Here is a 51016-nt window from a genome sequence, read left to right as displayed (position 1 = left end):
ATGACTCAGCAGGTCACCAAGGCCAGAACCGTACTTTGTCTCTGTTGAGGCAACGATTCTTCTGGAATGGCATGGAACGTGATGTTGTGAACTATGTTAAATCCTGTCAGCGTTGTATAGTAGGGAAAACACCGGAACCACACAACCGTGCACCACTCAAGAACATAGTCACCTCTGAGCCTATGGAGTTGGTCTGTATAGACATTTCGACTGCTGAGCAAGAGAACAAATCTGTAGATGTCCTGGTTGTAACTGATCATTTCTTCAAGATGGCGCACGCCTTCCCTTGCAGAAATCAAACCGCCAAGTTGCAAGTTGCTCGCCGTCTGTGGCAGGATTTCTTTCTTGTCTATGGTTTCCCTCGGCGTATGCACTCTGATCAAGGAGCCAATTTTGAGAGCAAACAGATCAAAGTGCTTCTAGAGATGATTGGGGTGCAGAAATCCCATTAGACTCCGTACCATCCCATGGGAAATGGTATCGCAGAACGATTTAACAGAACATTGGGAGATATCATCAGAACCCTTCCCCCTCGGCCCAAAGCAAAGAGGCCACAAATGCTGCAGCAGCTCACCTTCTGCTACAACTGCACAGAGCATGAGACAACAGGGTTTGCACCGTTCTACCTAGTGTTTGGGAGGATCCCTCGTCTCCCTGTCGATGTCATGTTTCAACATGCTAGTACCAATGATGCTGTTGTCAGCTACTCTGACTTTGTAACCCATCTGAAGAAGGATCTAAATGAAGCTGCACAGATTGTACGGAGGAGCACTCTCAGCGAACAGACTCGCCATGCCAAGCTGTACAACCGTAGGGCCAAAGGATCACCCCCTCGTCGTGGGATCGCCAACAGAGGTGTCCCAGGGAAACGCAAGGTTGCAGATTAGTGGGAGTCGACCCCGTATGAAGTTATATCAGTCAAGCCTGATCTTAATGTCTATAGAGTCAAGGATTGCCTGACGGGCAAACAGAAGGTAGTTCACAGGAATTTGCTGCTCTATGTTAGCTTCTTGCCCTGTGAGGGAGATCTGGCCAGCGAATCTGAACACTCAGGGTGTGACGCTGATATGCACGGAAGTGATGTATGCCCTGATGTACCTGACGCGGTCGAAGACAGTGATGTCCGTACGGTAAACTGGGTGATACAGTCAGGTGAAGAGCAAGGTCATTCAGAGGTGGAGGATAACTCACTCGACAGCAGATCTGATGCCCAGTCTGAATCTCTCACAATCGATACATCCAGTCAAGGAAGTCAGCACATCCCCGAACAAGATGTTGATCATACTGCAAGTGACAATGCGGAAAGCCCACCACTGTGCTCTGAAAACATGATCCTTTTGGGTGTGGGCCCTCCAGACATTGTCCTCCCAGACGAGACCCCATTGAACACTGAACCCCCGGACATTGTGTCCCCTGGTACTGACACGTATGAGACAGCCGCTCCTGATACTGACTGTTTAGACTTGACTGTCCTAGACACTCTAGCTCAGGTTATTTGTGCTCAACCTAGCCGTTATGGTCTTAGGGTCCGCCAGTCCATCAGGCGTCCCAGTCGTCTTATTTGTCAGATGAATGACCAGTTGGTAGGTGACAATTCTGTGTCCGCAATATCTGCTAGTTCCTTGTTTAAGTTCTTTAGAGATGCACTTTCAGTTTGAGTAATAAAGCTTGAGCAAGAAACAAGAATTGTGCCTATGTGAGTACTTGAAACTACAGGAACAATGAAATGAAATGAAATGATCTGCATTTATATAGCGCTTTTCAAGTCAATGACTTCCCAAAGCGCTTTACATTGTGCTTCACATTTCCCAATAGCGGCCGTGATCTGTGCAGCCGTGTGAGGCGCTAACCTGCTTATTGGGGGTAATTGGGGGTTCAATGTCTTACCCAAGGACACTTCGACATGTAACACGGACAAGCCAGGATTCGAACTGGGATCCCTTAATCCTAAGACAATCGCTCTACCTCCTGAGCTACTGCCGCCTGTGCTTATTTAGGAGTTTGATCGCCTCCTTTCTTTTCACACTCCTTTTTGGGAGAATTTTAGAACTGACATGCACTTCAGTTTGTTCCTTGTAATACTGTACACATTTTTGTGTCTTTTTTTTTCTCATCAGTATTTGCACTTTTGCATGTGATTTTTTTCTGTTTAGTGTAGCACTCCCATGTCTAGCAGAATTTCAGGGGGGTGTATGTAACGGGTCTAATAATAACTTGTTTTATTGAAATTCCTGCTGAAATATGTTGTATAGTTTTTGTGTAAGTGTCCTGCAATGATGAGTCCAACAGTGCCACTTGCTGGTATGGGGTAAGGTTTGGTTTGGCTTTTGACATGTGACCGGAAGGCGGGGTTTGTTGGCAGTCTAACAGCGAGCTGTCAACGGTAAGACACGATTTCTTGGTGCTCCGAAAAAAGTTAATTTTAAACATTAAAACCACAGCGGACAAATCTCTCAACATGCACAGTAATGTGATTGATGTTGTCAAGCTGTTTGGATTTATTTTTGCTTTGTTTCTGTCGCCTTTTATGTTAGTTTTGCCGGACGTTGCATGTTGTGCTAAAAGGCAAATTCCCCTTATAGAGATCAAAGAGATCAAAGCCAGCAGAGAAGCTTACCATGTGTCGTGACTCATTCATTCGCAGGTAAATTGTACCCGTTTTCATACTCATTATTGTTATTATTTCTATTTTCTCATATATATAATAATAATAATAATAATAATTTCCTTTGTATTGTCATTCTTTTGTAACAATGTACACAGAACGAAATGTCGATACACCTGACCCGTTGTAGCGGGTCGATGCAGCCGCAGCCAGAGGGCGCCGCCATTATACCAATTAGGATCGTCTCGGTCGAGGCGCGAACCAGCGACCTCCACACTACCATCTAGGCTACTGAGCTGGTAAAAAGGATGATGTTGGTTAAAATTCAGACTAAAGAAAAATATGTTGAATTCATTGTAAACGTTTAAAGCCACTATACGATCTGTTGTTAAAAGTATCTTGTTAAAATGGATGTAAAAATGTATTGTGATGGTTGATTTCCTATAATGTATTTTATGTAAACTGAAAAGAAAGCTCTTTGATGTGTTTTGGGCAATCTAACAGCGAGCTGTCAACGAGATCAAAGAGATCAAAGCCAGCAGAGAAGCTTACCATGTGTTGTGACTCATTCATTTGCAGCCTAACCCTAACTGTAATAAAAACCTCATCATCCAGTCCAGCGTGAATGTAGATCTTTGGTGGGACAGGTACACCGCGGTTACATATACATGTATGTAGTTTCTTAGATTTATTACGCTTGCAAATGTGTGGACAGCAAAGTAAGTATTTCATTGTATCATGTTTTTTACTGTGCATATGACAATAAATACGTTGAATCTTGAATCTATAGGCTACTACTTACAATGATTTCACGTGCAAATATTCGACCTTTTACAACTACACCTAACTACAACTACATTTTAATGCTTACTTTCTGCAAAAGTGACTAATATATGGGAACTGCTGAAACAGTGGCAACATACTCAAGAACTTAGTCCTGACTCTCACTATTATATTGCAATTGACAAATACTTTGATGTCTCACCTGGTTGATTAATAGTGCATTCAAAACTTTCTTCACTTTAGTGGGATCCATTTATTCATTTATACAAAGCAAACCCATATGAAGCACATTTGACCAATAATCGACGTAATTTACCGTTTAAAGAAATACGAATCAGTTTTTTTTTACCATGCGTTCAATCTTTGCGCATAATAAAAATGTCCTGTAGATGGCCTTATTGCGCATTGTGAACTGTTACCTGGCAAAATATACTACGCGAAGAAAAAAGTCCTGGTGAGGCGGAATGGCATTGCACTTAAAACACTTTTTTAAAAACCTAAACAAATTCGGCTTTTTGGTTTTAGGGATACAAACGTGTAATACGAAGAACTGAGAGGTAGGAGCTAATTTGCTTGTGTTTCCTCAGTGACGGTCATTGGGTTAGTTTGTTTTATCACACGGTAAACACGCGAACAACAAAAAGCCGACCGTGTTTATCATGGGTACCATGCAGTTTATCACCCCCCCCCCCCCCCCCCCCCCAACCAGATATTTTACCCACACAGCAAAAACAGATTGAAAAGACTCTAAGGTTCATTTGGACCACGTGTGTTAAGGTTAACACAGCAAAGTTATTTTTTAAACACAGCAAGGTTATTTTTTGAAAGGTCTTAATCCAACCCACTTTTAGAGTAAAATAGAATAGTAATTAAATTCTCATTGGAAACAACGTAGTGGTCATTATTTACCACGAGATTAGACCTAGCACTCCTGGATAAACATGTAATAAAAGCCTATAAAAATGAATATTAGGATGGTGGTGCTTCTAGACTGGCCCAAGTTGTAAGTGCATCGGAAGATAGTGCAATGACATCAGCAGCAACATTGTGCAAGCATAAGATTAAAAAATTGTGTATATATATATATATATATATATATATATAAAATGTGATTACTGCATTTATTTTCCTATCCATGGGCAATATATTCCTTCACAGTCTTGTGAAGTGTTTCACAGTGTGTTTTTTGTGTTGTGTGCTCAATCATCAGGTGGGGGTGCAACAAACAACGTATTTACAAGAATAACATCTGTGCCCAAAATGGACGACCTGGAAAATGAACTCTGGTCTCCTGGTCACTTATTATATCTGGGGTACAACGAATCCAAGGAAAACGTGGTGATCCCCAAACAGAAACAACCAAAGCTTCCACTTACAGAACCACTTTTAGCAGGTGATTAAAATACACCATCCACAACACTTAGCAATTACAGAGGGCTGTTTTTATTTGTATCCCATCCAATTTCGCTTCTTGGATTCCAGAGACTATGAAGGAAACATGCTTTCACCGGAGCACAAGGCTTTGTCTCGAGAGAATCCGAGAAGCAATGCTACATCATAGATGGCAGGAAGCAGCAGAATATATGGAGTGTTACCCCCAAAAATTAGAGGACAGTACATCTGGCCCACAAAAGCGTGACAAAGAGGTGGAAACATTAACAAACTGGAAAAGTGGGATCGTTAAAGTAATAAATGATGTCTCCTTTTCAGATCATTTGGAGGATGAGCATTGAAATCCTTCGTCACCACCCCAACTCTCATATGGATGACTACAATGTCATCTATGAGCAGATGAAACATTCTGGAGTTAAAAATTACCTGATGGTATGTCAATATCACTGACGTGTTTCATTCCTCTGAAACTTTACACTGTGCTAATATTCTCCCCTAGATCTGTATGGAACATTCCTTCCACCTAATGCTCCATGGCCAGATCGATAATGCAAAGCGTCACCTCTTGCTGGCTGAAAGCTGGAGGTATGGCAAAGAGTCAGTGGATCAGTTGAAGGAGATGAAACTAATCCAGGCCTATCGGAGCTTGCTGGATTATATTATCTGGTGTGACAGGAAAAATGCCAACATTGGTAAGGAAAGGTTGCATAGCATTATTTGACTTAAAACTCCCACTTCCTGGCCAGTTTGATGATTTCCTGAAATCAATGAATTGAGCCGCGGGTTTCACATATATTTTTTAAAAATTTATTAAACATTCTGCAATTTTGTAATAGATGGGTCCACTATTCATCCAAATTGTGTATTTTTTTTTATCCAATTACAGCACAGAGATCCCTCCATACTCACGCTTTAGTTAACACTGGTTCACTCTTTTTCAGTAAAATAACGGCGGCGCAGTGGTTAGCGCTTTTGCGGTACAGTTCATGTCATGGGAACCTCCTGCGTGGGTTCAAATCCAGCTCCAGACTTCCTGTGCGGAGTTTGTATGTTCTCCCTGTGCTTGCGGGGGTTTCCTCCGGGCACTCCGGTTTCCTCCCACATTCCCCAAAAAACATGCATTTCAGATGAATTGGCCGGTCCAAATTGTCCCTAGGTGTGAATGAGCAAGTGAGTTGTCCCCCCTGCGACCCTAATGAGGATAAGCGGTACGGCTGATTAGATGAGATGATGCCGATTGGCCAATTAATATCCGTGTCTTTTGTACTGTGCTGTGACCGGACACGTGTGCTGCGTTCTCTGCATCTCACTGAGAAGAGTTTGTGTCCCACGCATTTCCTCATGCTGTCTAAACGATGCATCTGCCAAATTCTCTCTACCTCTCTATTTCTCCCTCTCTCTCGTTCTCTGTCGGAAAGGTGCGCCACCCAAAAAACATCTACAAATTTAAGATCTAAACTGTTTCTATTTGTCCTCTCGCTCTCTCTCGGTTGGTAAGTCAGCAAGTTTGCTTTAGTGAAGGCACGTCCCAAAAACCTTAAACTAATTATAAATACTGTTCTCGCTCTCTCTCTCGCTCTGGCGAGAATGCAAGTCTGACTAATTCAGAAATTGAAACGGTTTCTATTTGTTCTCTTTCTCTCAGTTCATAAGTCACCAAGATTGCTTTAATCAGAAATAAAAAACATAAACTAAAATTGGTTAAAATACTGCTTACCTTTAAAATCAATTTGTCTTCTATTTGTTTTCTCTCCCCCCTCCCCCTACTGAAGGCCGCCCCAAAAAGCAAAGCGGATTTTCACTTTCTGTGGATGGTTTAGTCCCCGTTAACCGCAAAAACTGTGGGACCTATATTTGTAGATGTTGTTCTTTTTAATATAATATTCAGTATATGTATATTTTTTCCGAAATATTTGAAATTGTTTGTTTTTATTAACTAAATGAATAACGATTACTATCTATTATCAAGGTTTTACAAACCCGGGAAGCGACAAAGAAATGCACCATTACTTTCGACAAGCTTCACTCAACCTGAAGGAGATTTTAAATCACCCAGGTGTCTGGGATCAATTCATCCTCAGTTACGTGGAGGTAAAAAGAAACACCATTGTAATTCTTCAAATATGCCTTGTGGTCTGATTTTTTTTTTTTTTAATTATTTTTTAATTTTATTTTTTAAAGATGCTCGAGTTCTATGGTGCTCAGGAGGAGGCAAAGAAAGTCCTGGAGGACTACGCTTATGATAACATCTTTCCCCCGAACCCAAATGCGCACGTCTATCTGTACAATTACTTGAAGAGAAACAATGCGCCTATAAGGAAATTAAGCAAAGTTTTGAAGGTGAAGCACTTGAGAAAGTCATGTAATCGGTAGTAGATTTTGAAGCAAGGTCATTTTTTCAATGTACAGTGGGTCAACTGAGTATCTAGTCAGCCACCAATTGTGCTAGTTGTCCTACTTGAAAAGAGCGAGGCCAGCAATTGTCATCATGGATAAACCTCAACCGCGAGAGACAGAATCTGAAAAAGAAAACAGCAAATAACATTGTTTGATTTTTAAAAGATTTTATTTCCAAATTTGAGTGGAAAATAAGAATTTGGTCACCTAGAAACGAGCAGGCTTTCTGGCTGTGAAAATAATAACGAGAGGACAGCAAAAATCCCCAAACCACTAAAGGGGAAATAGTGAATGACCTACTGAGAGCTGGGACCACAGTAACAGTAACACAATACGCTGCCAGGGACGTAAACCCTTCACTGCTAGACCTGTCCCCCTGCTGAAGCCAGCACAAGTCCGGGCCCGTCTGCGGTTGGCTAGAGAGCATTTGGAAGACCCAGAAGAGTACTGGGAGAATGTCCTATGGTCGGATGAAACCAAAATAGAACTTTGGGTATAAATAGAGGTTCTTATGTTTGGAGGATAAAGAATACTGGATTGCATTAGAACAGGGATGTCAAACTCAATTGCACAAGGAGCCAAAATTCAGAACACACTTAAGGTCGCGGGCCAACCAGGATAAACATTTAGTGAACACACCTAAACTGAATGTTTTTGGAACATAAATATGAATAAAAACAGATAAGAATATTAAATATAAACCTTAAATCACTTATACAGTATTAATTATTTTACTGTAAATAAAAAATATTTTGTTAAATTATACAACCTAGAACTTAACTTAAACAACTTAACATTAAAATGACATTCAAATTCCTTTGCTCCTATGTCAATGTATATATTAAAAAAAACCTTAAATATCCCAAAAGATTTTGCTCTCAGTAATATGGTCCTGTCAAAAGTAGAAATATGAAAATGCTACACAAATTACTTCGTAAAAACGTCACAACATTCTGCAAACAGGGAGCCTGATGTGCGCAGACGGCGTAGGGCGAGAGATGGGAGGGAGTGCTTGCACTTTTTGCATAGCTCCCTCCCACTCACCCAATCAAATAACTTGTAAGTTCTCTTCCGGTGTTTTGGCGTATTTACAGTTTGTTCCGTGGATTAATCAAAAAGTATCTGAACACTGAACACAGATTATATAGTGAGCTTTTATATAAAGGATTATTTAGCGTTGTACAGCCAAAACGAGTTTTTTTTTTGTGTTACACCTTGACTGTAAATTGTTGTGAAAACGTGCCCTATATATTCTGAAAAGTATTGCTCTGTAATTAAGCTTTGCGTGTGTCTGAACACGATCAGTGGCTCAAGTTTTGAACGAGATGGAGAAATTTGCATGCAATTAAATTTGTGTCTGAGCCATAGGTACTCCATATATGGCTCGCGAACCATAGGTTCCCGACCCCTGTTGTATAGTATACGTCATATATGAAGGACTAAGTACAGTGACTAAAACGTCAGAATATGATGTCCAGGGATGAGACGGCGTTGTTAATATTGACGGGCCATTAATAACAATAATGTGAAATGGTCTTGCGGGCCGGATATGATTACACGGCGGGCCGGACGTGGCCCATGGGCCGGGAGTTTGACACATGTGCATTAGAAGAACAATCACTGGGAAGCATGTGGTTGGATACATCATTCTTTGGGAATGTTTTCCTAAAAAGAGACCAGGACGACTGATCTGTGTTAAGCAAAGAATGAATGGGGCCATGTATCGAGAGATTTTGAGTGGAAATCTCCTCCTATCAATAAGGGCAGTAAAGATGAGACGTGGCTGACTTCAGGCATGATAATGATCCCAACAAAGTGGCTTCGTAAGAAGCTTTTCCTGATCCTGGGACTGCCTAGCCAGTCTCTAGATCCAAACACCATAGAAAATTCGTGGGAGTTAAAAGTCCGTGTCGCCCAACAACATTTGGTATTGACCAAATACTTATTTTCCAGCATGATTTTCCAATAAAATCTTTTAAAATCAAACCATTTGTTTTTCTGTTTTTTTTAACATTTGGTTCTCATAGTTGAGGTTTACCCATGTTGACAAATACTGGCCTTACCAGTCTTTTCAAGTGGGAGAACAATTAGTGGTTGACTAAATACTTAATTGCACCACTGTATTTTATTAATACCTTAGGTCCTCCACAACTTAGTTCCAAGCCACGAGCTGATGTTGGAGTACAGTTCCCTCCTGCTTCTTTCCGGTAGGTTGATTTACCAAAAAAAAAACACTAGATATCTTTGCACAAAATAGGAGGTAATTTTAATTTCTTCAGACAAAGCAGGAGACAGCAAAAAGGCTCTTGGCGTTCTCCTCGATATGCTTGATTACGGCTGCTGGAGGACGAATGTGGACGTGTGGCAAAGTGTAAAAGACGCGATTGACAAACTGCGATCAAAGTATGTCACATTCTGAAAGTCAGTAAAGAAGGTAATGTCGCAGTAGCATGTATTTGTCATTACCTGCTTTAAAACCAGGGACAATTGGAAAGAAGAGGTTTCCCATCAGATGGCGGCAAGGGAAGGATGCTGGCCGGCGCTGCACTTCACTAAATTCCACGCTAAGGAGGATGCTGCTCGACGACCTCACATGATGGAAGTGAAGGCGTCGCTCGCAAACATTCTCTGTCCAGGTGAGATTATACTATTATGTTGCTTTTTCATTCACTGACAGTCTATTTAAATGGGAAAATTGAGGTTTGATTGATATATCTTGAACTGATTGTGTTAACAACTGTTTCGGCCAATTTGTTTTTCTTTAACAGATGAATAACCATATTTTTCCCATTTTCAAGGTTTTACAAAAGAAGAGAGCACAGAGAAATGCAGTGTTCATTTTACCCCTGAAAAGTGATTGGTCCCGGGGACTCGCATGCTCAAAAATCTATGGGTCCCAACAGAGACCTATCGGTTCCCCAAATTTAGTGTTATCGAGGTTGAAATTGTAAATCGGCGACAAATATATTATATAAGTCTATATATTCATTCAGTTTTAATCATCACAGTTTCTTGGTAATACAAATCAGTTATCACAAGATTTTTCAGTCCACAAGAATATTTTACATTATACGAAATAATATTGCTGAAATAATTATATTAATCTTTATTCTTTTGTTTATTTTCTTTTGTCGAATCCTTCGCCGTTTTTTCGTGCCAGAATTATTGCCGTTGTTATCACTTTCTGCATTATGTTTCGACTTATCACTGACACTGAAGAAATTACCAATTTTGTGTTGATTTTCACCTAATACTAACTGTTTTTTCAGAGGCATACTTATACCTGTCAACCTCCACGGCTCCATGCCCTTACAAACTATCGTATTTTCCCTTCCAAAATACAAAAAAATCTTACACCATATTTTTTTTCAAACGTGTTTATGTAGTTTAATATGTTATATTGTACATGTGTTTCCTTATATCATATACTGGACTGTCTCAGAAAATTAGAATATTGTGATAAAGTTCTTTATTTTCTGTAATGCAATTAAAAAAACAAAAATGTCATACATTCTGGATTCATTACACATCAACTGAACTATTTCAAGCCTTTTATTATTTGAATATTGCTGATTTTGGCTTACAGCTGAAAAAAACTCAAAAATCCTATCTCAAAATATTAGAATACTTCCTCAGACCAAGTAAAAAAATAATTTTATAACAGCAAAACTAAATCAAACATTTGAAAATGTCCATTGATGCACTCAGTACTTGGTTGGGAATCCTTTTGCACGGATTACTGCATCAATCCGGCGTGGCATGGAGGCAATCAGCCTGTGGCATTGCTGAGGTGTTATTGATGCCCAGGATGCTTCGATAGCGGCCTTCAGCTCATTTGCATTTGTAGGTCTGGTGTCTTTCATCTTCTTCTTAACTATACCCCACAAATTCTCGATGGGTTTCAGGTCAGGGGAATTAGCAGGCCAATCAAGGACAGTGATGCCATGGTCAGTGCACCAGTTACTGGTGGTTTTGGCACTGTGGGCAGGTGCCAGATCATGCTGGAAAATGAAATCCTCATCTCCATAGAGCTTTTCAGCAGATGGAAGCATGTAGTGCTCTAAAATCTCTTGGTACACAGTTGCATTTACTCTGGACTTGATGAAATACAGTGGACCAACACCAGCAGCTGACATGGCTCCCCAAACCATTGCTGACTGGGAACTTCACACTGGATTTCAAGCAACTTGGATTTTGCTCCTCTCCAGCCTTTCTCCAGACTCTGGCGCCTTGACTTCCAAATGAAATTCAAAACTTGCTTTCGTCTGAAAAGAGGACTTTGGACCACTCTGCAACTGTCCAGTGCTTTTTCTCCATAGCCCAAGTCAGACGCTTCTTCCGTTGTCTTGAGTTCAGAAGAGCTTGGCCATGGGAATACGGCTATTGTAGCCCATTTCCCGGACACGTCTGTGAACTGTGGCTTTTGATACCTGGACTCCAGCTTCAGCCCACTGTCTTTGAAGCTCCCCCAAATTCTGGAAGCGGCTCTTCGTCACAATTTTGTTAAGGCTGCGGTCATCTCTCTTGGTTGTGCAGCGTTTCCGGCCACATTTTTCCCTTCCAACAGACTTTTTGTGGATATGCTTTGAAACTACACTCTGTGAACAGCCTGCTCTTTGAGAAATTTCTTTTTGTGTCTTACCCTCCTGATGGAGGGTATCAATGATGGTCCTCTGGACAGCAGTCAGATCAGCAGTCTTCCCCATACTTGTGATTTAGTTTACTGAACCAAGCTGAGTGTTTTTAAGGCTCAAGAAACCCTCGCAAGGTGTTTCGAGTTAATTAGATGATTCAGGTGATTAGTTGAATAGCCTACTTGTATACTTTTTCATGATATTCTAATATTTTGAGATAGGATTTTTGAGTTTTTTTCAGCTGTAAGCCAAAATCAGCAATATTCAAATAATAAAAGGCTTGAAATAGTTCAGTTGATGTGTAATGAATTCAGAATGTATGACATTTTTGTTTTTTTAATTGCATTACAGAAAATAAAGAACTTTATCACAATATTCTAATTTTCTGAGACAGTCCAGTATATTGTTGATGAACATTTTGTTGTGAGATCCTGAGTTGCTCGACATGAATGAGGTTTATTAAAAAAAAGTTCAAAATGAAGTAGCTTGGACGTTCACTGCAGAAGGAAAAAATACATGCAAATATAATTAAGTAGAATAATACATTTTCTTATTCAAATTATTAATTCATTTTCTGCATTAAATTATTGTTGGGAACATACTGATTAAAGGGATAACCTCAAACCTGTCTTTTTTTTCATTTTCTCCTTCTATACTTCCTTTTTTTCTTAACTTCTTTATACAACATAATAATTCGTAAGATAATGCATCAAAGCAAGTGAGCCGTTTGAGAACCGGCTCTCTTTGATGAGTTGAGCCGAAAAAGCCGGTTCTCTAAAAAGAGACTGACTTTCACTACACAACTCGAACTCGTTTGACTTGATTGATTTGCCGTATTCGTGATAGTCAGTGTTTACCGGATGGTACCCATTATTGACAAATTTGCGTTTTTCTTGTACGTCGTACACATCTTAAAATGCATAATAAACGAACTTTGTACGGCAAAAACTTCCAGGTTGACAGGTATGCATACTTAACCTTCCCTCGCTGACAACCACCACAACAATGACGTAATCTCGAAGCAACGACATCTCGTTTGCCAAGATCGGCGTGCAGACGAAAACTTGAATCGCGAGACCAAAACAACAATGGCGGATCTGCCTGACGAAAAGTTTGGAGTGCGGTAAATCTTTGTTAAAAAAAAAAAATTAATCGGGTAATAATGACAATTTTTTGTCAAAAAAGTTGCGTCCCGGGGACGCACGTTGATTTGACCCTATGCGTCCCCAGCAAAAATGATGCGTCTGGGACGCGGGCAAACGAGAACACTGGAAATGCACAATTACTTTGGACAAGCAACTTTGATTTTAAATGAGTAGCCACACAAATAAATACAGTGGTACCTCTACTCACAAATGTCTCTACATACAAGAGTTTCAGGTTATAGAGCACTTGAATAGGAAAACATTGCCTCTAGTTACAAAGGCGTTTAAGGATACAAAGTCATAATAACAGTACATTACGTGCTGCCATTCGCCGCTACCAGAGTACGACGTGGCAACCGGTACTAAATGGCTACTTCTATTTCCTTTTATTCTTTGTTTTTCTACATTATGTGCCTCTGGTTTTTTGTTTATTGTGCAGTAATCTAATTTTATTATGTATTTGTTTAATGTTCTGGTTTTCTTTTATGATTTATTAAAATAAATATACTTTTGCGCGGCTTGTAACTGATTAGTGCATTTACATTTAAAAGGCGTCTCTAATTTCAAATATTTCAGGTTACAAAGCCACTCCCAGAACGAATTAAATTAATAAGTAGCGGTACCACTGTATTGTTGTGATTTGCCCTGGACACAAAAGCAGGAAAAAGCAAAGTGCTCAAAAACAGATGGTGTTTAATTACAAACTAATCAACAAAGTAAACAAATGGTTTAAAGCAACAATAAAACTGTCTGAAATAGCAAATATTAAACAAACTTAACAGAGTAGGATAGATCAGGAAATAGTGACGTTGAAAAATGAAAAGTAGAAAATGAAAATCACCCGACACTGGGTGCTGTCCAAAATGTCCTTATGAAGGGTTATGCCAATTAGGGACAGGTTTGGAGTAATTGGGCACACCTGTCCCAATTACAAACCGATTAGGCGCCCTCTAGTGGATAGAGCTGTGCCAGACCCTAACAATTGTAAGAAAAGTTGTAGTTTGTCGCTAGAATGTCTCCCTGTCTTTCATTTTCCTCTTAAGTAAAAAACAAGAATCGGATGCTTCATTTAATATAGATGGGAAAATTTCCATGTGGATATAATACTCCTGACAGAAATCCTTGTAGAGCTAATTTTACTCTGTACGTCGATGTCATTGGCCATTATCTACTTTTAAAGGACAGTTTGTAATATTTAGAGAAATGAAATGAAATGATCTGCATTTATATAGCGCTTTTCAAGTCAAAGAAGCTTTACATTGTGCTCCACATTTCCCAATAGCGGCTTTGCAGCCATGTAAGGCGCTAACCTGCTTATTGGGGGTATTAGGGGTTCAGTGTCTTACCCAAGGACACTTCGACATGTAACACTGACGAGCCGGTATTCGAACTGGGATCCCTTGATCCCAAGACGAGCGCTCTACCTCCTGAGCTACCGCGCACAGAGCCTCCTAGTGGTACAAAAGTTTTACATCCAGTAATCATGCATGTATTTTGATATTAGAATAGAATAGAATATACCTTTATTGTCATTGTTACAAAATGGGTTAACACATTGTGACAACGAAATTGGGCATGACACTCCAGTCTCACACATTCACAGTGAGGTAAAAACCCAAGAAGATAAAGGAACAGAGAAGATAAGGTTATAGTTATCATTTACACAAAATTAACACAAGAAATGTCGGCATGTAGGATGTTACATACAGTTTGGTATCGTAATGGTTTGTGCAATATGCATTTGGTGCAAAAATAGTCATCATAGTGCAAAAAAAAGATAGTCAACATTGTGCAAGGTGAGCAGTAAACATAGTGCAGTCAACATTGTGCAAGTAACATAGACATGAGTACCATTTACGTTCGAATGAGGTAGTGTTTTTGCAAGAGTTTTTCAGTTTTTGTGCGGTGTGTGTTTAGGGTGGTAATGGCTCTGGGGAAGAAACTGTCTCTGAGGCTGTTTGTTTTTGTTTTGTGTCACCTGTAGCGCTTGCCGGAAGGCAGCAGGTTGAAGAGGTGGTGGCCGGGGTGAGAAAAGTCCTTGATGATGATTTCTGCTCTGCTGAGGTAGCGAGAGCAGGCAATGTCCTCCAGACTGGGCAGAGAGCAACCGACGATTTTCTGGGCTGTTTTGATGACCCTCTGGAGCGTTTTCCTGTCTGCTGCTGTGCACCCAGCATATCACACCGTAATGCAGTACGTCAGAATGCTCTCCACTGTGGCTTTGTAAAAGGACACCTGCAGCTGCGGTTTTAGATGTTTTTTTTTCCTGAGCACTCTCAGGAAATGCAGTCGCTACTGGGCCTTCTCTACCACCGCTCTGGTGTTCACAGACCAGGAGAGGTCGTCGGAGATGTGCACACCCAGAAATATCAAGGAGTGGACTCTCTCTACACAGTCTCCTTTTATGAGTGGTGCTGGATTCCTGCCATTCCTTCTGAAGTCCAGTATCAGTTCTTTGTGTTTGTGTGGTGTTCAGTATGAGGTGGTTTTCCGAACACCACGTTGACCGTGACTCCGCCTCGTCCCCTTTAGAGATGAGGCCGATCAAGGTGGTATCTTCGGCTGACTTAATGATTGTGTTTGTGGGGTGGGTCGGTGAGCTGTCGGAGGTGTAGAGGGTAAAAAGCAGGGGGCTCAGTGCACAACCTTGGGGGAGCCAGTGTTCAGTGTTAGGGTAGGAGAGACGTGGTTACAGAGATTCACGGACTGTGGGCGGTTTGAGAGGAAGTCCATTATCCAGTGGCAGATGGAGGGAGAGAGTCCTAGGTGTGTGAGTTTCTCCACCAGGATCTCTGGCATAATGGGTTTGAAAGCTGAGCTGAAGTCCAGAAAGAGCATTCTGACGTAGCTCCCCCGGTGGTCTAAGTGTTTCAGCACGGTGTGAAGTGTTGTGTTTATGGCGTCGTCAGTGGAGCGGTTTGCCCTGTAGGCAAACTGGTGGGGATCCAGTGTGAGTGCCAGGGAGTTTTTGTTGTACTGGGACACTAACCTCTCAAAGCACTTCATGACCACAAGCGTAAGAGCGACAGGCCTGTAGTCGTTGAGGCTTTCCACTGCTGACTTTTTGGGGATTGGAATGATGGTGGAGGTTTTGAGGCAAAATGGGACGGTTGCCTGTGACAGGGACCGGTTTAAGATGGTGGTGAAGACCCTAGCCAGCGGATCGGAACAGTCCCTGAGTACCCTCCCTGGTACTCCATCCGGGCCAGCTGCCTTCCTGGGGTTTATAGTTTTCAGCGCACGCCTAACTTCGTGCTCCTGAAATCTGAGTGTGTTGCTGCTGGTTGTTGGTGGGTGTGATGTGGCTGTTTGTGGCCTTTCAGCTTCAAAGCGAGCAAAGAACTGATTCAGGTCCGCAGCTAGTGAAGCATCAGCCTCAACAGTTGCCAGGTTGTGGCCTCTGAAGTTAGTGATCAGTTGAAGACCCTGCCACATCCTCCTCGGGTCATTTCCAGCGAAGAGGTGCTCAATCCACCTCGTGTAGGCTGCCTTTGCTTTCTTAATGCCTCTCTTCAGGTCAGCCCTGGCCACACTGTAAAGAGCCTTGTCTCCAGACCTGAAGACCGTGTTGCGGTGTTTGAGGAGGGTGCGCACCTCGCTGGACATCCAGGGTTTTTGATTTGGGTAGACCTTGATTTTTTTATTTACTGTGACTTCATCCGTGCAGTATCGAATGTAGGATAAAACGGTGTCAGTGAATTTCTGGAGGTCATGGTGTTCAAATACTTCCCAGCAAGTTTGATCAAAACAGTCCTGCAGCTGAGAGAGGGCTCCCTCAGGCCACGTTTGTGTTGTCCTCGTTGCGGGCTTTGTTTTTCTCCGGATGGGGGTGAATGAGGGGGTGAGGGACAGACATAGGTGATCGGAATAGACTCGGTGGGGGAGGGGGGGGGGAAGCTTTATATATGTTTTTGATCTTGCTGTATACGCGTTTCCCCCCCCCCCTTGTTGCACTGTTCACATGTTGAAAGAATTTTGGAAGTACAGTCCTTAAACATGCCTTATTAAAATCGCCAGCGATAATGAAAGCTCCGTCTGGGTGTGCAAGCTGTTGTTTGTTGATGGCAGCGAGCAGGAGGTTTAGCGCTGTGCTAGCGTTGGCATCCGGAGGGATGTAAACGGCTATCACAATGAGCACAGTTAGCTCTCTCGGTAGATAGAATGGTCTACACGATACTGCTAGAAACTCTATCGGGCGAGCAGTGTGTATCGATGATTCTGCTGTTATTGCACCACGCGTTATGCCTGAAACGCATAGTCCCCCACCTCTTTTTTTTACCGGAGTTTTCGTTGCGGTCGTGTCGGTGTAGCATGTGTCCTGTTAGCTGGACTGCAGCGTCGGGGATCCGCGGGTCAAGACTCCGTGATCACAAAAATACTGCAATTCTGTACGAAGCTGTTGGTAGCAATTATGCATGTATTATACCAATGTTATGTAAAGATTATTTTTTTTTATTAATGGGTCTAGAAATTTGTACAGTGGAACCTCGGTTCTCGACCATAATCCCTTCCCAAACCCTGTTTGAAAACCGATTTGATCGATCACCGAAATCATTTTTCCCATTAAAAATAATGTAAATCGTTTGAATCCGTTCCACACCCTGAATGTTTACCTTGAATGTTTAACGTAAACGTAAAGCTAACCTAGACTAATCGTACGTTCGCGTTATCGTAATCTTCCGTACGAAAGATTATGCTAACATGAACGTGTAAAAATAAAAAAATCAGGTAGTTTTTACTAGTCATTTAGCACCCGGGTCTCCACAACAAGTGGTGAGCGGTTCATTGGAAAGGGGGCTCCGTTCCGACACCCTGAATGTTGGGCTCCGTACCAACACCCTGAATGTTTACCTTGAATGTTTAACTTAAACGTAAAGCTAACCCAGGCTAATCGTACGTTCGCGTAATCGTAATCTTCTGTACGAAAGATTACGCTAACATGAACGTGTAAAAATCAGGTCGTTTACAAGTCATTTAGCACCCGGGTCTCCACAACAAGTGGTGAGCGGTTCATTGGAAAGGGGGCTCCGTTCCAACACCCTGAATGTTGGGCTCCGTTCCAACACCCTGAATGTTGGGCTCCGTACCAACACCCTGAATGTTTACCTTGAATGTTTAACTTAAACGTAAAGCTAACCCAGGCTAATCGTACGTTCGCGTTATCATAATCTTCTGTACGAAAGATTACGCTAACATGAACGTGTAAAAATCAGGTCGTTTACAAGTCATTTAGCACCCGGGTCTCCACAACAAGTGGTGAGCGGTTCATTGGAAAGGGGGCTCCGTTCCAACACCCTGAATGTTGGGCTCCGTTTCAACACCCTGAATGTTTACCTTGAATGTTTAACGTTTATCTTACAATGTTTATCCTACATTGCATATTACCGAATCTTATTGCAATATGTATTCTGTGTAGCACTTTTTAGTTATTCTATATAACACGCTACAGTGGGCATTTGCACGTCACACTGGGTATTTGTATCTTGTATTATTTTTGCTTTATTACTGTATTGTTCTCAGCTCAGGGATAAAGTATCTATCTATCTATCTATCTATCTAACGTAAACATAAAGCTAACCCAGGCTAATCGTACGTTCGCGTTATCGTAATCTTCCGTACGAAAGATTACGCTACAATGAACGTGTAAAAATAAAAAAAAGGAAAAGGAAAAGAATTATGAATAGGATTTCTTACCTTTGTGGTGGTCAGCAGAAGGCACAGGTGGATGGTGGGGAGAGGGGTGGAGGGGGAAGGAAAATTATTAATTGGAAGGATGTTCTTTTCTCTTAAAATACCGATCTAATGACACTTGCCCTTGCCTTCTTTTCTGTTTGCTTATAGCACTCACTCCCTTAACCACATCACTAGATTTCACAGCCTCCTTATTCTTTAGTATTGTACTAATCGTAAATTTAGCCATGCTGTATTCCCAAGCAAGATCAGACACTCGCACACCTCCTTCATATTTTGCTATTATTTCTCTCTTAAATGCAATAGTTGTACGCACTACTTTTCTTTTAAAACACTACGTACACCTATATTAAAAGCGAAAGCAAAACGAAGCATGTCCGCACGCGATAACAGTTGGTCACGAAAAGAGCGATCTACACCCATACGCCGCTCAGCATCGCACCCTAGCGTACGCACTCACGCATTACCGGCGTTCGAACTCCGATTTTCTGACCGAACAGCGAAGCAGGAATTTCCCGAAATTTTTGGTTGGACTCTGATTTGTTCGAACTGAGAGGGAGAGATTTTTTTGCCAAACATTTAGACTGGAATTAGACTTCCTGTTCTTGTCTTTTTTTGTGTTATTTTCTTGTAAATTATTAGTCTGTACCTATACTGTCCAGTGTTTTTGTACAATAAATTGTAAAATAACAGACAGATAACAGATTTTTTTGTTTTTAACAGGAATAAAGCTCACGTACTCTGCAGGATGTTCACTCAACAACTAATCGATTAAAATGGATGATAAAAAGCCTTGGCAACTATCACATGATTTATGAGCCACTAAGTAAACTTAGTCCATGCAAATAATAGGGCACACAATTCTGTTGTGAAGCTGAAAGCTGTGGCACCACTTTGGTTGGGCATATGGCGCAAAGACCGTTTTTATAAAAAAAGTTGTACTGTATTTAATTTTTAAAAATCCTTTTTTATTGAACATCACATCATTCCACAGAAAATTGCCATGAAAGTTTCAACTTTGTAGTGTTTGACCGTTTCATCATTAAACAAGGTTAACAATTTTTCAGGGAACAAAAAGTCCTGCAGAAATACAGAGAGAATATCAGAAAATAAGTAAATGAAATAAAGTAAAGAAAAATAATAGAATTGACATGTTTTACTCTACACAAGGGGCAGATTCTTAAGCACATTATATAAAATGAACATACAATTTATCTTAGATCAATTTTGTATTCATAATCTATATGTGTATATATATATATATATATAATATATATATATATATATATATATATATATATATAATCGGAGCTACAGTGGCTTGCAAAACTATTTCGCCCGCTTGAATTTTGTGACATTTTGCCATATTTGAGACTTCAAACAAAGATTTAAAACTTTAATTTCTTGTGAAGAATCAACAAGTGGGACACAATAATGAAGTGGAACACACTTTATTGGATATTTTAAACTTTTTTAACAAATAAAAAACAAAAAGGTGGGTGTGCAAAATTATTCAGCCCCTTTACTTTCAGTGAAGCAATCTCCGACCAGAAGTTCAGTGAGGATGTCTAATGATTCAATGTTGATCTAAATGACTATCGATAAATAGGATCCACCTGTGTAAAATCAAGTCTCTGTATAAATGCACCTGCACTGTGATAGTCTCAGAGGTCTGTTTAAAGCGCAGAGAGCATCATGAAGAACGAGGAACACACCAGGCAGTTCCGAGATACTGTTGTGGAGAGGTTTAAAGCTGGATTTGGATACAAAAAGATTTCCCAAGCTTTAAACATCCCAAGGAGCACTGTGCAAGCAATAATATTGAAATGGAAGGAGAATCAGACCACTGCAAATCTACCGAGATCAGGCCGTCCTCCTAAACTTTCAGCTCATACAAGGAGAAAACTGATCAGAGATGCAGCCAAGAAGCCCATGATCACTCTGGATGAACTGCATAGGTCTACAGCTGAGGTGGGAGAATCTGTCCATTGGACAACAATCTTTCGTATAACACAAATCTGGCCTTTATGGACAGTGGTAAGAAGGAAGCCATTTCTTAAAGGTATCCATAAAAAGTGTCGTTTAAAGTTTGCCATAAGCCACCTGGGAGACACACCAAACATGTGGAAGAAGGTGCTCTGGTCAGAGAGACCAAAATCGAACTTTTTGGCAACAATGCAAGACCTTGTTTAGTGTAAAAGCAGCACAGCTAATCACCCTCAACACACCATCCCCACAGTCAAACATGGCGGTGGCAGCATCATGATTTGGGCCTGGTTTTCTTCAGCAGGGACAGGGTAGATGGTTAAAATTGATGGGTAGATGGATGGAGCCAAATACAGGATCAAAAGACCTGAGACTGGGACTGAAATTTGTCTTCCAACAAGACAATGATCCAAAACATAAAGCAAAAGCTACAATAGTTCACCAAAAACGTATCAAGGTGTTTGAATGGCCAAGTCAAAGCCAGACCTTAATCCAATTGAGAATCTGTGGTAAGGACTGAAAACTCTTTCCATCCAACTTCATTGAGCTCGAGCTGTTTTGCAAGGAGAAATGGGCAAAATTATCAGTTTCTCGATGTGCAAAACTGATAGAGACATACCCCAAGCGACTTGAAGCTGTAATCACAGCAAACGGTGGCGCTACAAAGTAATAACTCAATGGGGGTGAATAATTTTGCACACCCAATTTTTCGGTTTTTATTTGTTAAAAAAAGTTTAAAATATCCAATAAAGTGTGTTCCTCTTCATGATTGTGTCCCACTTATTGTTGATGCTTCACAAGAAATTAGTTTTATATCTTTGCGTTTGAAGTCTGAAATGTGGCAAAAGGTCACAAAAATCAAGGGGGCCAAATAGTTTTGCAAGCCACTGTATATCACTCCAGTGGGAGGTGGCCAGTGTCGAGAACACATTCACATTTTTGACTCTTTCTGGGAGATTTATACAGAGGAGGGGATTTCCAGTCCCCTCGCTCAACCCAACTGATGTGTTTAAACATCTCGTTTGGAGTAATTAGGTGACCAATCCTACCAATTCCAACCCTTAATTCCAAGCGCCAAGCACGGAGGCAATGGGTACCAATTTGTAAGTCTTAGGTATGACCCAGCCGAGGCTTGAACCAGCAACCTCCCAGTCTCGGGGCGGGCGCCCTACCCCCAAGGCCAATGAGGTGAAAAGTGGGTTTACAACTTTACAGTTTTAGTTTTGTTGATTAAAAAAAGTACAAATAACATGAAATGTATTGCAATTTATTTTTTGTTTCCTGTGATAATTCCAAATAAAATATGATCTTTGGATATTGTGGTCGGAAAATAGTATCCTACATGTTTGTAGGTATATAGCAAACATTTGACAATCACTTGGATTTTTTGCTAGAACATTTTGTTGTTTTGTCCACTATTTTTCTCTCTGTTTAAAACTTCAATATTTGAATAAAGAGAAGAAAATTGAAAATGTCTTTAAGAAATCTGATTCATTGATCACCGTGTTTTCACGACCATAAGGCACACAAATACAGGTCTCAGATTTTATTTAAAGTGTGAGCCGCGCCCTATCACCCACGTCTTTTGTGGCAGATGTGGCCTAGGACTACTGAAGTGTGGGATGCCCTGTGAAAGTTTGAATCGTGGGTGTCACCGCTAACATTTGAATTGTGGGCATGTATCTAAACGAGCGCGCATGTGCTAATTGCACAACGTGTTTGAGTTGTTTTGATGCTGATAATTGCAGAGGCACATGTATGAAGCACATTTTAAATTGGCAGCCATCAACTACGCTGAGTCGAGCTGCTCCAAGGGAACTGAAGGTTAATGAATTGATGTTTCAAAAATAGTGGAAGTTGAAAAACGAGCTCCAACAAGTAAAGAGATCGCAGCTGAGCTTCTAGGGAAGTTTTAGGCGAGTAGCAGAGGCTTTTCTACTGTCGCTATTCGAATAAATGCAGCAACGCTAGCGGAAGAAATGATAATTTAAGATTTTTGTCTCGATGCTGTTGTTTCATGAAAGTTTGCCATTTTTCCATCCGGGCCAGTACACTACTATGATGGCGCAGCAACCTCTGGTGATTTTAATGAAAAGCCTGAAATCTCGCTCCATCTGCAGCAAAGCCATCAGCAAAAACACATCCAATTAAGCCACATCACTAACATGGACAGGATTCTGCTGAGTTTCGACATCCCAATGAAGCTCACGGACAAGCACCGTCACAATACGCACAAGTATTCTTGGACTGTTGAACAGTTTTGCTTCGCCGCCACACTGATGACCTTCGCAGATTTTGTGTTTGTTCGCCATGGCGGCCACTGGGGACCGTTGCGTCCCCCCTACAGAATTTATACCTGTCAACCTGTACGTTTTTGCCATACAAAGTACGTTTATTATGCATTTTAAGACGTGTCTGACGTATGAGAAAATCTGTACAGAAAAACGCAAATTTGTCACTTATGGGTACCATCCGGTATACACCGACTATCACGAAACGGCAAATAAAGTCAAACTGAGTTTGCCGCGGTAGCCTCTATCTCGGTATCGCTTTATTCGTTGCAAACGAAGCGAGCGGTTTTATGTAGTGAAAGGAAGTCCGTCTCTTTTTAGAGAACTGGCTTTTTCGGCTCAACTCATTAAAGAGAGCCGGCTTTCAAACGGCTCACTTGCTTTGATGCATTATATTACGAATTATTATGTTGTATAAGAAGTTAAGAAAAAAGGAAGTATAAAATGAGAAAATGAAAAAAGACAGGTTTGTGGTTATCATTTTAATCAGTATATTACCAACAATAATTTAATGCAGAAAATGAATTAATAATTTGAATAAGAAAATGTATTATTCTACTCCATTATATTTGCATGTATTTTTTCCTTCTACAGTGAACGTCCAAGCTTTTTGATCTTTGAACTTTTTAATAATAAACCTCATTCATGTCGAGCAACTCAGGATCTCACAACAAAATGTTAATTAACAATATATATGATATAACGAAACACATGTACAATATAACATGTTAAACTACATAAATAAACACGTTTGAAAAATAAATATATGGTGTAAGATTAATTTGTAAGGGAAAATAAGTTGTAAGGGCATGGAGCCGTGGAGGTTGACAGGTATGAAAATTGGTCAAAGAGCCTTGTCGTGGACATTGGTGGAATGCCTGAGACTATATCGGTCGATAGGATTAAGCCTGCCCATATGGATGTTTCTGGGCCTTTTGAAATCGCCATTGTCCGCGGACGACCTCAAGCTACTCGACTCCCTGCAACCCAGCCGACACTTTTGCCGTCTAATTCGTAGGACCAGGCAGTGGTGCCCGCTGCCCCTTCTTTTTTACCTAGGTGTTCTGTATGACTTTTGTATTGGTTAATAGTTGGTCAGGATGCTGAACAGAAAGCACATTTTGCACCTAGCTAGCCCTCCTGGGTATTGTATCCTTTCTGCAGCATGTTTTTGGTCTTTCCCTGTCCTCAGCTGATTTTTACCGCACTACTAGAGTTGCGAGTCGGCATGCACGCGCCGAATGCACATGGCTGTTAGCTCTGTTGTCACGAAAGATGACTCAAGCAGACCCTCAAAACAACCCTCATGTGCTTTCATTCAAACAAGCATGAAGAGAGCATCGATTGCCTCATGTTTGGCCAAACAATCACATTCAAAAGGGAGCTTTCAATCTGTTTTTTAGAACACAGTAAAATTGTGGTTGAATACTTAGGATCAACCGATATGGGTTTTTAAGGGCCGATGAGGATTATTACTATTAAGAGGAGGCCGATATTAAATTGCTGCAAATGCTTAAAAAATGGCATAGGAATTTTTTCATAATGCCAAAAAGTAACAAAGAATATTTGTTATAAAATCAAATTAAACTTTAACACAGACGCTGCCCTACTTACAAACGAATTTGTTCGTAAGTTGCTTCAGTGCTATATTTTGTATGTTTAAGACTTGTATAAGTGAACTATTTTTTTTTTACTAAAAAATAAACATTTCACAAAATGATATGCTCTATAAAGATAAATGCAGTGCAGTTTAACTTACTTTTGGAAGCTGCGCTTCAAGAGGTCCCCCTCCGTGGTAAAAAGTGGCAGAAAAAAAGCGTTTTGACCATTTTCTCATCTGCATAAAGCTTTCTTATTCCACTTTAATTTCAAAAGAAACTCTTACACTTTACACGTAACATTTTGAATGGATGCACGAGATATTAAACAATAATCATGTTAAAGTTCTTAGCACGCTGAATATAGTGTGATAGTTTACACACAAACTGGGAAGAGGGAGCAGATTTTTTACTTCCGGATGGATGCTGGGTGACCTCTCACAGCGCCACACGCCGGTAGCGGCGGAAAGAAGGACGACAATAATGTCCTGTACTCGGAAAAAGGTGCACACAATACAAAATCTAACTTACAGCAACGTCCCGATATTTTTTGACATACCGAAAGAAATGTTCGTATGTTCCGTTTTACGTAAGTCGAATGGTCGTAAGTAGGGGAGTGTCTGTAGCTGTCCTGACCTTTTACAGAAATTAAATTTGAATATCAACACAACTAACATGACTAATCTTTAACTTATTCAATCAATCAGTATATCTAAGCCATATCCCTTGAGTAGGATGTCAAGAACACACTTACATTCACCCAAAATTAATTCCCCTTTGCTCCAATCTGACAACGTACATAAAGCTCACAGCACAACAAGGGGTGAGTTGCTGTGCCATTAACCTTTCATCAGCAGAGAAGCCAGACACCATGCACTTGTTTAATCCTCCTGGCCATAAAATTGCCACTGCAATGCTCTTCCATTCCTCCATGACAACATGACTGAGCTTCACGGTCTAATCTTCACTTCTTCCCTTGAATGCACTTTCTTTTCATAACCCTGCCACTTATACACACTCTAATTTGCACCCACTAGATAGTGGTCAGACATCTAGTTCACCTCTCAGTACATTAACATCCATACAACAATATCCCACCCACCTTCCTTCTGATCAACATGTAATCATTAATGCTCTCTTAACCATTCATCCATGTGCTACTCCAATTCATGTGTACTCATCGACATTCTTCTTCCTAAATATGCATTTCCTAACCTTAACTCCCGCACCAGAAAAATTTCAATCCGTCTTTTGCCGCTTTCATTCACTCCTGGGAAGCCATACCTTTCAATCATCCTTTCCATCCCCACATCACCAACTCCGGCTTTAGAATCTCCCAACACAACCACATAATAATTCACTCCAAACTATCCAATACACATTGACAAATCACTCCAGAATTCATTCCTTTCTTCCTCACATCTTTTAGCACATGGACCATACACACTTTACCGTAACTCACGTCAATTTTGAGGAGGCCTCCTTCCATTCCAGTAATCTCTTTTTCACTCTCTCACTTACCAAAAAAGCCACACTTTCCCTGCACTCACATATGTACTCACACCTGACACAGAGCCTACCATATCTCCAAAACACACCTCACCACTCCTTATCATCTTAGTTTACCTCAATCCAAAGACATTCAAACTTCTTCTCAGAAACAAACTTTCAACTACAACCATGCATATTCAGCACCCCAAGTCTTAGGGATGTTGAGGTCACCCCTCTACCGCCCTCTGCGCGATCTTGACTCTTTAGAGAAGAGGGGATTCCTAGCCCCCCTTGCTCTGCTCATTTTAGACGCCTCTTACAGGAGATACAGTGTGAGGATTTTTGTTTTCTGCAGCAGGACACGGATGTAAGCATTGTATTACTCACACCGCACGCCACGATCAGCCTTCCTTCCACAAACTAACAGTACAGGAAATAAAATTAGGTTAAACAGAAACTCGTATAGCTCCCGCAAACTTTTCAGAGTAAAAAATAATTTTAACATAACTAACACGACTAATATTTAACTTTAACCAAAAACTAACAGTGCACGAAATACAATTAGGCTTTGAAACAAGTCTTAAAGGTTGGTTAGTTTGATCCCTTAAGCACTAGAGTTGTAGGGGCACAATTTCCCGTGATTTACACTCATATAAAGGTACATAACTTAAATATCTCCCTGTTTTTTTTTTTTTTACAATAAAATAAAAAATGTCAATACAACCAACATGACTTACATTTTATTTTAAAAAAAGTGCATCCAAATTTCAACAGAGCTCGCATATTGAAAGTTGTGGGCACTCCTGTTTCAGACCCAGATTGAAGCACTAATGTGATGTTAACAGCTAATCACTCATCCTTCCACTTTAGCATGCTTTTAAAGCCCTCAATCAAAAACACTTGCTTAATTTACTAACTCATGTTATAAGAGCTAATATATTAATCTCCTCCTTAATGTGCTTTCCTAAAACAAGTTAAATAATTTTTTTATGCTATCACTTAATCACATATGTGCTCTTCTACCACTGATCTCAATACGATCAGCAATTTTGTTTCATAGGCATGTTGGGACTCAGGAGTTAGCAGAGATGCTGTTTTTTTCCTCCACTCTAACCACATTCGTCCTGTTTCAGTGGTTCCGCCCACGATCGCTTATCCAATCAGAAGGCGAGAGGGGTGGGTAGTGACAGACAGAAGGCGAGAGAGAGGCAGGTAAAGGCTGAGACTGTATCTAAGCCCAAATAATCAGCCAGTAGAATAAATAAAAGCGAGATACCGATATCTGCCGAATTCCCAAATATCACTGCCGATAATCGCCCCGCCCAATCATCGGTCGATCTCCATTAAATACCTGCAACGCTGATGTTAGTTCTTTCATAGGGTGCAGCATCGTATGACAATATTAATCATGCCTTCCCTGATGTTCTGTTTGCTCCTCTGGCTGCTTTGCAGCCAACCGTGAAATAAAGCCTGCTCGGAACAGCACGCCAGTTTAATATATAAAAGGGTTTTGTAATTATTCTGCTTCCTCGATTCAGCTCACCACTATGCTGGCCGTTTATGCGTTAGCGTTCGTGTGCATGGCGTGCTTTGCAGTCAGTCGTTACGTAAAGCCAAAGCCCAAGGTGTCCGCCTGACCGTAGAAGCAGCTGCCAGAAAGAAAAGAGGATGCCAGTCGCTTGTTTAACAACTCGGAGGTGAAGATGTTGTGCGTTAGATTATGCCGTACTCGAATATGCTGTGCTTGATATATATTTTTTCTTCTCACTTGTACCACAAGTTCAAACTGTCATGGAGACCCTAGATAAGTATTGTACCCCAGGTTTGTACGGGTGCTTGAATTTTAATGTTGTGTTTTTAAGGTCAGAAAAATGCTTGAATTTTGGGTGAATTGCTTGAAAAAGCTTATGATTGTTGCCATTGCCATCTTTCTTTGCAGTCTGACGCCATCAGGGTTTCCGGTGATCCTTGAAAAGTCTTAAAAGCCATTGAATTTATTATTCTAAAAATAACGCCTAAATTGGCATCCAAATGTCTTAAATCCAATTTTCAAAATTGGTAAAAATGTAAACACATGAAATCTGATGTTTTTGTGAGCTCGTTTCCAACTAACTGCAATTTTTGCAATCTCCTTTTGACATCTCCCTGGTCCCACTTAATGAAACGTTACCTCACACGCAATTTGCAGAGTACTAATGGATGCTAACGCTGTAGCGTATTTAGCAATTTGGGGCTTTCGTTTCAGGAAACGGTGTAATTTTCCACCTTGACCTGGATACACTGGCACAGAAACTTCCAGCGGACTGTTATGAAAAGAATGAATTTTCGACGTTTGGGCTAACAATGGAGTCTTAGGCCCAATCCCATTTCTCTCACTCGGCCCTGAGAACCCTCCAGTGAGGTCCCTTGATAGAGGAGTGCCCTCCGCGAGTGGAGTGCAAAGTGGAGATGGTTTGGACAAGACTTGCAAGGTTCCACCCCTGTCCATGAGATGGCGGTAATATTAATTGGCTGTAGACCTCAGTGACGTATTGGTCTACGTCACATGTAAACAACTCGAGTCTCAACCTGTGGTGTGTCAGTTGGAGTGTTCGTGCAACGTTAAAAATGCCCGCTACAGCTGTGTTATTACCGATTGCCTGAAAGCTCATCATCTTTTCCGTGTCTCCAATCAACGGAGGAGAAATGTGCTATACTGAAGACAGCTTCGGCGCTATGTAGTGCTGATTCATCTTTACAAGGTACGTACACTCATTAAAAAAAATGACCCGTTCGGTCAAATACAGTAAAAGTTAACATACAATGCACGTTCACATAATACCTTATGTTTGTGTAGACATAAATGGCAATCTACTTATTAGTATCTTAATGCCATTTTATGACATATAGTAGGGGTCTTTAGTGTGTGACATGATGAAAAGTAAACAAACACAAGAACAGTCCACCTGACCCTTAAGCTGACATAATATCGTCACCAAACTTCCCTGTACGACCCAAAAACCTTAGTTCATAAGGAATTTAATTCAAAAGAGTTGTCATTGGATATAAAAAAGGTCATTTCAACATTTTTTCATGATGCTTACATCATCTATGCCCACATTTATGTCTAAATTGTTTGTTATCTATTGTGTTCCAGAGTGGCTGTCCCATAAGCGTGGACAGGTTGGACAGGAATGTTCCCATCCTGTGCTTATGGTTCGATGTGAAGTCAAAACTCATTCAGGACTTAAGGTTGAGCAAGAAGGTCATGTGGGCCCTGCAGGAGCTGCTAAAGAGGGAACAGGGCCATGGCTGCAGGGCCTATGCTGGCTGGCCCACGGTCTGTCCTACCGTGTGGTGTCACGGGTCTTCAGGGTTCCCAGGTCCACGATACACAGAATTGTCCACAGTTAATATGGAATAAATTGCCCAAAAGCCATGTTTTAGGCTTTGGAAGTCAGACCCACATTTGCATTCCGTGCTTTTCTGCATTACTATTCAATAAACATCTTTATTTTGAGTAACACCTTGGTGGTTTATTTCATAATGATGTGAGATACTGTGTGTGAACTATGTGACTGTTGGACAGAAAACAACTACAAATCACTCCAGTTTAAATAATAGTTTACTTTCAGAAAAACAAAATCACATTGGGCCGAAATACATAATAGTAAATAAATAATATGTCACAAATTGTAACAAAAATATACCAATACTTCCATAAAGCTGGAAAACACAAACTGGAACTTCATTGAGTTCTTAATAAAATAAAATATTTTCCTTTTATAAAAGAAAGGGAAACTTGCAGGGATGTCAACTGTTCTGGAAATTTGTTTTTTTTTGGTGGACTTCCGGTGGCGCAATGAGGTATCACTAAAGAGTAATGTAATACTTACTTGGATAAAGACAGAAAGGGTACAAATTGTGACTGATATTAAAGAGAAATTCTTCAACAAAACATGGTCAAGAAGGGGAAACTTGTTGAGGAAAAGGGCGCTAAGGAGAAAAAGATCGAGGGAGCAGAAGGAATGTCATCGGTCGACGAGGGACGTGACTCGGCCATCCTCCATGAAATCCGTAAATTACGGCAAGAACACACTGAAGCAGCCAGTGAGAACAAGATTTCTATGGCAAGACTGGAAAAAAGCATCGAAGAGCTTCTGGAGCGCACTGTGTTGCTGGAGCGGAGGGTGGAAAGCATGGAGGAGCTACATGCTAACACGGAAGAGCGAACGTCAAGACTAGAACAATTAACAGTCTCCTTGCTCCAACAAACCGCCAAACTAGCATCAAAGTGTGAGGACTTGGAGTCGAGATCACGACGGAACAACATTAGAATACATGGCATTCCGGAGGGTGCCGAGAGGAACGACACAATCGGCTTCATAACAAACTTTATTAAATCGAACATTCCGACAACAGAACATATGGATTTGCACATTGAGAGGGCACACCGCTCACAGGTGAACAAGTCTCAAGGTAAAGCACTGCCACGGGCAATTATTGTACGTTTCACCGACTACATAGTGAAAGAATCCGTAATGAAAGAAGCATGGAAGCGGAAGACAACGTACGAAGGCAAGACCGTTTACTTCAACCAAGATTACACCACAGAAATCCAAAAAAAGAGGAAACAAGTAAGGGACGTTATCAAAAAGTTAAAGGAAAAGAACGTAAAGGCACAATCCCCATATCCCGCCCAGCTGAAGATGTTTTTGGACTCAGGAATAAGAACATTCTCTACACTGATGGAGGCAGCAAAATTGCTAAAAGAAATGGGGATCGAAGTGGAAGAGGACAACACGGAAACACTGCAAAAGATGTTGTCAAAGAACATTTGGACCACAGTGACCGGAATTGAGAGGAAGACAAAGGAACACCCCCATCATATAAGGTGACTTACAAGCTCTCATGGAGCAAAACGAAGCCAAATTCGGATTTGGGGTGAAAGAGTAAGGACCATATCTGCCCTTTCTATTATAAATTCAACAAGTTAGAAGTAAGTAAAATACCAAGTAAAATTGTTATCTTTAAATTAAAACAATATATGTGTATATATATATATATATTGGCATAGAGCTACGCTAAAATATTTAGTTAGTTATAACTATGGACGACGGTACAAAAGTTGTTCACGCACTGAGTGCATATTTCCAGGAGGGTAGCCACAACTCTCCGATTGGACTCTTGGAAGACATGGGTTTTTGTTTTTTGGGTGTGTTTTTTTTCTTTTTGGTGGGGAATTATGTGTGCTTGTCAATATGTTTGTTAGTAATTTGGTTTGTTTTTTCAATGGAGGTGTTAGTAATTAATGTAGTGTTTTTGTATGCTTCAAAAATCAGTGAGACTCAATACAAATCATGAGCAATCTAAATATTGTTTCATATAATGTACATGGGCTAAACCACCCCATCAAGAGAAAGAAGATATTGAATCAACTCAAGACATCGCAGAGCTCAATAGCCTTATTACAAGAGACACATTTGACAGAGACTGAACATAAGAAGCTAAAAAGAGAATGGGTGAACCAGGTGTTCTACGCATCCTATGGTAAAAGGAGGGGAGTAGCAATTTTACTTGGAAAAGGGGTGGCGTTTAAAGTCGAAAAAGAAGTGAAGGACAATCTGGGGCGATATATAATGATTATAGGGTCAATGGCCGGTTGGGAAATATCAATAATGAATGTTTATGCACCAATTGAGGAAAAGGGGACATTTTTTCAAGTATTAGCTAAAGTAATAACCAACTGTGCGAAGGGAATGTTACTTATAGGAGGTGACTTTAACACTGTACAGAATTGCAAAGTGGACAAGTATCCTTCAGTACATGGAACAAATACAAAGAGGTCGAGGATGTTGAATAACATAACTAAAGAATTGGGATTGATAGATCCATGGAGAGAGAAGAATCCCCAAACTAAAGATTATACTTTCTATTCAAACCCGCATGGCAGCTATTCGAGAATTGATTACTTTTACATTTCAAGACAACATATGCATACAGTAGTAGAGTGTGGTATAGAGAATATTACTATAAGTGACCATTCTCCAATTACTTTGAAACTAAATTTAGACAATGAACCCCATTTTAGGTATTGGAGGATGAATGTATCTCTCCTCTCAGATAAAAACGTAGTACAGGAAATAAAACGGTGTATAAAAGAATATTTCCAAATCAATGACAACAATGAGGTTTCTCCATCAATACTATGGGAAGGAGGGAAAGCTGTAATAAGGGGGAAATTAATTGAAATATCGTCCCGACTGAAACGAATACGCTTAAAGAATCAGAAGGAATTGGAGGATAAGATTAAGGAACTAGAAGAAGAACATAAAAAAACACCAAATGAATCCAGATTACAGGTATTAAAAACAACCAGAAGCAAATTAGATGAACTTTTGACAAATAAAGCAGAAGGGGCTCTGCGCTTTGTGAACCAGAGATACTATGAAATGGGCAATAGAGCCAGTTGACTGCTAGCCTTCCAACTTAAAAAGGCCCAAACAGATAGAATTATATCACAAATAAAACATCCTATCTCTAAACAATGTTTAGTAAAACCCAAAGGTATAGCAGAAGCATTTGCAGATTATTATAAAGAATTATACAAGGACTCAGAAAATGACTTAGATAACTACACTGCACAAAACTTTTTAGGAAAACTACATTTACCAACACTAACAGGGGGGATACATTAGAAATTATTCGCCCCATTACAAAACAGGAAATACAAGATACAATAAATAACTTAAAAATAAATAAATCACCAGGAACGGATGGATTCCCGGGGGTGTTCTACAAAAGCTTTAAGGAAGAATTAACACCAGTACTGCATAAAGTATTTAACTATGCTCTAACAAAAGGAGATCCCCCCAAATCATGGTCGGAAGCCATCATAACAGTCTTGCACAAAGAAGGAAAAGACCCAATATTGTGTGAAAGCTATAGACCAGTTAGTTTACTTTGTAATGACCTAAAAATTCTTACAAGCATACTGGCAAAAAGAATGCAGAAATTTATAGCGAAATTAATTAGAAATGATCAAACAGGGTTTATTCCGGGAAGGCAGGGTGCAAACAATATTAGGAGGATACTAAACATAATTACGAGCACAAAATCTAAGACCCAACCCTCGATGTTACTGAGCTTGGATGCACAAAAAGCTTTCGATGGGGTGAAATGGAGCTTCTTACATCAATCACTTATAGCTTTTGGCTTCCCTCAAATATTTGTTGAATGGGTGAAAATAATCTATAAAAACCCTAAATCTCGTCTTAGAGTAAATGGTCACTGTTCAGATTTCTTTGATATCAAAAGAGGAGTCCGGCAAGGGGATTGTTTAAGCCCACTCTTGTTTGCAATAAGCATAGAACCACTCGCAGAATCAATTAGACAAAATCAGCAAATAAGGGGGATATTTGATGAAGGAGGAACAGAACATAAAATATCATTGTTTGCAGACGACCTGTTGGTAATGCTGAAGGAACCTTCGTTATCAATACCACCACTGTTGGAGAGCCTTAAAATATATGGAGAAGTAGCTGGGTATTCAAATAATGAGAGCAAATCAATAGCAATGATGATATCAGGAAAATGTCCAACAGAGGTGATTGAAAGATTTGATTTTAAATGGACAAATAAAGGGTTTAAATATTTGGGGGTGACCATTACACCACATTCCACACAGCTGTTTGATGCAAATTATGGAATGTTGATAAAAGAAATAAGGAAAGATTTGGAAAAATGGGAAATTTTGCCCTTAAGTCTTATCGGAAGGATAGAAACAATTAGAATGAACATATTACTGAGACTATTATTTCTGTTTCTGTTCGGAGACTTTACGCATATTTTCTGGAATTGCCCTGTAATATTAAATTTTTGGAGAAGTATCCAGAGAGAAATAAAATTAATTACTGGCTGGGAGTTGCGGTTGGACCCAAAGGCTTACATAATAGGAATTTTGCCAGAAGAATTACTATCTGGTCAACAGAAATATATACTAAGGGTAATGCTTCTGGTAGCAAAGAAAATGATCACAGTGTCCTGGCTGAAACCACAACCTCCTGACATAAAACAATGGAGAGACAAATTAAAGCAAATGTACATTATGGAAAAAATCACTGCAAGACTTCAACTGAAACTTGACCAATTCGAGAAAAGATGGAAGCCTATCACACAAATTTTACTTGATGTCTAAACACCTCCCTCTATTTATTATGGTTTTTTTTTTCTCTTTTTTTTTTTTTTTGGGTGTATATTTTTATTTATTATTTTTTTTATATATTTCTTTTTGTATGGATGTATTGTATGAACATTTATTCTTCTTTTCTATTAATATTATTTTTTCTTCTTTATTGTTCCTTCTGTTATTTATGAGTGTGTCAAGTGTATATATTTTGTGTTGATGTAAGATGGTGGAATCAAACCTCTGTCAAAATTGGTGTGAGAAATAAAAAGTTAAAAAAAAAAAATATATATATATTTTCCTTTTATAAAACTGTTAGGGTTAATATTTTCGTAATAGGTTAAACTGGAGTGATCAGTAAGAGAGGCAAATGTAGTTTTAGAATTTATTCACTACGTAGTGGGAGGACGGATTCAAAAGTCTCACCCGTCTCACAAGTTTCCCGCGGTGCAGCAAAGTTTTGTTCAAAAGCGTGCGCATGCGCAGAAAGTATCAATGACGTCACACATACATCTACGGTTCAAAGTTCGCACATGCGCAGGAATGACCGATGACGTCATACATATGTCTTTCGGATAAAAAATAGTACATAGAAAAAGAAAATGAATTGTAATACAGATCAAACTCATCAGGATTATTTGTAACATAGTAGACAGAGAAATACACAATTAACTGAATATGATTAGCTCTTACATTTCCCCCCTGTTGTGGATTTCGAAGGACATCAGTGATAACAATACCAGAGGTTTTCAAGTTAACACATCATTAAGAAATACAACAGGTTGGTAGTTTCGTGGAGGGGCGAAAAACCTTCGTAAAGGAAAAAATTCCCCTCCTCCCACCTCATTTCTATGAGGTCGAGAGTGTTTCTTATACTAGGAAACGTAGTTCATCGTCTACCTCTTGGTCATATCCTCCGCAAATTTAATATCCACTTTCACTGCTTTGCTGATGACACCCAACTCTACCTCTCCTGCAAACCAAACTCCATACTCCCACCTCCCTCCCTCACCTCTTGCCTTTCCGAACTCAAAACATGGTTCACAACAAACTTTCTTAAATTAAATGCCAATAAAACAGAATTCCTCCTTCTTGGCACCAAATCCACTTTATCCAAAGTAAAACAACTTCTCTCTCAACATCGACAGCTCCTTAGTGTCCCCCTCCCCCCAGGTCAAGAGTCTGGGTGTCATCCTGGATAGCATGCTTACCTTCCACTCACATATCAACACCATCACCCGCACTGCTTATTTCCACCTCCGCAATATTACCAGACTCCGCCCTTCCCTCACCCCCCGCACTACTGCTATTCTCGTCCACAGTCTTGTCACATCCCGCCTTGACTACTGCAATGCTCTCCTCTTCGGCCTTCCCCAAAAGTCCCTCCATAAAATTCAGCTGGTTCAAAACGCCTCTGCTCGCATCATCACAAAAACATCTTCCCAGCAGCACATCACCCCCGTTCTCCAACAGCTACACTGGCTTCCTGTTCAGCATCGCATCAGCTACAAACTCATCTTATATACATATATGGCCATTCACAACCTGGCTCCTCCTTACCTGTCCGACCTTCTCCAGGTGCACGTCCCCACTCGCTCCCTCAGATCCTCGTCCTCCCTCCGACTGTCAGTGCCCCCTGCCCATCTGAGCACCATGGGAGCCAGAGCCTTCAGTCGCGCTGCTCCCAAGCTTTGGAACAATCTACCTCCGGACCTCCAAAACTGCACACCTCTCTCCACTTTTAAGTCCCGTCTAAAAACACACCTGTTCAGGACTGCCTACAACACATAGCTTCTCCATTTCTTATGTTTTTATGATTTTATGTCTTGTTTTTATTTATTATTTCGTTTACAACTTTTTAAATTGTATTTTTTTTTTCTTTCATTGTTTGTACAGTGTCCTTGGGTGGCCTGAAAGGCGCTTTTAAATAAAATGCATTATTATTATTATTATTAGTAATGAGCGATGGTTAAAAACACAAAACAAAGAACCCTGCCTGTGCGTTGGTCTCCACAGGGCCTGGATGACTTGGTGAACGGGACTCGATTAGCTTACCCGCTCAGATCTTCGCGTGTGCAATAGAGAGGTTTCCCTTTAGGGATAAGTCCTTTTAGACAATGTTGTCTAAGTCCATTTAAATTTGGTGTATGGGAACTGATACCAATGTAACAAAGCAGTCCGCAAAGTCCAAAATTTTCAACATTACGATAGAAGAAATTGAACCTAATCTCATTTCTTCCCACAGTTGTTAGGATTCTCATTTTGGTACTTTTACGACCATTTCTCTAGATATCATTGTAGAATCTAATGCCTATTCTTTCGGAAGAATAGATTAGGGCACTATTGGCAGCTTTTGATGCTGTTTTTCATGAGCATGGGCACCGTAAGGATCCCCACACCTCCTGGCGTGATGATGTGTTGCTTGTAGATGAGATGACACCATCCAGTTGTCCACATTGGATTGCTCCTCTTTTCGGATCTGGCAAGTTAGCTTCTTCCCTGAGATGACAACAGCCTCCTGCGTCGAGGCGGACGTGTGTAGGAGACACAGTTGATGGCGCGAGTGCTAGCACACTCCCCAGAATCCTGACCACTGTCCTTGGAAAGAAGTTAGGTTTGACGCTCCCTGTGGGCTGACAGAACTCCATCATCTGATCAGCAGGGGTCACCTTCTGTATGGATGAGAAGCATAAATCAATACCATAGAACTGGATATTCAGGGAAAGCTGTAGTTGGGGAAAAAAGGATAGTCAGGACTTTTTTTTTTTTTTTTAATTAAATAAATTGTGCTATGCTATTTCTTCCCCCCTATTGAGACTTCATGGCTCAAAACAAATTTAAAAAAATTCATTTATAGATTTGTATATTTTCTCAAGTTGTCTTTATATTTATTTTAAGTGAAAATCAAAATCCCCACTATAAGATGCCCTATCCATTTTGAGCATTCTATCCCAAAATTCTAACTCGAAGATAAACAATTTATTTTTTAAATTGTCAGTTCTAAATTTCAAATTTTGCTTTTTCACTAAATCCAGTCACTGAATCAGTTTAACCATTATCCTTGTCAGAATCATTTACCCTGATTTGAGTGTTTGAGTGTTCTCTTTTGTAGATTGATCACATTCGAGAAAAAAAATTGTATGCACTTTTTATTTGCATTTTCTTTTGATTTTCAATGTGTTATCTTGCTGTTGGCCATTCCCCTCGAGGCAGATGATCAGGATAGATTGTTAAATTATCAGTTTAACCCAAGAAAAGACGTTTTTATTGTTATGATTCACTCTTTGTTTTTCCTTTTGTAAAAATCATAACCCATATATGATCTTTTCAGTAAGTAAATTTGTTCAAAATAACAGTATTTTGCAAAGAAAGCAGGTAATTCACGCTCAAAGTGAATGATTTTGCCAAAAAATAAAAAATACCATCCCAAAAATGTTCGCAATGTGGGCGATAATCTAATGGTAAACGGTTATTTTAATTGATTTTTGTTAATCAATTTGACAAACATTGTAAATTTGTAATATTACATTTATTTTGTGTAATATTTTTCTATCCGTCCAAATTTCGTAATTTGAATCTCAAAAAACAGTTATATGGAGAGCTTATTCAGAAGACAATTTTTCATCAATTTCGGAAAAAACTAGGTTTTAACTTATATTTTACGGAATGTCTCAATGTTCCCCCCTGAGTTAAAACCTAAGTTCACAATCTATGAATAGGAGTGAAATCAGACACATTTATAAATTTGCAAGATGAATTTATCAATCTTCCTCAAATACATTTACACTTTGTATTAACAAGACTCTATATAACTTCAAGCAGACGCATTCTTGAATGTTGTTGTCTTTCAGTCTTTTGATTTGCTTATTCCACATTTCATTCACCATTTGAATGTTGCTTTTGGCCCATCAAAAATAGTTTTTCAAAAATGTGTCCATGTCAAACACAAAATGACTTTATTGACTTTTTTGTCAATTTCACTGGTAACGACTGCAGGAATCTCCTGTTAGCTCTCTGAAAAGCAGCTGGGATGTGCCCGCATCACTCCCTTGATGTCGTTGTTGATGAGCGTAGCTGGGATGTGCTCCATCTCACTCCCTTGGCCTCGCTGTTGATAAGCGGCGCAGATAATGGATGACTGATGTCTTTGGCTCTTTCAGCAAATGATTTTTGTCCATGATTTCTTTTTGACAGGGTGGTATGTCCTTTGAAGAGTAAATTGACTTTCAAAAAGAAAGACTCTTTTTGTGGAATTCACTGGCATTTAAGAGTCTCGTTAATTCCATTGTGCTTACGTAGTGGGATTTTTTTTAGTAAATTGGCCGGATTATTCAATGTCTTAAATTTTTCTCTAAATTTAAGTACTAGTAGACATTATCTTAGTTTAATCAATTTCTATTCATTTATTTCCAATGCAATTATTCTTAAATTAGCCCGATATGTCTCAAAATCAACTAATCCGTTATTTCCTATGGCCCTCTTCAAGATTGATCAGTTTCTCATTGTCTTCTAAAAATGCTCTTCCATAGAAACCGTTTCCTTTTTTTAACTTAACCAAAAGTCAGTATTTGTTACACATTTGTTTATCATTTGTCAATTGTAACACTCATTCTAAAAAAATTCAGTGTGTAATCAATTGTCCTCCCAATTTCCTTTGGGCTAAATTTGTCAAAATTCCAAATTCTCACACTAAACATCAGAAATCTCAAAAGATCAACAAAAAATTCTCAAAAAATGCCAAATCGAACTTAATGTCATAACTTCTCTAATTGTATTTTCTTCTCTCTGTAACCATAATCAATCTTTTATTGATTCAATATAGAACAATACATACTCGTCACTTATGAATTATCTTGTTGAGTGTATCTATTTTGTTTATTCATTATCTTTTATTCTGCGCAACAATTTTGTTTCTACGCACTAGTCTTCGTTCTAAGCATCCTTTCGAGATCCCTTGTGATTAAAGCTAAACAAATTAACGATCTGGTCCGACTTAATACTTGTTTCTTTTTTTTTTCCTGTTTAAAAGAAAAAAATAGATTCAGTGACTGAAATAGCTTCAGCTACGTTATGATTTCTAGTCTCCAATTCTTTTTTGTGTTAATTTGTCGTCATTTTCAAACTTCTTTCAAAATTTTGATTATTTGAAATGGTTCAAATGACCTATTGAGAGTAATCTATTATTGAATACGAGAACAACTAAGGAAATATTTTTACATATTACGCCTCTTTTGAATTTGTCCATTTACGAACGAGAAGATGAACACTAAAATTATGGACGTTTTTTCCAGTCATCTTCATTGCTTTTTTCGTCCCTGCTTTATCAGGAGCAAAACTACATGTCTTAAAGTTATTACCCTTTGCTATTCGCATCTTCAACAAAAAATGATTAGTTCGGTTACTCAAATGTTCTTTCTTTTTAAACTATTCTGTATAGTTATCTTGTATTATACACTCATTGTTTTCATTTCCCCACGTCATTTATGCTGGGGACGCAACTTTTTTCCCTTTAAATTGTCATTATCATTTAGTTACTCTTTAACAAAGATTTATCGCATTACAAGCCTAATCGTTAATTTGTTTTTTTCTGTACGAGTTTTTGTTTTCCTGCACGCCGATCTTAGCTAACGAGATCTCGTCGCTTCGAGATTACGTCATTGTTGTTGGTAATTCTTGTCGAGTGAAGGTCAGTCTTTTTATTAGACAAACGGCTTTTTTCCTTGTTCAATTCATCAAAGAGAGCTTGCTTTTACGGCTCATTTGCTTTGATGATATCACGAATTATGTTGTACTAAGATGTTAAAGAGAGAAGTACAGAAAGTAGAAAAGTGGAAAAAAGACAAGCCTGTTATTTGCAATTACCATCAACAAATGCAGAAAATAAATTAATAATTTGATGATCAAAACTGAATGAATACGCAGATATCTTTGTATCACTTAATTTCAGGGGTTATTAGATCTCTCCCAAGATCTATAAATCTTTTAGCAAGCTAGTACAGGGAATTCAAAATCCCTATCATATTATCATTATTGATAGTTCAGTATTAAAATTGTTTCATATATATATATTATATATGTGTGTGCAGCACGGTGGCGCAGTGGCCAGCACGTGTGCTGCATTACTAAGGACCTGGGAACAGGTGTGTATGTTCCAAGCCAGCCACTGGCTCTTGTGCGGAGCCTGCATGATCTCATTGTTTCCGTCCGGCTATCCGGATCACTTACCTCTTTCAAAAACATGCATTTCAGGTGGACTGGCTGGTCCAAATTGTCCCTATGTGTGAATGAGCTAGTGAATTGTGTATATTTGTGTGCCCTGCAATTGGCTTGCAACCAGTTCAGGGTGTCCTCCAATCGCTGCTCGATGGTCGCTGTGATGGACTCCAACAAGATGAGATCTTATCATAGTTATGGTTCATACCGGCCGAATATGAACACAAAACTTTTCTGGTTCTCACCTGTAACACCTTTATTGATGACATATTCCTTTAATATCATAAAAATTGTTTTTTCACTTACCATTGTTCATCACATGGAATATCTTCATCATGTTATTTGTGCTACCTTTCGCTGATCCCATTTTCTCCCATTTCCTCCTCAGCGGGTTGTTGAGTCCAAATGAGACAAGAACCAAAATTCTAGAACTCAAAACATTGTTAGTGCAACACTTTTGCTGTAAAATCAAACTTTACCTTAGGTCCTTTGTAGTGTTTTCATGATGGTTCCAACTATTTTTCTATAGTCTATAATATTTTCCATTATGGCAACGAAATAGTGTAGTGTTCGATAGTATATCTATGTTCATTTGCCTTCAATTAGATTTTCATCCTTTAAATAATTTCCGTTAATTTGTATAGCTTATCTATAAAAATACTGTCACATGTTTTGCACAATGCTGACAACCTTTTTACTGTGATGTCTATTCACCAAATGCATATTACACAAACCTCAATTGTATGTAACATCTTACATGCAATTATTTTTGTGTAAATATTGTATCAATTATAACTATAACCTTACTTCTCTGTTCCTTTACCTTACTTTGAAGATGGATTGTTATGCCAAATTTCATTGTCAGTCACAATATGTTAACCCATTTTGTAACTATGTCGGTAAAGGTATATTCTAATCTATTATAAATGGTTTGCATTTATATAGTGTTTTTCAAGACCCTAGAGGAACTCCAAAAACACTAATGTGATGTTTTTCATACTTTTGTCTCAAGTTTTCCATATCCAATTTTCAGCGAATTATTTTTTTCTTTAAATAACTTTTCCCTTTTACATTCCTTCTTTCTCTTACTTGTATTCCACTTGCTCTTTTCCTTAACGATTCACTTTCTTTACCCTTTACTTCCTTCTACCAACTCTTATTTACTTGCAATATCCTTTCTTCTTTTTTCGCTCTGATCAGTCCACATCTTGTGTCTCTTCCTTTCCTCATCTTTTCGTGAACTAATTCAGCCTTCAATCTGATCTTCGTGCCTACTTCCTTTAAAACCTTTCTTCAAAAACTTCGAACTTTCACTGTCCCTTCCACTCATAAATTTCACATCTGGATCATCAACAACTTCCTATTGGTCTGACCCATTTTCTTCCTTTAACCAAAAAGAGAAAAACAAAAAAAAACAACAACCCTGGTTTCATAAAAAGTTAATTAACCAAATAGAATTTTCTTTCTATTCTTGTAATCCTTGATTTATATATATAAAAAAAAAATTCAAAGTTGAGAATACACAAACCCAAATACATAAAAAAAAATCAAGAAACAAAAAAAATTCATCGAATACAATTTTTTTTTTTTATTGTCTTGTATTAATTTGGCAATAACTTTTATCCATTCCAATTTGCTCAATTTGATACTTCCCCCGTCTTTACAGTCCTTAATTTTCTAATTTAGAACTGAAAACCGGAATATTCTATCTTTATTTTTGTTATTGTATCTTTAGTAAGTGTTATTCTGGCATTAACTTCATTTAACGCATCTAAAATAACTCAAACATAAGTTCTCTAAACTTATCACACCTAAATTTATCGTTTTCCAATTGAAAAAACAAAAAAAATTTGGACCGAAAAAAAAAAAATGTTTGGGAACCCCTTAGGCCCGCAGGCGTTATGTTGTACACCGTTAGCGTCAAACGCCGATTTCCCAAAAAACGAACGTTTTCGATTCCTAACGCGATGTGCTCTCGGTTCCACCCAAAAACAACATTTTTTAAATCGTCTTACTCTTAAAAAAAACGTTTCTCTCGTTGCAATGTGCACTTCGCTTCCTTTTTTTTTTTCCTTTTAAAAATGCGCGCGCTTTCTCGTTTGCGGCAATTTTCTTCCGTATTTTTCTATTTTTTTTTTTTTTGTTACGTGGGCCGATTAAAACTAGCTCAAACCAACATATAAGACAAGAAGAATAAGAATATAGGAAAGAATACAAACATTTACACATTGAACAAACATAAAACATTTGACAAGACAGAGTGGGCCCACAAAAATTAGTTTAATTTTAGACCGTGTACACTTTTTTATGAAGCCATGCAGTTTACTTAAATCTTATTTTATTTTATATAACCACAGAGGGATCCGTCCTTTTTTTGAAAAAGGACAATGGGAAAAGTGGGGGGTCTTTTCTGTACCCCTCCCCCTTACTTTTCTTTCCCATTCTACCGACCCCACCGCAGGGGTTAGTGTCGACATTTCCGTCCCGAGGCAATCAATCCAACCGTCTCAAACAAAAAGTTTGAGTATTTAAAATACTTCGTATTTTATTCTGATTCCTTTTGGGTATTTACTTAGCTAAGGTTTGTAATGGCTTCTCAAGCCCACATATGGCTCCCGTCAACACTATGATCTCGCTCTGTGGCCAATTCAACTTTATCTTTTTATAAAAAATGGCTTCGTTCTTAGAATTATTCCAAATTTTTATATTAGAAATGCATCTCTTACCGATCACTTCCTCCTGGTTCGTTGACAGTGACGCGGACTTTGAAGGGTTTCCTTTGTTCTAGACCACGCGGTAGAATTGATTGGTTTTTTTTTTTTCGTTTTCAACTTCAAAATACTACGTACTGTCCCGGTTTCGACAACAAAAATGTTAGGGTTAATATTTTCGTAATAGGTTAAACTGGAGTGATCAGTAAGAGAGGCAAATGTAGTTTTAGAATTTATTCACTACGTAGTGGGAGGACGGATTCAAAAGTCTCACCCGTCTCACAAGTTTCCCGCGGTGCAGCAAAGTTTTGTTCAAAAGCGTGCGCATGCGCAGAAAGTATCAATGACGTCACACATACATCTACGGTTCAAAGTTCGCACATGCGCAGGAATGACCGATGACGTCATACATATGTCTTTCGGATAAAAAATAGTACATAGAAGAAGAAAATGAATTGTAATACAGATCAAACTCATCAGGATTATTTGTAACATAGTAGACAGAGAAATACACAATTAACTGAATATGATTAGCTCTTACAAAAACAAAGGGAAACATTGCAGGGATGTCACTCAGGGGTCATCAGTAATTGATTTTTGGAAAAAAAAAAAAATATTTAAGTGCGAAAAAATTAATGTTAATTTTTTCGCGGCAAGGCCAATTAATGGGTATTTATTGGATTTCTAGCCATTAATTGGTAATTTAATGTTATTTTTTTCCTTCGGTCCCATAACCGTGCGAAGATTACAATCAATACAGCGTAGTAGTAGTGGTGTACAACGTGTGCGTAAGTGCATCCACGACGTACGTGCTTGAGGCAAAATGTGAGCCAATCAACAAGCCCGATTTTGTCCCGACCAATAAAAAGCTGCTTTGCAACCACACTACGTACGTACAGCTACCGTGTTTCCCCGAATATAAGGCCGGCCTTACTTCAAAATCATCGTCAAAAATTGAGGTTTTGAAATAAAAATATGTGCAAAAGTAATAAATTTTCGCTAAAAATTTCTTAGAAAAGCATTGCCGTTGTTAAATAACGTTGATATCTACGGTTTTCATAGGTAATATGAGCCTCTTATTTGCAGGAAGGTTGAATTTCATTTCTCATCAAAAGCTGGGCCTTATATTCAGGGTGGGTCTTATAATGGGGGAAACACGGTAGCTTACGCGTATAATAATAATAATAATAATAATAACAACAATAATAATTTCCTTGTATTGTCATTCTGTGTATCAATGTACACAGAACGAAATGTCGATACACCTGACCCGTTGTAGCGAGCCGATGCAGCCGCAGCCAACAGAGGGCGCCGCCATTACCCATGTTATAAGTCTTAGGTATGACTCGGCCGAGGCGCGAAGCAGCGACCTCCCAGTCTCAAAGCGGGCGCCCTACCATCTAGGCTACTGAGCTGGTATGCATGCACTGTCCCGATTGTGCGTGTATGTGACCTTGACCGCATACGAAATGCTCGCGCGGCGTGAAAATTTGCACGTTTGTTGCGTAATCGACTAACAAAAAACCTGAATATTTTCGCAATTAATGGGTCGCAATAATTGATAATTATTTAAATTTTGCAATAAATGGATTTATGAGTTTAAGCAACCATTCCATTAATTGTTCGCAATTAATGGCATTAATTTTTCACCAATCATTTATTGCTGACCCCTGATGTCACTGTTCTGGAAATTTGTCCACGAGCTCCCCAAAAAGGACGGGAACCGCTCAGTTTTGGCCACAGTTTCCTCGAGCCTTTTCCTCACTCCGGCAGACTCCGCTTTCAAAAAGTCAAGGAGTGTATCGTGCTTCCTTTTTTTTCTGGGTGATTTGGGGTTTGGCGCCGGATTAGAAGATGCCAACGACGTGCCCGTCGGTGTGGATGGCGTGGTAGCTGTGATGGTGGCCAGCTCTTCCACGGGACGTTCTACATTGGCCTTTAGGTTGGGTGGAAAAAACAAGAATTACTTAATGCTTGTGTATTGCACAAAAACAACTGTGTATAGGATGCTCAACAAGTTGATGTGAGAAATTATAGGATGTGTTCTGGATAATTATTTGATAGTGAATAGATACACAAAATTGACATGTTATTCTTATGGCTGTAAGAGCCTTCTATTGGCCAGCATCACATATGCTTTAGAATTGTCTCCACATTTGGACAACATTTTGAGAAGGTAATTAGTTTACTTAATATGTGTTTACAGAGAAGGCAGTGGACTGTGTGATAGTAATTTGTTTCAACTGTATTTCCACGTGAAATTCGGAGACATTACTCATAATGCATGATGAAAACTAATGCACTCTGATCTCACATGAAATAATCATATTGTAAATAAAACACGACACCCGAAATTGTGTGCAGTAAACAAGCGCGTATGTCCAGAACGTTATTCTGACTATGCTCCTTTAGCGACTGGCCATGTAGATGTAAAAGCACGACTCGTTTAAGATACAAACAGGGATGGGCTGAACCGTGATTTTCTGCACAGTTATCCTACTTTAGAGTTTGTAGCGTGAAGATTATTTTTTGGCAGCTCCCTTGGTAGATTTGTGCACTTCGTAAAGTAGCGATTTTGCAATGTTCATGTTTTAACGCGAAAATACGATTTTCTATTGCATTTACGTCTAACTAAGATATCTCAATACATTTTGTTGCAAATACATGCGTGGTTGTGGAAAACTACTTACATTTGTGCGGTTCCTTTCCGGGCATGTTTGTTGATATTGAGAATTCGCAAAGCCTTCTGGGTAGTCACTTCGCCGCCAAGTGAGGTAGGGAGCCCCCTCGGTCTTGAAGTGGTTACGACATGGTTTGAGGTCACTTCTGCCTCGGACTTGAGAGTATCGGGACACACCCCATTTTCACGTGAACGCTCAAACCGAGTGACTAGGGCACATAGCGAGTGAAAGTGCGAAGAATGGGACTTTTGGCTGCGTCCCATTCTTCTCACTTTCACTCGCTATATATCCTAGTCACTCGGTTTTGCGCGTTCACGTGAAAATGGGATGTGTCCCAATACTCTCAAGACCGAGGTAGAAGTGCCCTCAACCCATGACATAACCACCTCAGTTCGAGGGAGGTCGTTACCTCACTTGGAGCGAAGTGACTACCCAGAAAGGCTTTGCGAATTCTCAATATCAACAAACATGGCTGAAAAGGAACCGCACAAATGTAAGTAGTTTTCCACAACTACGCATGTATTTGCAACGAAATATATTGAGATATCTTAGTTAGACGTAAATGCAATATAAAATCGTATTTTCGCGTTAAAACATGAACATTGCAAAATCGCTACTTTCCGAAGTGCACGAATCTACCGAGGGAGCCACAAAAAAAAAAAAAACTCTTCACACCAAACCGTAGAGTAGGATAACTGCAGAAAATCACGGTTCAGCCTATCCCTGTTTTTATCTTAAACGAGTCGTGTTTTTACATCTACATGGCCAGTCGCTAAAGCAGCATAGTCACAATAACGTTCTGGATACATGCGCTTGTTTACTGCACACAATTTCGGGTGTCCTGTTTTATTTACAATATGATTTTTTCATGTGAGATCAGAATGTATTAGTTTTCATCATGCATCATGAGTAATGTCTCACGTGTAAATACAGTTGAAACAAATAGCTATCACATAGTCCACTGCCTTCTCTGTAAACACATATTAAATAAACTAATTACCTTCTCAAAATGTTGTCCAAATGTGGAGACGATTCTAAAGCATATGTGATGCTGGCCAATAGAAGGCTCTTACAGCCATAAGAATAACATGTCAGGTTTGTGTATCTATTCACTCTCAAATAATTATCCGAAACACGTCCTATAATTCCCTGTCTCACATCAACTTGTTCAGCATCCTATACAGTGTATAGGAGTCACGGGGGTAATCGCAGTTGTTTTTGTACAATACACCAGCATTAAGCAATTCTTGTTTTTTACACCCAACCTAAAGGCCAATGTAGAATGTCCCGTGGAAGAGCTGGCCACCATCACAGCTACTACACCATCCACACCACTGGCGGCATCTTCCACTCCCAAAACCCCAAATCACCCAGAAATAAAAGGAAGCACGATACACTCCTTGACTTTTTGAAAGAGGAGTCTCCCAGAGTGCAGAAAAGGACTGAATAAACTGAGGCCAAAACTGAGCGGTTCCTGATCCTTTTTGGGAAGCTCGTGGACAAATTTCCAGAACAGTTGACATCCCTGCAAGTTTCCCTTTCTTTTATAAAAGGAAAATATTTTATTTTATTAAGAACTCAATGAAGTTCAAGTTTGTGTTTTCCAGTTTTATGGAAGTATTAATATATTTTTGTTACATTTTGTGACATATTATTTATTTACTATTATGTATTTCGGCCCAATGTGAGTTTGTTTATTTTAAAAGTAAACTATTATTTAACCCAGAGTGATTTGTAGATGTCTGTCCAACAGTCACATAGTTCACACACAGTATGTCACATCATTATGAAATGAACCACCTAGGTGTTACTCAAAATAAAGACGTTTATTGAATAGTAATGCAGAAAAGCACAGGATGCAAATGTGGGTCTGATTTCCAGAGCCTGAAATATGGCTTTTGGCCAATTTATTCCATATTAACTGTGGACAATTTTGTGTACGGTGGACCTGAGAACCCTGAAGACCCATGACACCACACGGTAGGACAGACCGTCGGCCAGCCAGTACACGTAAATCGGAGGTCCTGATTTAGCCATGGTCCTGTTCCCTCTTCAGCAGCTCCTGCAGAGCCCACATGGCCTTCTTGCTCAACCTTAAGTCCTGAATGAGTTCTGACTCCACATCGAACCATAAGCACCGGATAGGAACATTCCCGTCCAACCTGTCCACGCTTATGGGACGGCCACTCTGGAACACAATAGATAAGATAAACAATTTAGACATAAATGTGGGCATAGAAAAAAAGGACAGCTTTTACTGTGATGTATGCATCATGAAAAATGTAGAAATGATCTTTTTGGTATATCCAATGACAACTCTTTTGAATTAAATTCCTTATGAACTAAGGTGTTTGGGTCCTACAGGGAAGTTTGGTGACGATCATGTCAGCTTAAGGGTCAGGTGGACTGTTCTTGTGTTTGTTTACTTTTCATCGTGTCACATGTTAAACATCCCTACTATATGTCATAAAATTGCATTAAGATACTAATAAGTAGGTTGTCATTTATGTCTACACAAACATAGGGTATTATGTGAATGTGCGTTGTACGTTAAACCTTACTGTATTCGACCGAACGGGTCATTTTTTTAAATCAGTGGACGTACCTTGTAAAGATGAATCAGTGCTACATAGCGCCGAAGCCGTCTTCAATATTGTGCATTTTTCCTCCGTTGATTGGAGACACGGAAAAGGTGATGAGCCTCCAGGCGATCGGTAATAACACAGCTGTAGCGGGCATTTTTAAAGTTGCACGGACTCTCCAATTGCCACACCACAGGTTGAGACTCGAGTTGTTTACATGTGACGTAGTCCAATACGCCACTGAGGTCTACAGCCAATTCGTATTACGGCCATCTACTGGACTGTGGTGGAACCTTGCAAGTCCCGTCCTATTTCTTAGGGGACAATCTTCACTTTGCACTCCACTCACTGAGGGGACTTCCCTATGGAGGGACCTCACTGAAGGGTTCTCTGGGCTAAGTGAGAGGAATGGGATTGGACCTTATTTAAACTCGTTTGAGTCAGGAGCCGCTGAAGCTAAGATCCAGGTGAGGCTGGGCTAAATGGGGACTTTTCACAAAAACAGCACTGATAAAAATATTTGACTGTTCTTAAAGGGACAGTGTTTTATATTTGTCCACTAGATGTCGCTGTAATGTGTAGTGCAACCAAAACCAAGGAAGACTACAAACTATGGAGACTGAAAGTTAGCAAAAACACCAATTTCCTTCACATTTTTACCTTTCCTTTTCTCAAAGAAAGACGAAGAAAAAGGAAAAGGCATTTTTTTAAAAGGAATAAAAAATAGGCAAGAAGAAATCAGAGAAAGGCAAAAAGGAAAAGGGGAATTAAAAAAAAAGTAGGCGGAAAAGGAAAAAAGCAAAATGGAAAAAAAGAAAGAAAATGAAAGAAAGAAAAGAAAAAATCCAAGAGAAAAACGACAAACATTTTTTTTAAATTCTGTCTTTTTCCTTTTAATCTTTTATTTATGTCTATTATCTTTTTCGTTTTTCTATTTTCTTTTTTTGGGTCATTTATTTTCTTTTGAATTTTGTTTTTCTTTTTTTTCTTCTTTTTCTTCTTTTCAAAGTAATAAGGTGCATTTTGGTCAATTTGAGTCTCCATATGTTGTCTTCTTCCGTTGTGCTTTTAGCTTTCATTTTCGGTGGCACGACAGAAAACAGCGAGATCTAGTTGCAAAATAATATGCACTGTCTCTTTCATATTGAGGCCTCAAACTATCATCCTGGGGGGCGCACTTAGTCCCCGTGCTGCAAGTTTGGGAGCCCCTTGGCTAACTATGTCTGCCGGGACTGTTGTTCAAGCTTTTTGAAAGAGACTAAGTGAAGACATTAACCTTTTAATGGCGATTTAGCAAAGCTATTCAGGTGCGGAGGGGGGTGAGGGACAAACAGAGTTGCTGGATACAACCGGAATGTTTGATGTTTGATCTTACATTACACATAGTCCAGTGTTTTTTCTGAATTGCTCAGTCCACAATTGAATGGATTTGGGAGTACAGTCAATAAACATGCCCGATTAAAGTCGCCGTCGACGATAAAGCTCCGTTGGGGTGTGCAAGCTGCTGTTTATTGATAGCAGCGGGCAGGAGATTTAGCGCTATGCTAACGTTAGCATCCGGTGAAACGGTTAGCAGTGTAAAGTAAACAGCAAACACAAAGACCACAGTTAACTCTCCCGGTACATAGAAGGGTCTGCACGATACTGCTAGAAACTCCATATCGAGTGAGCAGTGTGTGTCAATGGTTCGGCTGTTATTGTAGCGCGTAGTCTCCAACCCCTGTTTTTACCGGAGTTTTCGTCTCGTTCGAGCCGGTGATGTAATGCGGCGTCGGGAAAGCCAAGACTCCGTGATGACAAAAAAATACTCCAATTCCGGGGGTAATCGCGGGTGGAGCACAGTCATAGCACGTTTGTTCTGCGCCTGTATCGTGGTGTTATCACGTGCATTAGCGTGTGTACCACGTGTAAGCACGGTCAAACGCGATGCAGCCGCGGTTACCCGCGATAAGGACGCGGAACAGTCGCCGGCGTCTGTTTCGCGGGCATACCACGGGTAAACAGCGGGTTTAGCCAATTTTGCACATTTTCCACCGCGTCTGCTTCACGGGCAGAAACTTCTGGCCGTGATTCAGCTGCGATACGCCCGTGAAAGGCTGTGTGACCGGGCCTTAAACATGACTTGACTGGTCAGAAAAGAGAGGACGAGATTTTCGACCGTTTTGTTTGATACGGATAAATGGTAAAAAATGAGAGTTATGCGCAAGCTCTTTTTTTAAAATGTATTCAACTTTTTTGTTTGTAATCAATACTTGAATAAACCACAAGGAAACTCAGTTTTGCTTCCGTTGTATTTTTTAATATGCACACTTTATGCTTGTCTGTGTTGTTGTAAGGCGAGAGCACCCGCTTCCTATCGTGCAGTGGCTCTGTGTGGTGTTAAATACATAAATAGAATCAGCTACAGAGACTGTGCTTTTCAACACATGCACCCTATGGTCTGATGATTGGATGGCGCCATTATTTTCATATGATCTGTTTTATCCGTTTTAAATGGTGTTATAAAGCTTTGTTGCCAAAGACAATTCAGTCAAGGATAAAAGAGAATCAGGCTATAGATACTTTTACGCTTTCCTGGTAGTTCACAAAATGAAAATAATGCTAAAAAATGAAGCAAAGAAGCTGAAAAACGTTGAAAAAATAATTTCCTGT

At 39.6% G+C, this 51016-nt stretch overlaps 1 protein-coding gene across 5 annotated transcripts; it reads left to right on the top strand.

Annotated features, from left to right (window-relative positions):
- Nucleotides 1–3808: 3808 nt before the first annotated feature.
- Nucleotides 3809–48194, top strand: taf1a (TATA box binding protein (TBP)-associated factor, RNA polymerase I, A). Of its 5 annotated transcripts, none has more exons than XR_015848281.1 (12): nt 3809–3945; nt 4599–4781; nt 4871–5034; nt 5099–5212; nt 5280–5472; nt 6750–6871; nt 6962–7120; nt 9318–9384; nt 9457–9580; nt 9659–9813; nt 28259–28754; nt 29150–29474. XR_015848281.1 is itself a non-coding variant. In XM_088325058.1 (12 exons), exons 2-12 carry the CDS (start codon nt 4649–4651, stop codon nt 40459–40461), a joined length of 1320 nt encoding a protein of 439 aa, XP_088181184.1. In that variant the 5' UTR covers nt 3809–3945; nt 4599–4648; the 3' UTR covers nt 40462–40489. The 5 variants fall into 5 exon arrangements, 4 of the variants coding, with proteins under 4 accessions (XP_088181184.1, XP_088181186.1, XP_088181183.1 ...); XM_088325058.1 differs by lacking the exons at nt 28259–28754; nt 29150–29474 and adding exons at nt 40264–40317; nt 40427–40489; XM_088325060.1 differs by lacking the exons at nt 28259–28754; nt 29150–29474 and adding an exon at nt 47736–48194.
- The last annotated feature ends 2822 nt before the right edge of the window (nt 48195–51016 follow it).

The sequence above is a fragment of the Urocampus carinirostris genome, chromosome 20 (assembly GCF_059441175.1).
Source record: "Urocampus carinirostris isolate Australia breed hairy pipefish chromosome 20, RoL_Ucar_1.0, whole genome shotgun sequence".
Lineage (NCBI taxonomy): Eukaryota > Metazoa > Chordata > Actinopteri > Syngnathiformes > Syngnathidae > Urocampus > Urocampus carinirostris.
The sequence above is the reverse complement of the archived record's forward strand: the minus strand, read 5'-3'. Positions and strand labels throughout refer to the sequence as shown.

Coding starts and splice junctions, on each gene's coding strand:
- taf1a (XM_088325057.1), top strand. CDS start 4,649: ATGGACGACCTGGAAAATGAACTCTGGTCTCCTGGTCACTTATTATAT. Junction 4,782..4,870: donor TACAGAACCACTTTTAGCAG/GTGATTAAAATA, acceptor CTTGGATTCCAG/AGACTATGAAGGAAACATGC. Junction 5,473..6,749: donor CAGGAAAAATGCCAACATTG/GTAAGGAAAGGT, acceptor TCTATTATCAAG/GTTTTACAAACCCGGGAAGC.